At 44.6% G+C, this 72,089-nt stretch overlaps 1 protein-coding gene across 1 annotated transcript; it reads right to left on the reverse strand.

Annotated features, from left to right (window-relative positions):
• Positions 1–2,989: 2,989 nt before the first annotated feature.
• On the reverse strand, positions 2,990–56,398 carry MED9 (mediator complex subunit 9). The gene is made up of 2 exons (XM_086940852.1): positions 56,196–56,398; positions 2,990–5,301 (listed from the first exon to the last, which is right to left on the reverse strand). The coding sequence occupies exons 1-2, from the start codon at positions 56,327–56,329 to the stop codon at positions 5,085–5,087; spliced, it is 351 nt and encodes a 116-aa protein (XP_086796978.1). The 5' UTR covers positions 56,330–56,398; the 3' UTR covers positions 2,990–5,084.
• Positions 56,399–72,089: the final 15,691 nt, after the last annotated feature.

A 72,089-nucleotide genomic window follows, 5' to 3' on the forward strand; every position in this document is an offset into this window, starting at 1 on the left:
CTCTCTCTCCTCACCCACCCCTCTCCTCTCCCCATCTCCCCTCTCACCACTCACCACTACACTCTACCCTCTCACCACTCACCACTACACTCCCTCTCCAATCCCTCTCTCTCTCTCCTTACTCGCCTCTCTCCCCTCTCCTCACTCACCCCTCTCCTCACTCTCTCCAGGCCTGACTCTCTCCTCAACTCTCACCACTCTCCTCTCTCACCACCACTCTCCCCTAGGCCTCACTTCTCCTCCCCCTAATTACACTTCTTTCACGTCTGGATGAAAGGCCGACATGCCGTCCAGAGCTCGGACCCGGGCCTGCAGGTCGCACCAAATGCCCTAATCTATTGCTTAACTCACCGAGCTAACCAGAAGTAAACGAGTTACCACTGGCCTTCAAAAATATTCATTTTATTTCTGGCATTTGAAACAGACGGAGCTACTTCGGCCCTCAAAAAGCAATTTACCTTCCAAACGTAATCAAGCTCTGTCTGGTCTTTACCAGCACTCAAGTTATTTCAGACTTTTATATTTTAGTAACTTATGTCCTCTGGGCGGAAAATGTTTTTGTCTGCCCTTCTTCAAAGTATTTACTTTCCTCGCTGACAGTTTACGTTTAACTATTATTTTTTTAAACTTTACGTTTTGTTTTGTCAAACTAACTATAACGAAGACCCGTTGCCACGCTGGAATTGTGATGTTCTTCTGAGAACTTATGTTTGTGTTACTATATTTTTATTAATCATTTCCACTCGAATGATTAGGGTGTTTTGGCAAATCCGAGACCAGAAGCAATGTTGTGACATCAAGTTCTGATCTCATCCTCTGTGAGGATGAAATTGTGTTCATTGCGTGATCTCTAGCTGGTGAGCCTGTGGCTGTGGTTTCTTCCGCTGTAACAAAGATGTTCCTGCCATTACCCAATTTAACGAGACGTCATTTATCACCCTCGTCTGGATGAAAGGCCGACATGCCGTGCAGAGCTCGGACCAGGGCCTTCGTATTTTTCGCACTTTTCGCATTTTTGTCCTGAATTCCCAATTAAGGAGGTGGCTCTCGGTGTGACCTTCGGCAGATTTTTTCAGCATTATGCCTCGACATATGCATCTCTCTAGTTTCCAGTGCCAGGCGGAACAGCACACTCGGGGTTTGGGTGCTTCTTTAATTGAGCTGAACAGTATGAAGGGCTTCCATTTGCTACCACTGTTGCCACACGCATTGAACTCGCCAGGCAGCCCACCCCCTCCCTCTCCAGCGTGCGCCGCGCTCTCCCTTGGTTGCCACACGCATTGAACTCACCAGGCAGCCCACCCCCCTTCCTCTCCATATGGGTATTAGCGTTTCTTTGATCTCCGCCGCACGTTCACACAGGCTCCTCTCTGCCCACGCATCTCTCCTCTTCAGTAAACAAGCACTGGCGTTGCCAATAGGTCTCGCAGTAGGAAAGTTGGAGCTATTGGTTTTGTAGATGACATTTTAGATTTATATATCGTTATTGGCATTGTCAACAACAATCTATAAATATAAAATGCCATTTACAAAACCAATAGCTCCAACTTTCCAAATGCGAAACCTATTGGCAACGCCAGTGCTTGTTTTCATTTGTTTCACAAATGCTTCCTCGCTTCCTTATTTCTTTAAAGCAGGTCATGTACAGAAGTTACACACTCTACACAGCCAACACGTGTTTCGTAGTTGTGGCACATTCGTCTCTGACTTCCTCAGGGCTTAAGCAGGTCTAGATCAGTCTATGCCTCCTTATACGGATCAATGTAAAAACGTTCTGTAATTTCCGGTCATTTAGGCACAGTGTTTACAATCTTCATTAGAGATAGGAGAGAACTCCTTCCTCGTATGTTCTGGCATAGAACGAGGAATGTGTATTCTCCGACCGCTTATGAAGATTCTAGACACTGTGCCTACACAACCAGAAATTACAGAATGTCTTTTCACGATTAAGCCCTGAGGAAGTATACATTTTATATTCATCTCTTATGAATAAATTACCAACATGTATCTAGATACTTAAAGCACAACTAAAAAAAAACAGATAAACTACATGAAAAAATACATGGGTATAAATATAGTAGCATCAGCATGATGCTACAAATATTGAATGATGATTTGTTTGCTTATATCATGAAGGAGCTAAGCATATGGACTTTACTGTTCTCTGCTGTAGCCATTAACTGCTGCCCGGCAATATGTGCTCAAGCCTAAGGCAAGAGTGTATAAGTAAGGAGAAGGAACAATAATCTTCCCTTAGAGGTCCCAGAACATCACCAAGGTCTTCCCTTGCACACTTCGGACACTCCCACTACTGGCTTTGTGACTTAAGGCCCACCAATGACATCTGCTGCAAAGCGCAGATCACAAGTTTGAATCAAATGAAATTAAGGTTTTGTAGAGCGCTTGTATGCCGTGGTGTCTTAGCGCTAGCCGTCATAAATCTATGCAAGGACCGTAACATCGGCTATGGTTAAGGAACGAATAACCATGTTTTCAAAGCTTTCCTGAACAGCAGCAGATTGGTTTGATTTCTAAGACTGATGGGCAACGTGTTCCATAGTTTCGGGGCCAGGTGGAGAAAGCTTCTGCCACCCCACTTTAACGTCTTTATCCTTGAAACCACAAGTAGGCAGGCCGATGCTGTTCTAAGTTTTCGCTGAGGAGTACGACGCCTGATATGTTGACTGAGGTAAGCTGATCCAGCCCCATTCAGAGTCTTATGCAGAATGCACATAGATTTAAATTTGATCCTTCCCAGCCATGCATATTGTCTTCTATCCTTCGGAGGTCGATAAATGTAATACCTACTGTTAAGTTGGTAACAGTAATAACTCTTATTACAATGCTAAGAAACGAAGCATAAAGCTCGGAGTTAAAAAACCAAAGACACTGTAGTCAATACAAGAGTAAATACTGAATAGTAAAAACAGGCCTCAAAAGGAAACAGATCTGGAGGTCACACCTAGTCACAGAAGAAATATTCCACGTGTCCCAGTTCTCCATTTTATTTGTAAATGAAGGTTTAGCAAACTCAATTACAAAAAAAATATGCCACCTTTTGATACACTGAGAGATTAAAAATTGTTCTTTTAATTGATGTTTCAAAGGATGTTAACAACCTAGACTACGAGCTCCTATAAGTTTTGGTCTTGTTTGCCACGCTTGGCTACCATACGGATTTGGTAAATTTCCCCCTATTCTACAGGCAATTGCCGCCTACTGGAGCCCAACACTTAGCCACTGGTGAAGGCGAAGATGCCTTTCTGATAATTTTTTGATCTACAAGCTCTATTGCTGTTGCCCCCATATGGCTCGGTAACTTAAGAATCGTCCAATCATGGCCTTGGAAATAATTACTGTAACATCCTTTAATTCATCACATCTTTGAGAACATGGAAAGTAGTGTTCCTTGTTATTATGGTAAGCAGACAATCCAATTAACACATTTTTACTAATTGACAGATATTCAGATTTTTCGTTTTACATGGCTGATCAGGTTTCCTCAATTCCACAACTAGAAAAAGTTTTACAATAAAGACTTTAATACATGAACCTAGTTATTTTGATTAAAACGAGAAGATATTTTTGCTTTTTGTACTCCCAGTGTTTAGTATGCCAGGGACCCAGTACAGATTCAGAATAATCATCAGAGTGTAAGACCTGGTTCCTAATCAAAAGAAGATCGTAAAAATGCACTGGTACTGGGGCTTTCATTGGGTACTGGAAGAGTATACATGACTGTGACTGTAGCAGCTATTAAAAGGCGACATTCCAAAATACTCAAGGAGGGGCGTTTAGAATTTCGCACTAGCTGGACCTCAACACCAGATGAGGAAAGGTGGGTCACGGTGAAAAGCCGCCATCTGGTTTTCAATTTTGATTTTCCATATCAGCGGTCACTCGCAGGGTGAACTATGCTGCCAGACACTTGGTCATAATAGCTGCATGCAGAACCCACCAGGTTTTGAAAATTTGCCATCTACTTGCCAGCAAACCCTAACAGACTCTTCGCATGCACAGGCTGCACAACTTTTTAAAGGCGAAAAGAAGCTGCAGAACCAAGAATCTCACAATATAACTGTGGAAGTGTTAAACCTAACTGGAAAAATAAGAACTGACTTCGAATAATTCAACTGGTTTAGGGCATGCGTTTAATCATACACTTTCACAGTCATTCGGGGTCAGTGTCTGGATTGGTAAGATAATTACCTGGTTCTAATGACTCTTGAGAGTTCATGCAACCTTGGGCTGTTTGAGTTCACTGGGATGTCCTGGTTTCAACTCTAATTATTACATCGCCGGCTATCTTGCTCTGCCAACCTTTAGAAATCTCGTGCTCTGTTGACCAAGGCATAACAGCCTTGCGGTCATACAGTTGGGACATAGTCAACATTTCAAAATTGGCTGGACTCTTCTGGGTGCTTCAAAAAACGCCTGTATACAGGTGACCCAGACAGAGCTCTTTATTTTAGGGTGGATCTCCATGAATGGAGGATATGTCAGGCTCCGATCACTTTTTCATACAGAAGGCTGAATAAAAAAAACTACGAGACTCTTGCTGTCACTGAGTGAGCATGGCAAGTTACAACAAATTATAACTGAAGCACAATGATCACCCCAATGGCTAAACAAGACCATCCATGCTAAACAACACCCACCTCAAAATGAACAGTCCTGAGGTTAATGCAGATGATAATTCTCCAACTAATAATCCCACTGTGTCACAGTACATAGAATGACATTTACAAATCACCTTGTATGAAGGGAAACAACAACAAAATAATCAAACGTGTAAAAATGAACTCTGGGTTTTAGGCAGAAGTATCTGCAAAGCGGGACAAGGAAGTACTCATGAAAACTGCACAGCTGCCATTTAAACTACAACTACTCAATATCCTACTTGAGCAGACCTGAAAGTTCATCTGAATCACTAACAGCGGCACACACGAAAGAAAAAAATGCAAACAAAGTTCCCCCGGTTGAATGTCACATGATGTCTGTAGGTTTTTATTCCATTGGGATATAGAAAAGCCGTTGGATCTCCATCCTGGCTTCAGATCTGCAGAGCGGAGTACAGAGGTGGTCTACTCCTTGGGGATCTCAAACATGCAGAGTGTCTTGTACTTCTGCAGGAGCTCATTCTTGGTCCGGACCTGGTCCCTCAGGTTGCGCTGCTCCTGCTGCTGCTGCTCGGGGCTCAAGTCGATCCCCGGCATGGCGCCGATCATCCTGCGCATCTCCTGGAACTTGTTCTTCAACCGGTTCAGCTCCTGGTGCACGTCCTGGCTGTCTTTGTCCATGCTGCAGTGGGAGCAGAAAACAGACGCTGTTGACAATATGGACATGCTTCTGATGAGTAACATAGAACCACCAATTCAAAGAATAAACAGCATCTGATCTCCCATTAAATGTTCGCCAGCTTGTCTGAAATGTGATCGCTAATGAAAATATATCTGCTTAAAGCAGCCAGGGGCCCACAGCATATCACGCTGCAGACAGGATGCCAGCTGGAGAATGAACTGACCCATTTAAATGTGATGCCAACATCTGAAACTAATTTCCTTGCCCAGTTATCTGTGTGTTGGTATGTGGCCAGAGCTTTAGCTGTGGAGGGATTCCTGCAGCACAGCGTTCTGAAAATAAAATCACTATCACTAGATGGAGCACAGGGTAAGTTAGTGTGGAAGTGGAAGCAGTAAATTGCCTGGAATAGAGAGATTAGAAGGGTTTAGATTACTGGAACAGAACCCTGAACGTACCCTTGAAATTCCCAATTAAACCCAAAAGCCACTGTTGGTCTTCAGTGGTACGCAAACCAGATTCTCAAAGGTTTGCTCGAATCTGGAGCCAATTGGTAGACTCGGTTTAAGACATGGGCACTGCAGAGGAGATAAAGTGCCTTGCAATGACTACAATGGGCGTGGCTTATGTTCACTGTAGAACTGTCTTTTCTGAAAAGACTATGCTTTTCTTTCACTTTATCAAAATGGACAATGTATTCTTAGTGTTCCTTGGGTTGTGGTGCTGGAATGACTTAAAGATGGGATAAAAACGAGTAAGTCAATCTTTCATTTAAATTAGTTTTTGCCATCAACAGATGGGACTTAGTGATGTTGCACAAAATAACTTTACACTATTAGTTAAAGTATCCAAATTGCAATGAAAGTACGGAAAAATTGAGAACTACGAAGTAAAAAGTAAACACACCTTCCTGATGACGGAGAACAGGTACTTACCTGTTTTCTGTGCAGTTCTCCGTATAAATGCAAACGGTTACATTCACAAACATATATATACCATAGGCCCGCAGTGCTTAATTTGAGCCGGTGCTTTCCGGTGCTGAGCACCGGCACTTAATTGGTTTACGGTGCTCGGCACCTAATTGTCAACACCAAACTTAGGTCAGTCTGCAACATTGTGGCGCTGCTCATGTAATTTAGAGATGAGCAGTATAAGTTGTTTAGGAAAACAATATACATTAAAAATTGATAATACTGGCCTCCCCAGCCATTCCTTTAGCTTTGGGGACATGAAATAATCTGAACTGACACATTTACATGCGAGAGATGCTTAGTAGTTGTTTTGGCAGCAATGACATGGGCGATGGGTGGTGCAAGCTGCAGTGGCCTCCTGGTTAGAGCCCTGGCACTTAATATTTTACAAATTAAGCACTGCCATAGGGTATGTCAGTACCACTCAAAATTGTAATAGAAAACGTGAATCCACTGTGTGACCAAGCCATTTTAACACCTACCATCCATTTATGCCAAGCTAATTGTAACAAAAGTGAGGTACAACGCGGCAATAGATCTACTATCTCATAACATTGGGACATATAGACTACCAACACAACAAGGTCAACTCAAGACCGCAGTCACCGAGAAATACTTGATTACAAAGAATCTAAAGACTCACTTTCTACAGGCACAAAAAGCATTCCTGCAAAGTGTGGGACGGGCCACTCTTGGGCTGAGGGTGCTGGTAAGTTTGCTGTGGGGTGGAGCCAGAGGTTTGGGGGTTCAAGCTAGAATGAGGCCAGTTCTGCCCCTTCATACATATCTATTAAAACCAGAATCACTGGAATTATGCAGCAGAGGAGTTCCAAACTAAGCAGCAGGGTTGATTGAAATATGCAGCTGGAAAAGGCAAAGAATGCGGCATAATGCATTTTTTTTTTATAGTATTACTTAATTTATTTTGTCATTTTTACACATGGTTATACCGTCTGGCAAAGATTTCACTTCATTAGTGCTGGTTTAATAATCAAATACAGAAATAAGCAACAAATTCATTTTTGCTAAGGGGTCCACTGTAAGCGAAGACGTGACCACATATTTAGTAACTTTTGATTTTGAGCTAGAAACAAATTTGTTTTTGCTAAAATCTGCAGATTATGCGTCAGATGATGGATTGTGTGGCAAACGAAGCAAATCCATACTTATGAGGACAATAAGAAGCAAATGCAGAATCGCATAATTCCGGTGGCCCACATTAAAACCAACACAGTTTTGCCCTGTGCCAAGAAAAATGCGCTTTACAACAGATTCCAAATTAACAGGACTGCGTGATGGAAATGTTAAAGAATGTATATAACAGGCAAGCGTATTCCTCTACAGCTACTTCAAACTTTTAAAACCCACAATATTGTCAATCAGCACAGCTTACACTCCGTTGAGTCGCTCATAAGAAGAGTTAATTTGCATTTTTTCTATTCTTAAAAATAAATACACAAGTTTATTTCCCGTCTCCTATTATTACAAAAAAAGACAGTAAAAAAACACGTCAGCCTTAACCACAAATAACCATAATAAAAATACCTGCTGCTGAATTCGGACGAAAGGCACACACTCAACTAACAACCTGAACGTGAATTTCATTCGAAAACGAGTTTATTGTCCTGTCTGCACAAACAACAGTGTCATATGCAAGCTTGTTCAAACTTGACTGTGACACAAAAACAACCGTTACTTTGGGAATCTATGCTGCCGAGGAAATATGGGCTTCAGGTGAACGAGCTCAGCCTCGTGCATTTTTGTCGACTAGATGCACTCATTAGGTCCCTGGAGATCGCATCGTTGCAGCGCGCGCCCCCTCAGTGACTGACTGGTAAATACCCGCGCGCGCCTCCAGCGCGAGCTCAGTTCGCTTCTCAGAACCTAGGGTGATTCACACCAGAATCGTGTCCTTCACGAGTGAATACAGGTCGTGCGTGGCGTGCCACCGAGAAGGATGCTTCAGAGGAAAACACACAGGTGCTCGGACTTCAGACGGTTGGAGCAGCAGACAACACAACAACAAGCCGCTGCTAGAGAGAATATCCTATACTTTGACAATGGAAGCCATAGCGTCCCCTACTCGGTTTTAATTAACCGGCTCTAGATCCCTGGTTACTATTAATTAAGGGCCCTCGGTCCTCAGGAGGGAGAGGTTGACAGGGCTACAGATGGCTCAAGAGACTTTTGAGGCTGGGCCCTCAAAAAGTTGTCTGGCAGAGATGTAACACAATAATGATCCCCCACCAAGCAGTTTGTGTCATGGGGCCCTCGAGATTTTCTGCACAAATAATTACGCTTAATGGAACCCTTCATAAGGAGTTAGGATAATATATATATTTTTTAAGTAAGTCAAGTTAGCATGTAATTTTGTTTTGCTCGTCAAAAGACTGGACTAAGTGGTTTTGTATAAAGGTAACTTTACACTATCAGTTAAGGTAGCCATTATAACAATTAAAGTACTGAGATATTGAGAACCACAAAGGAAACAGTAAAACCACTTTTCTGTCTAAATGCAAAATGGTCCATTCACAAACATATAGATACACCATACGTTGTGTTTTGAAGGGGGTAATGAGTGTGTTTAGTATCAAGTCTTAGTGTCTTTAGGCTCAATCCTTATTTGTATAATCAGAAGCAAAAAGTCCTTATTTTGTAGAAAAGTTACTCTTTATTTGTGTAGATAAAAACATGGATGTGTTTCGCCCCTATGGCGATTTGCGCCAGGGCTTTTTCAAGGCTATTTACAATATTTTTTGTTCTGTACAGTTCCTCATCTTTCGCAAAAGAATTTCCAAAATAGAATCCGGTTTTTAAATTTGTGGGGGTAGTATCCCTGGAGTGCTGCGTCGACAGTCTACTCGTTACTTCTTCCGCTATCGCGATCCGGATTCTATTTTGGAAATATGGATTGAGCCTAAGGACACTAATACTTGATACTAAACACACTCATTACCCCCTTCAAAACTTCATAATCTAAAAACTCATGAGGTCCAGAGTTTTTTTGAGTGTGTTACCGCCACCAAAACTATGTGAAAACTGATGTGGACTTGGATTCTCCTGTGGACCACTCCCTCTCTGTAGAAAACACCATACGTTGTGTCATTACCACTCAAAATTGTAATTGAAAACGCGTATCCACTGTGTGACCAAGCCATAATAACACCTACCGAACTCCTTGATAGAGGAGACAGAAAACTCAGTGTTTCTTGGGGTATGACACCATGTTCATGCAGGTGGTGAACATCTTACACATTGCTCACGCATTTGGCTAGCCTTGAAATGCTTACCCTTCGAGAACAACCATCGCAAATCACCATCTGGATTCTCTCCCCTTTCATGCAGCGGGGACAGATTTCCACCATTACCATTAAAAGAGTCATCCACCAAGTGATGTCTCAGTACATTATAGAACACAAGCAGACGTCACCAAAGAAAGCAACATTCTGAAATGGTCATTGTTAGTGATTGTTATCGATGTAGAAAAACAGATCTGTTTTTCCTTTACAGCAGATCCCCCTTTTAAAGAGAAACAAGTGTACTCACCTGGAACTCACTTAAGGCTATTGGCCAGGCTTACTTCAACACACGTAAACTTCAACTATTAAAAAAACTTTAAGCCACTTGCGTTTTTCCTCCAGGTGGTCAATGTTGGAGACCATACACTCACTACCCTGACTGCATATGAAGGTGCATTTACTGAAACATATGTTCCCTGTCTCATTTAAAGGAACAAATCTAAGTTCCAACAAACAGCATACATCTGTATTGTGCGAGGCATGCTCACTAATATTTCATACCTTGAAAAAAGACTTGGTGGTAAATAAGGGAAACAAAAGGACGAGGGATAAACACAAGATACACTAGCTGGGAAAACGGAAAATCATTGAATAACCAGCAAGCAAATGAGGGCCAAAGTAAAGCTAACCAAAGGTAAGTAAAGGACGGGCTCCAACTCCTGATAATTCTTGGTTCGCTCACAACACACAATTGCATTGGTGACGTAAATTTGCTAGGAAGATTGCAAACTAATGCCTAAAACATTTATCCCTCACCCTTTTTCCCCCTTATTTCCCTTCTGGCCTCGCTGCACAGCATCTCCAAAAGGCATTGGAAAAGCCAATAAGGCCCACATGCATCAAAGTCCGATTTAGCGATTCCTAATTTGCGATTTTTACCGAATCGCAAATAAGGAATCGCAAAACGGGATGTATGATTGAAAGTGCATAATATTTGCGATTCGGTAAAAATCGCATTTTTTACCGAATCGCAAATATTATGCGAATTCCAATTTGCGATTTCGCAATTCCCATTGATTCCTATGGGCCAAAAGGCCCATATGGATCAATGGGAATTGCGAATTCGCAAATTGGAATTCGCAAATGTTAATGCATTCCATGGGTGCAGGGGGGGGGTCCAAAGGACCCCCCTTGCACCCCTGAAATGTATTTTTAAATGGATGTTTCACACACACGTCCTAAGGACATGTGTGTATGTAACATGACCGTGTTTAAAATGCTAATTTGAGCATTTTAAAACTTTTTCGCAAATTACCACGAGGTTCACCCTCGTGGTAATTTGCCCCCCCTAAATGCGAATTCGCAATTTTAAAATTAATCATGCATTGCTTTTAAGGAATCGCAAATTTGCGATTCCCTAAGAGCAATCGCATTTTTGGAATTCGCAAAAAATAGCGATTTTTCCAAAAATGCTTGATGCATACTAAAAAGGTATTTAGGAATCGCAAACGGCCGATTTTACCGAATCGCACCGTTTGCGATTCCTAAACAGCTTGATGCATGTGGGCCTAAGTCCCTAAGCCAAGACATTCTGACCATGCCAATACTTGTTTTACTATGAAGTCTGACATTAAGGTTCGAATAATGGACTCCACCAAACACAACTTTTTGAGTCACTGTGTTGTAACAACAAACAGGGCTGGTATACCTCCTCAACTTATCAGATGACGAGTGGATAGATCAATAGAAATACTATAAAAATGATATATCTCGAAAGTATTAAATGCAGTGAAACGTTTCATGCTATTTTCTCACTTTACAGGGGCCATTCAGCCTAGAGAGAAATAAAGTACATTTTACCCAATTCTGGAACCTTAACAATCACCAACAGTAGGCATTCCAGAATGTTTCTTTTTTTGATGAGGTCTCCCTGGGCTTTGCGACATATTATGATATTATTCACTGGATGGCCCCTACAAGAGGAAGCGCTCTGTGTGCGAAGTTGAAACAATCCTGGCACTAATACAGCATTCTCGAAGCGAAGAAGGGAGGACCCGGGCACAACTATCCGCAGCATACTTAAAATGATGAATATCAACCGCTATTCTCGTTTTCCGTGCCCAGTTTCCAAGAAGAAACGGCCCCATGTTACCTCAGACCCATCCACAGCCCACATACATAGAGAACAGCTGGCTAGAGTGAGGACTCTAAATATGACTCAGTTGTAAATATTAACATGAGGCAGCAGATGGTCCTCGCGACTCCTTAATATTCATCTCTTCAAGCCCTACGCAAAGTCAGTATTCAGAGGTCCACCACATACGTATGTCTCTCCAACACATCACTGCGGTCACTCACGGCGGCTCTACGTCACTGCTCCTGCACCTGCCATGGTGAGGGGGTGCAGGTCACATCAGGAAAATATACTGTACTTGTAATGTGCTAACCTTGGGAGCGAGAGGTCTATCACATAGGTAAAAGAACAGATGGTTGCTGATCTGCCTTTGCTGTCATTCATTTTTGCACGTGACAAAGTAGCCTCCTCTCCAAGGCACCCGCCTAAAAGGGCAAAAGTTAGTTAGTGTGCAATTACCATTAGAGACACCTGTACATATACCCTTCCAAATCCTTGGGGTAGATTGGCTAAGCCGTTTGCGCACGCGTGCTTAGTTCACAGGCACAAATAACCTTTTTTTTAACATAAGTTTAAAAACACTTTTTCAAATCACAAACGCTGATTTTATATTTGTGAAAAGAGCCACTTGCACAAATATTGTCATGCGTTTAAATATATTTGGAGGGGGATGGAGTATCCTGACATTTTGTGCATACTTTTGTGGGTATTAACACATTTCCATCTAAGCTCAATGTATTCCTGATAAGGGAAATAATAAATCACTTCCCAGATTGGGAATCGAACACCCCCAACGTTGGTGGCAGTGTATCAGAAGAGGTGTTTTCATAGGGTAAAATATTTTCCAAATACAGGGAAAATGGGAATCGAACACCCCCAACATTGGTGGCAGTGTATTGGAAGAGGTGTTTTCATAGGGTAAAATATTTTCGAAGTACCGGAAAACGGGAATCGAACACCCCCAACATTGGTGGCAGTGTATTGGAAGAGGTGTTTTCATAGGGTAAAATATGTTCGAAGTACAGGGAAAAAGGGAACTGTATTTACATGCATGGCAAGCCATACCCCCCCTTTACAGTTACATATGCTGAAAACACCTCCGCATGTGAGTGGATGGAAATTCACGGGAATTTCACATGCGTATGCCAGGAAACCGGAGACAGTTACAGGAAATTTCCTAGAATCCGAGTAAAACCTTTGTGAAAACGAAAAAGTCAGAAATCTGCACGTATGTGGGGGGGGTCAGATAATATAAGGGTGTAGATTTTTTACATTTTCGGTGCATGAAAGTGTAAAAGGGAAAGCTTAGAACGGTTATATTCCTGTAGCACTTTAAATACATCACTTCCTGATACACTGAGCAAGTTTCTCTTTGTTGGTAAAAAGTTAACAGCAGATTGAATTGTGATGGAAGCCAGATCTAAGTGAGAAACAAAAAAATACAGAACAGAAGTTGTTCAACTCTATGTGGTGCAGGGATGGAGGAAAGACAGGGACGGTATCCAAAGGTGTAGACATATCTAGGGAAAGAATACAGAAATCCATCTTGAGCAAGATTTTGAACATGTTTTTCAGTGAATATTCAACGTAGATATTTATTGTCGTTCTGTAGTGAGAGGGAAAGACCACAGCAAACATCCCTTGATGGAAACACAACTGGCAGAGGCATGATACTGCTCAAACTCACTGGCAAATCATGAAGTCTTTCCACCTCAATATGCAATGGCACTAAACCTCATATTTGTTAAGTTATATGGACAGCTTAACTTGACAGGCAACATGGACTTCCAAGCGCTACAGGTTGTACAGAAGTAGGTGACAGGGGGCCAGAAGTAGGACCCTTCCATTTTGGGATTCACAAATTGTGACGTTTTGCGACTTGCAATATGTGACTCGCAAAATGAAATTTCCAATAGTGTCTCAGGTACTGTTTGTGATTCCTAATGGGGTTGCAAATGATCTCCCGCATCAATTATCACGAGGCAGGTCGCAATTTGCGACCCATAGGGAATGGCCAGCCTTCGCAGGGATGGTGGCCTGCTGGGATCATCAGACCACCATGTCTGTGACTGCTTTTTCAATAACACAGTTTTTTTTAATGCAGTCTGTTTTTCATAAAGGAAAACTGGATACATTTAAAAGAGAACAAGCATTTGCAATTCAATAGGTCTCGCATTCGGAAAGTTTGAGCTATTGGTATTGTAAATGACAAATTTTTTATTTATGTGTTGGTTTTAAAAATGGCGAAATTAATAGCTTTGTCATTTACAATGCCAATAGTTATAACTTTCGCAAATGTGACACCTATAGCATTTATAATGCAATATGTGTTGTATTTACGTGACTTACAAATAACAATGGCTTTTAATTTTTTTAAATAATTAATACTTAAATAAAAGTTATTGTAATTTATAATGGCAATAGCTTAAACTTCTGTAAATAACTTTTGTGAAGATTATGTTCAGTGCATTTTATTGTGACGAAAATCCAAGAACAGAAGTGAAATATTATCATCTTTTTGTGACATTTGTAATAAAGCTTGAAAAATTGATAGAACATACTTGAACCAGTTGTTGTTGAATAGTTGCACAGATTGATGTTGTGGTGGCGCTGAGTGATGTTGTGGTGGCGACGAGTGATGCCGTGGCGTTCAGTGATGCTGTGGTAGCGCATAGTGATGTTGTGGTGCCCTTGAGTGATGCTGTGGTGGTGCTGAGTGATGCTGTGGTGATGTGATAGATAGAGTGAGGGCGATAGATAGATAGATAGACAGAGTGATGGCGATAGATAGAGTGCGATAGATAGGCAGATAGAGCGAGGGCGATAGACAGATAGATTGAGGGCGATAGATAGAGCGAGGGCGATAGATAGATAGATCGACAGATAGGTAGATAGAGGGTGATAGATAGAGTGAGGGCGATAGATAGATAGATCAATAGATAGATAGAGGGCGATAGGTAGATAGATAGAGGGCGATAGATAGATAGAGTGTGGGCGATAGATAGAGTGAGGGCGAAAGATAGATAGAGTGAGGGCGATAGAGTGAGGGCGATAGATAGAGTGAGGCGATAGATAGATAGAGTGAGGCGATAGATAGAGTGAGGGCAATAGATAGATAAATAGATAGTGTGAGGGCAATAGATAGATAAATAGATAGACAGAGTGAGGGCGATAGATAGACAGAGTGAGGGCGATAGAGAGATAGAGTGAGGCCCTTAGATAGATAGAGTGAGGGCGATAGATAGAGTGAGGGCGATAGATAAAGTGAGGCGATAGATAGAGTGAGTGCAATAGATAGATAGAGGGCGATAGATACAGTGAGCGCAATAGATCGATAGAGTGAGTGAGATAGATAGAGTGAGGGCGATAGATTGATAGAGTAAGGGGCGATAGATAGAGTGAAGGCGATAGATAGATAAATTGATAGAGTGAAGGCCATAGATAGATAGATTGATAGAGTGAGGGGTGATAGAGTGAGGGCGATAGATAGATAGAGTGAGGGCAATAGATAGATAAATAGATATATAGATAGATAGAGTGAGGGCGATAGGTAGATAGATTGAGGGCGATAGGTAGATAGAGTGAGGGCGATAGGTAGATAGAGTGAGGGCGATAGATAGAGTGAGGACGATAGATAGATAGAGTGAGGGCGATAGATTGATAGATAGAGTGAGGGCGATAGATTGATAGAGTGAGGGCTATAGTTAGATAGATAGATTTATTTTGCAACTACTTTACAGTTCAGCACGAAACTTGCCAAGAATAACCCAAATTGAGGAACTTAAAAATAGTTTTAAAAAACCGTTTTGGTGGAGTTTTTTTGAATGGCGCCAAACTTATTAAGAAAACTATAAATGACTTTACTATGGGAACTCTGACTTAGCCAGAGGTGAAATGACCCAAGTAAGAGGGTCTGTTGCTATGGGCGTGACAAACACACCCAAAAGAGGGACAGATGGCACCCTTCACCACACCCAAAAAAAGCATTTTGAAAGGCATAGGAAGGAACCAATTAATAGTGGTGGGCATGGCCAAACTTATACTGAATACAGTGTGCCTCGCAGCGCATGTGCGCAGACTGTAGACTCGACCTGAAAATATAAGAGTGAGAAAAGAATTGTGGAAAGAAACCGACAGTGGCATACCACGAGAGTGTGTCGGAAATAAAGATTTTTGAGGAGTGCGCCGGAAAAAGGTCACACTCGATGGAGACTAGAAGGCAATAATTACACAACCCGGAGTGGTAGAAAGCTCTATGAGACTCCATAATTAAATATATGCATAAATAAAAAGGAAAAAGGAAGCGCTGTTTTTGTCAGGGTAGAGAGAATGAAAGCAGAAAGCCACGGAATGGAAAGAATAGGAAACGCTTGGCAGGGCTCGGATCAGTATTCATGCCAGGAACCTCCATGCGCACTTGAATGAAATGCACCCTACGTGAACTCAACTTGGCTCCTGCACACAGCGCTTGCGCTTCCTGCTAGGAACATGCACCACAGAGCGCTCGCGCCGTCCCAGTCATGAAATGCGTTGTACAAAGGTGCATCTACGAGTGCTTACCCCTGTTAAACGCCTCGGAAATGCTTTATGAATCAACACACGAGCCTGCTCGCACCCAGGGGTGGAATGTCATATCTAGAGGGGTTTAAGCTGCACACGGCTTCTCCGAACTTTGCAAAGTGTAAACTATTTTTACGATTTGCAAGAAGGAAATATGCTCCGGAGCATGCCATGTTTTTGGTTATGGACATAAATTAAGATGGAGCCAATGAACACGTCTTTGAAGCACAGTTTAATGTCCGATAACAGGAACAGAGCGAGACGGAAGGAACCCTGGTGCAACAGCCAGCTCAAATCACCAGGCAGACCCGCCCCCATGATTATGCACGGTTTACCAAATGTAAAACACACTGCGACAGCAACCGGGCTGAAATCTCCCACCTGGCTGCGGCCTCGGGTTGCAGGCATGCAGAATGTCACTACGGTGCCCAAAGCTGGCTTGCGGGGATTTCCACATCTGCTTTACAATCAAAACGTCCACCGCACCACACTGCAGAGTCACTTCCTTCAACAGCCAAGCACCGATAGGAAGAATGTGCTCTTTAAGACGTTACTTTTTTAAAAAACTTACATTGTTACATGGATGATGTAACTGCTTTGTCGTAGGCGTGATTGTCTTCCTAAGAGTCATTCATAAAGTACTTAATTGTCACAGGCAGAGGCATTTGCACACCAGGAGTGGTTCTGTTGTACAAGGATTGGCCTACTTCCCACGGAGATCCAGTGTTGTGCTAGTGAGTCAGTCTTTTACCAATAGAAATGTTCATGTTGATTATTAAAGCCGGTCTACAAATACCACGGTCGTAAGAGCAAAACATGCTGGGGGGTGAGGGGGTGTAGAAAAAATATACCAGAGGCGCCCCCGCACGCACCCAATATGATACTATCGGGATTGCCGCTGTATTCACTCTCAGGCCGCTGTGCTATGGCACCTGTATTACGTGAGTCGTGGCGTTTAACCGGATGAATTAGTTCGCAAAGAGAAATTCTCCCTCAGCCACGGTGCGGTGCGTGGGACCGGCACCACATATAACAATGTACTCGATATACGTGTGTATAAAAGGTTTCCTCATGGAGGCAGGGGTGTGTCAGTTGGCACAAGCGCGCTGTGCATTCAGTTTCCGCTCCGTGCCAGGTGGAGCCCCCGGTGTAAACAGCGCCACACGCACCCGGCTCTGCGGCCGCCCCTTGTCGTCGCTGCCTGTGCCGGGGCGCCGGCCGGCGGCAGGCCTTTGAGTGGAGCCGTGGCGAGCTGGGCCGGCTGCCATTGGTCAAGAGCCGAGCTCAACCTCTTCCTTTCCGCGCGGGTGCATGTTATTCATGAGGCCGCCCTCGGTGTGAGGGGCCTGCCGCCTCTCCGGGAAGGAGGCTCCGCAGGGCGAAAGCCATGTCTGTCAGCGCCGATGACGAGGAGTACGATTCGGAGCAAGTGCAGGTGAGAGGCGGCCTCTTTGTCCCCGAGCTGTGCGGGACGGTGTTAGACAGCGCTGCCGGCGGGTGTTACTAGAAAGCTGCCGGGACGTGTGAGCAAAGGGGTCGTAGGGATGCGCGAGGGACCATTGCAGGTCTCCATTACCTGTCCGTTCGGGATACTACCAGAGAACCGGCTGCCTTCAGACCCGAAGCCCCGCATGGGCGAGGCGGCGTTCAACCCGCAGCTCTGGTAACCCTGTGTGCGCCCACGGCGGAGCCTCGCTGCGCTATGAGCACTCGGGTTGTGTATCATGCAGGCTCTTTAGCTGAACGATTTAGCTTCAGTGAGTGCACCGGCCATGTTCCATTGTTTACAAATGAAGCGGTTGAATGGGAAGAAGTGGCGTAGGCTTCAGCGCTGGAAAAGAATGAGAGAACAAGAAACAAAACTGAAAGCACGCTAACACAGCTCAAGAAACCTGCTGGAGGAAACAAAAAAAAAAGCGCATGCACGCAGTCAAATCCAGCACAAGAGAAGCGTGTGGCACCCTCTTGTCCCTAATTCCCCCGAGACGGCGGATTAAAGTTGTCGAGCTGGAGCATCCTTCGGATGCAACTCCAGCTCGACTTAAAAATGAAATGACTCTGTTTCATTGTTTAGGAGTAGACAGTGGTCCGTGGGACCAATGCCTGCTATTAAAAAATATTTTTGCATCCATTCACAAAGGAGAATGGGAGCCCTGGCGACCCCTTCCCGCTTGAGAGTGGCTCACAACCTACTTAAAATAGGGGGTAAACTGCAAGTGTTTTGTGAACGCAACAATGGTACGTACCAGTCTGACTCGCTATTAGGAAGGGAAGACCTTGGCACGCCCCTTCCTAATAGCGACTTGCAAACACTATTTTTCGAGTCACCGACTTGCAAAATAGCTTTTGTACATACCACCACCCTTTTTTGCGGTCGCACACGTCCCATTTGAGACCAAAAAAAAAACTGTTGTACATCTGGCTCAGGATGCCTAGCGGATTCCAGATATTGGGATCACATCTTTCCTACATGGTATGAATGAGATTAGCTGAGAGGTGGTTCCAACAATACAATAAAATCAGCTCTGTGACAGTCCAGCACAGTCACCACCCCTATGGAACCTAGTTTCATTACTACTGAAAGATGCTGAACACTCGTTGAACTTTAAGTAAAGCATCAAAACATACATTTTCATTACATGAAACTGTACTCATGCCAAAAAGTAACACTAATAATGTACACATGACCAATTCTGTGGCCTCAACAGAGCATGGTTATAATGATATGAGACACCATCAAATCCTCCACATACCAACCCTTTAAGTGTACATTAGAATCTGGATGAGGCTGCTACATCCAACCCTTACAGTGTAAATGAAAAGCCAACAGAACTTCCAATGTCAAACCCTTACACTAGACACAAGAAGCCACATAAGCTCCAAAACCCAAACGGTAAGCTTTATAAGAGCCTCCAACTGATCCTCCATCATCTAAATCCGAAAACCTATATGAGATTCAATTTCAGGATACTACACCCCCTTTTATCGGGGACATTAGAATACGCTCAATGTTACATGACCCAAATCTTAAGCTGTATGTTGAGTTTCAACTTGAGTCTACAACAAGCAGCCCTTTATGTGTACATGAGTTCAATCTAAGCCTCCAACATCCAAACCCTGAGGTGTACATTAGACCAACTCTATCTAACAAGTACAAGAGACTAAACACCAAGCCCTGATGATGTCAGCAACATGTGTGTGCGACAACAAGACACAGGCTACAAAGAAGGGCTCCCTCTGAAACCAGCCCAGGATGACGAGCCATGTTGGCCAAACAAAGGCAGGCAGGCTCAATTTAATGATAAAGCGGACTTCAAATTGGAGGATGAAGACCAAGGTAAAAATGCGCGGTTTTGTGACAAGCATATTGCACCACGGAGGGTGCCAGCACACGTGGCCTCACGTGATCAACAAAAGTGATACTGCACAATTCATTATAGTGTTGATAGTGAGCAGCTCTTGTGTAGATGTATAAAATCATGTGAAGGGGGTGGTAAATGCTACAGCGCGAGTGTAGACTGAGTGGATCTACAGAAAGCTGGAATGCTGTCATAGTACCAAAACTGAACAGCGGGTGCCTATCTTGCTGTCAGTGATGATTAAACGTTACACCAATTTTTAACGCAGAAACCATCTAAAAAGATAACTTTCTTTTCTCTTCGTTTTACTGCTACCAATTTAGCAGTGGTGTCACGCTCAGTCTACACTTGACATTCCTACCCAACATCTTTTCGTTTGGTGAGGTGTCATGGTTTCATGATGGATTCATCTTCTAGACTGAAAAAATGAAGGAATTAATATATCCTTGGGGCATTCAAGAAAGGAACAGGGGGAGCCTCATGTGACTGAGAGTCACACAATACCACCCAACCTCTTATGGAACACTGCCAGGATGTTCAGGATCTAAGAGACATTCCAGACAAGCTAAGGGCTACCAGTAGTGCAAATATTACTACACCTGGGATCGGAAAGTCTGCAGTGTGGACCACGTCAGGAAGGACATTAACACAAACAATATTAAAACAGTGGCTTGGGGAGAAATGAAAGCCTTGGCACCAGATGACACTGCCAGACAAAGCACAGCCCACAGAGCACACCCACAAAGGACTGGTAAACGAGTTAAAAGATCAGATTCCATGACGGGACTTAGCATACTAGTCAACCGGCAGGAAATCCAATGCAGACTGTGGACAAGAAGGCATGGGACTCTAGATGGGTCACATAGTCAGCACAATCAGGAACAGGCTGCCTCACAAAGGACAGTCGTGAAGAGGCAGAAACAGAATGATGTAATGGGGAACGAAGTAGTCACATAAGTGAGTGAAAAGCCACAGGACTCGACCCCTCTGCACTCTGGAGACGGTCCTTTGTGATAACCTTCAACCATCAGAACAGAGTACTCGCCCAAATCACCGAACAGCGCCAAGAGACTGCAGAAATAGCAAACACTGTGTTATAATCTAATAAGTGACTGATGCATCCTCTCTGGTCATGCTCTTGCCTTGCTGCTCAGTCTATGTGATGTCATTCTACCTTTCGAGTAGTTTCTCAGATTTGCCTCTTTGGTTTTACCCTTTTTTATTTATTTATTTTTTTATTGCAAAGTCATATAGATATTTTCAATCACAGTACATAATTGCGCCTACAACCCTGAGGCCGGCATGCATTATGTTGTGCGGATGATCCAGGTACAGATATTCTAGCCGTCCCCAACCGTTGATGCATTATTGGTCATTCAGGATACCTATTCATAAGGAACGGATACAATATATACCGAAATACAATTTGCATTTTGTGTTTTATGAATAACTAATAAACTCCACACATAAGTCAGTATGTCAACAATTTATAGATGGTGAGCTATCTGGTATCAACGCTGCCCAGCGAGAGATCAGTTCTGCAAATCTCACTAAGTTACTTCCTGCCTGCGCACCCCCCAGTCACTAAACCTCGTTGCATTGAAACCAATCCCGTACCCCTCACGTGTGCTGCCCTCCGTTGTCCTTGACCCCTACTCAGCGTCCTCTTCATCCCCAGAGCTATCAAGATCCTCCTCCGGCAATGGCTCACAAATATCCCCTCTGTACGTGTTCCATGATCGCCAAACCCCATTCCATTTACGCAGATTATCTCTTAGTTTGTATACAGCCCTCTCCGTCAACATGAGCATATCCATGTTTCTGTTCCATTGTGCCAAGGTGCGAAGTTCCGCTGCCCCCCATTTTTGTGCAATGTCCCGTTTGGCCGTCATGAGGCCTATCGTGGTCCATATCCTCTCATAAAATGTGAGATCTGTAGGTCCCCATACATTCAATAGGCATACACGTGGGTCCAGTGGTAGTGAGGTGTTAAGTGTTTGAGCGATAGTGCGGAGTACCCGCTGCCAGTAGCCTACAATACGTGTGCAGCTCCAGAGTGTGTGTATGAATGTGCCCTCTTCCCCGCAGCCCCTGAGACAATATGGATGGTCTGCCCTCTGCAAATTGTGTAATGTAGTTCTCGTGTAGTATACCCTATGTAGGATTTTTAGTTGTACCAGGCGGAACTTCGACGATATGCCAGCCTCACGCGGGGATGCAATGGCAGCGTTCCAGTCGGAGTCATCGAAGTCTCCGACTTCGTCCGCCCATTTGTCCTTCAACTTCTCCAGTGGGTCAGGTAAGTTATTAATCAATTTACGATATGTTAAGGAGGTTGCGCCTTCCTGCATGAAGTCCGTGAGCAAACGGTCTTCCAGCGGGGAGGACGCTGGTGGTGTCACATTCGGTGGGATCGCCGCCTGAAGGGCATGTCTAATTTGTATATATCTATGCAGCTCATTATCTCCCAGTTCGTACTGGTCCTGAAGGGAAGCAAACGAGATCACGCCCTCTCTAGTCCACATGTCCCCCACCGTCGATATCCCAATGTTATCCCACTGGGTGAAGCCCTTAGTGCGCCGTAGGTGTCCCAATGGCCTTGGTGTCCCACAGTGGTGTGAGTTTCGTGATGGTCCCTTCCCAGCGTAGCTTCGCTTGCGCCTTGTACCATAGCTGTACTGTATGTTTGGTGGGTCCTATGAGTTTCGCCGCTGTGCCCCGGTGATACAGAGGTGCTAGTAAACTGTTGGTACCCAGTAGTGCCCTGTCTGACTTGAACGCTGGGTCATCCTGTGGGGCGTGCACCCACTGGTTGAGGATCTTGAGTTGGGCTGCCCAGTAATACAACTGCATGTTAGGCAGTGCGATTCCGCCATCGTACCAGCTTCTGTTAAGTTTCGTGTGAGATATTCGGGCTGGTCGGTTTCCCCAGAGCAAACTCGATATCAGAGCAGTTACTTTCTGGAGGAAGCTGGCAGCTACTAATGTTGGGGCGTTTTCGAGTACGTATAGAAAGCGCGGTAGCGCCATCATTTTAAATAATGCTGCTCTGCCCAGCAATGTTAATGGAAGTTCCTTCCAGTGTTGCACATCATTACGTAGTCGAATTAGAGGGGGTTGCAGATTGAGTGCGGAGAACTCAGTGGCGTCTCGAGTGACATGTATTCCTAGGTATTTAAAGGAAGAATGAGCCACCTCCAGCGGGCAGGATTCCGGCAGGGGCGGGAGCGGCCCTCTGAGCTCAAAGAGTATCGATTTAGACCAGTTGATAGTGTAGCCGGACACTCGCCCGTGTGAGTTGCATATTGCTAGGAGGTTCGGAAGGCTATTCTCTAAGTCTGTGAGGTATATCAACATATCGTCTGCATAGAAGGACACTCTGTCTTCCCATTGTTGATCCCATCTAATCCCCCTCAGAAGCTGTGTACTCCGAATAGTGACTGCCAGCGGTTCTAGGACCAGTGCGAAGAGGAGGGGCGAGAGTGGGCATCCCTGTCGAGTTCCTCGCCCCAGACGTATGTCACGTGACGTGTGTCCATTCGCCACTACCCTGGCCACTGGGTCTTTGTATAGTAACCTGATCCATGAGATAAAGATGGGCCCGAACCCCATGCGAGTGAGCACCGCGAAGAGATAGCTCCATTCTACCATGTCAAACGCCATTTTGGCGTCCAATGACAGTATCGCCGCTGGTTCCTTCAAAAGTGGGATTCTCGCCAAAACTCTGTGCAACCTACGAAGATTCAAAGCCGTGCTTCGATGTGGCATAAAGCCGGACTGGTCCGGGTGAATCAGCTGACCTTAGCACGGCATAAGCCTGTTCGCCAACACTTTCGCTATTATTTTGGCCTCCGGGTTCAGGGGCGAGATAGGTCTATAGGACTTACAGTCGCTAGGCGGTTTACCCGGTTTGGGGATGGCGACTATGGTTGCCATCCGCTGGTCTGGGGGCAGCGTACCCTTTTCTCTACTCTCCTCATACATCTGAAGTAGGGGTTCACTCAGGGATTCCGACATGGTTTTAAACCATTCAATGGGCACCCCGTTTGGGCCCAGAGCCTTACCCGAGTGGAGGGAGTTAATTGCCAACTGAATTTCATCAGTTGTTAAGGGGGCGTTGAGGTCCTTCGCCGCCTCCTCTGTCAGCGCCGGCAAAGGCACACAGTCGAGGGCGGTTCGGGCTTCATCCTCCGTCACAACCACTGACGGGGTGTATACTTCACTAAAATGGTCGGCCAATGCATCTACAATTTCCTCCGGCTGGGTGTGTGTTATGCCATAGGCGTCAGTGATTTGCAGTATGTTCCTGCCTCCCCCCTGTTTCCTGTCCAGCCACGCTAGGAGTTTACCGGCTTTATCCCCAATATCGTAGACTCTGTGTTTAGTCGCGGCGATGTCCGCCATGGTCACACGCCTCATATGGTCGTTGAGGCGGCGTTGGTGTATCTGCAAGGCGTGTAGTGTGTCCTCTGATGGGTCAGCCATATGGGCGGTGTTGGCCCTCTCGAGGCCCAACTCCAGCTCCAAAGCTTCCCTCCTTTGTACTCTCTTGTGGTTTGTGATCGCCGCAATAGCCTGTCCCCTGAACACTGTTTTGTATGCTTCCCATAGTATTGAGGGGGGGGCTACCGAGGACTGATTCTCTACAAAATATAGTCGGGTTGCTTTCTTCAGGTCTTTACTAATTTTAGGGATTTTAAGATACCCTGGAAAAATCAGATAGACCCTCTTACGTTTGGTGCCTGTACTAGACATGGTCAGAGTAATCGGCGAATGATCCGAAATACCCCTCGGCTGTATCTTTGCTTCGTCAATGTTAAGGAGGCCGTTCCCTAATGTGAGAAAGTAGTCTATCCTTGAGAGGCTATTGTGTGTCGCCGAGTAGTAAGTGTATTGCTGCTGTTCCGGGTGTAGCAGACGCCACACATCCACCAGTCCCTGCGCTTCTAGAAAATTCTGGAGTTTGCTAGGGCCATCTGTGTGTGTTCGTGCGGGGAACCGATCAAGGGTATTTGTGAGCGTTGTGTTAAAGTCTCCGCCAATGAGTAGTTCTCCTTCAGGGAGTTCTAATAGGAACTTGCCGAGGTCTGGCAGCGCCACGGCTTGCAGTCCCAGCGGAATGTAAACGGAGACCACGTTTAGTAGCCTACCCTCCCACTGGCCATGTACCTCTGCGAAGCGGCCCTGGTCGTCCATCTTCGTGGATTTCACTATGTATTGGGAGGATTTTCGCAGCAATATGCCTGTGCCACGTGACCCTGAGGTGAATTCTGCGTACACTATCATGCAGTATCCTCGCCTATCCAGAGCCTGTGTGGCCGCCCCCACCAAGTGTGTTTCTTGCAAAAGAACCAGGGCGGGTCCCTGTCTCTTAATTCCTTGTAGCACCAGGCCCCTTTTGATCCGGTCACCCAGGCCCCTAACGCTCCAGGACGTAATTTGCAGTGGGGTGTGGCTATTTACCCTGTCCATAGGAATCGCTGGTGGTGGGGCCCGAAATAGACCATAGGATGCAATCTTCCCCTTGTTCCGCGGAGGGATCTCGAAAAGCAGCGAGGCCTTCTCGCCATGAGTGACGTGTCGTGTGTGGGCATGCACAAAGCAGGTGCGATGCTATCGTACCCATTGCCATTTGGCCTCCCCAGTGACATGTGGTGCTGTCCATAGGCAGTGTCATACCAATCAGCATGTGCATGTGTCAAAACCATAACTTGTAGGACCAAGTGGTCCCGAACTTTAACCATCCCCTTACCCCTACTCACCCCCCACCCTGCCCCCCTGCTATACGGACTCAAAACTGCCCGCCCCCCCAACTGAGCAGAGTTCATGCCCCAACCCCAAAACATTGTACTTGCGCGTCGGGGTGAGGGACTCTCCGCAGTCAGCGGTCTCTCAGTCTCACCCCCGGAGGTCCATCACCCAGTGTCCAATGGCGGGTGGCATGTGAGCAGCACAATAAGTCTAGTAAAGTGCGAAAACCTGGAGATCATTGATCTTCGTTGTCCTCTTGGCCACCTTCGTCTCTTAGGGGCGAGCTGCTCTCCGGGCCCCCTCCCGATGCCTGGGATTCCGGATGTCGCCCTACATTACGGCCCTTTGGATGTCCGTTGGTTCGCCGAGGGTGAGGGCCCGGCCTCCATCCCTCCAGCCAGTCTTGCACGGAATCAGGGGTGTCAAAGAACCATGTTTTATTTTCTGCTACCACCCTGAGCCTAGCCGGGAAGAGCATGGAATATGGGATCTCTCGTGTCCTGAGTTCTTTCTTTACCTCGAAGAAGGTTCTTCGCCTGCGTGCGACATCCGCTGTATAATCGGGGAAGAAAGCCACAGTGGAGTTCTGAAGTCTGATGGGGGGGGACGTCCTGGCTGCCTGCAAGATGGCATCCCGGTCTCGGAAACTGAATAGTCGAGCAACTATAGGCCGCTGGGACGCCCCTGGTTTCGGTTGACCACCTGGTACACGGTGCGCCCTCTCCACGGAGAAGAAAGTGGACAGTCCTTTTGGCTCAAGTTCATTCGTAATCAGGCTCTCCACATACAAGTCCATGGCTCTCGTGCCTTCCGACTCCGGCACCCCAAAAATGCGGATGTTGTTCCGCCTAGAGCACCCTTCTTGCTCATCGAGCTTCTCACGCAGTACCTTGTTGTCCGTTGCCAGCTTCTCCATTGCCTGCTGGAGTTCCGAGACATCCTCTACGAGGGATTTTGTGACCACTTCCATGGCGTTGACTTTCTCCGACATTTTGTGGAGGTCAGCTCTGAGCAACGTTACTGGTTTTACCCTTTTTTAATAGGTTTTTACCTAGTATTAGGTGTTGGACTGTGCGTGAAGGGTACGCACATGAGAAGTCTACCTTTCGAGTAGCTTCTCTGATTTGCCTCTTTGGTTTTACCCTTTTTGAATTGGTTTTTACCTTGTATGAGGTGTTGGACTGTGCGTGATGGGTACGCACATCAGAGGTCTACCTTTCTAGTAGCTTCTCTGACTTGCCTCTTTGGTTTTACCCTTTGAATTGGTTTTTACCTCGTATGAGGTGTTGGACCGTGTTTCTCTGGATTTATCCTGGTTTTGGAATGTTGAGAATGCTCTTTAGCTTCTCTGGATTTACCCCTTGTTTGGGTAGAAGAGAATTTTTTTTACTTTCTCTGGATTTACTCTTGTTTTTGGTTGAAGTATTATATCATCTGTGGTTAGGGGTTGCAACATTACCCTTTAGTGTTGCGTCCTTAAGCTTTGTGTTATTCTTGAAGCTTGTTGACTTTTTGTATGTGTGTATGTTCATCACCACACATTATATTCCATCCTCGTCGCCAGTGTTACAAAGATGAAAGATGCGTAGACCAGGTGATGTAGAACAGGATCACTGCTTTATTAGATGTTAGTCAGATCCTTTAAAGTGCCCCACCAGGAGCAGGCTCCTCACTGCTCAGCCCATCCACACCAACTGTTTAACTCTTCCAATCCAAAAACCATCAACATTCTATCTGATCTCATCATAGGCTAAGCAGCAAGGGAGAGAACTTCAGTAGGGAGAGTGCATTGAGTAAAAGATACATTACAACACACTGCAATATACCAAAACCATGTAATGAAAAATAACATAACTTCTATGATGTACAGACTGGTATGTAACTGTTACCACGCATCTTTTAGCACGAAATACTGTTACAACGAAACTATTACAACGCAGGACCCTTTACAACGAATACCTTTACAACGCATTACACTACAACGCAGATACTATTACAACGCATACCATTACAACGTAAGTATAGGTAAGTTTATCTTTTTTTAAAAACATTTATTAGGGGTATTGGGTTTGGGTTTTGGGGTACAGGGGTATTTTTAGGTTTCAGGGTTGGGTTTGGGTTTTGGGGTACAGGGGTATTTTTAGGTTTCAGGGTTGGGTTTGGGTTTTGGGGTACAGGGGTATTTTTAGGTTTCAGGGGTGGGTTTGGGTTTTGGAGTACAGGGGTATTTTTAGGTCTCAGGGCTGGGTTTGGGTTTTGGGGTACAGGGGTATTTTTAGGTTTCAGGGCTGGGTTTGGGTTTTGGGGTACAGGGTTTTTTTTAGGTTTCAGGGTTGGGTTTGGGGGTACAGGGGTATTTTTAGGTTTCAGGGTACAGGGGTATTTTTAGGTTTCATGGTTGGGTTTGGGTTTTGGGGTACAGGGGTATTTTTAGGTTTCAGGGTTGGGTTTGAGTTTTGGGGTACATGGGTATTTTTAGGTTTCAGGGCTGGGTTTGGGTTTTGGGGTACAGGGGTATTTTTAGGTTTCAGGGTTGGGTTTGGGTTTTGGGGTACAGGGGTATTTTTAGGGTTCCGGGCTGGGTTTGGGTTTTGGGGTATTTTTAGGTTTTAAGGTTGGGTTTGGGTTTTTGGGGTACGGGGGTATTTTTAGGTTTCAGGGCTGGGTTTGGGTTTGGGGTACAGGGGTATTTTTAGGTTTCAGGGCTGGGTCTGGGTTTTGGGTTACAGGGGTATTTTTAGATTTCAGGGTTGGGTTTGGGTTTTGGGGTACAGGTGTATTTTTAGGGTTCAGGGCTGGGTTTGGGTTTTGGGGTACAGGGGTATTTTTAGGGTTCAGGGTTGGGTTTGGGTTTTGGGGTACAGGGGTATTTTTAGGTTTCAGGGCTGGGATTGGGTTTTGGGGTATAGGTGTATTTTTAACATATTTTTACAAATTCTTAAATAAAAATTAATAATTAATTAAAATATTTAAATAATTTTTAGTTACATTATTTTAAAATATTATATACTTACCTATACTTACGTTGTAATGGTATGCGTTGTAATAGTATCTGCGTTGTAGTGTAATGCGTTGTAAAGGCATTCGTTGTAAAGGGTCCTGTGTTGTAAAAATTGCGTGGTAATGGTATGCGTGGTAAAAGTATGCGTGCTAACGTCATACATCCGTACAGACTCCACTGAATGACACAATGCCCAGCCATGGTGATGTGCAGACTATTTGAGGCTAAAACTACAACCTCATGACGTACTTTCAAGGTCAAATGTTCTGGGGCGCCCCATCACTTTCCTCACTCCCAGGCTCTCTAAAAAATGCTGCAACCTCGGTGTACTGTTCGACAGTCAACTATCTTTCAAAACCCGAATAAATGCGGTCTCAATCTGCTTTCCACTGTCTACGTCTGCTCATAGGGGTCTTAAACTACCTTTGCCTCTCTTAGAAGATTGCTTGTTCCTTGCTGTGGTTATCTCTTACCTTGATTAATGCAACAGCCTCCCTAGTGAGATTAGAACCATGCCGCTAATCTCCTGTTTGGCTTTAAAAAAGATAAACACATCACACCTGCACCGACATCTCTCAGTGGCTAGAGTGCAATTCTAATCCATCTATCTTATGTATAAAGCCTTTACATTAGTGATCACTTAACTGCCAGCCTGAGTTGTATGTCCCATATCTCCCTACCAAAGGCCAGCCAACTTTAACTTCCTGACAAATTGGCCAACTCACTACAAGACATTAATAGGAAGGATCCTCCATATGCAAGGTTCATCTCTGGGGAACTCTTTACCAATGCCCTCAAGACTAGCACTTGACTTTCTCAACATCAGGAGGTCAATAAAACCCCATCTCAAAAGTCATATATAGGATGAGGCCACCAATGACTGGACTAATCCTGCTTAGAGCTTGAGCCTTCGGGTAGGCACCTAAAATTTACTTTTGGCCACGTGGTTTTTTGTTCATTTCAAACACTCTTTTCCAATACTTTGCATTTTAAACAGTATACATGGTGGATGGACTCCATTAGTTCAGAACATATCACTGGCAACTAATCATTTCTCAGACCATGACAAACTCCTCCCTCTTGCGTGTATTTAGCCTGAAATGATCGGAGTCGACCACAAATGGTTTATAGCACTTTACAAAAATCAGAAATAAATAAAACAAATACATTAATCAAAAAGCTGAACTTTGTAGTTGTCCCGGTGACATCTGCTAAGTATACACTGTGTATGTCCACTCTAATATTGGACAACATGATCACACCACTCGTTTGCGGTAGTGAGAATTAATAAAATAAATAATTTGATCTGGTTCAACATGCAATATCCGACCCTAGTGCTTCACTCATGTATATCCATAAAAACAAACAAACACACAGTCTTGAAGCCTGCTTACATTTTAGAGGTACAGTAACTGAAAAGAAAGGTGAAAGTGCAAGCTGGCAATCTAAAAATGTTGCCACCTTCCGTATAGTTCCTGGAAAGTGATAGCGGTAACAACGTATTCCCATAATTAAATTAAATTCCATTTCAACTGTAAATATGTAGCTGGTAGTTATTCTCTACATGCTGAAAAAATAGCAATGCCTTTCTAGAATTATGAAAAGAAAGCACTGTGTACATTAATTATATTATATAGTTTGATTCAGAAACGGTTCTCTCATTAGCTTGAGTTTTCTTCATGTACACAGCACATACCAACCACTTATATTAAGAGAAAAAATTGTTGTGTTAGGATTCACTTTATTCTTGGGAGCAAAATGATATAAGGGAAGTTGTTAGGTTTAAAAAGGGATAATGTAAGAGGAGATGGTTTGTTTATCATCAGACATGAGTGTTACATTTGTCCTGCCTGTCTAGCTCACATCACTTTGAGTACTAGCACTCCCAACCCTACATTTCACATCCTGATTTGCCTTGATAGTTCAATTATTTGCTATCTGTGAATAGATTGTAGCTTTAAGTATATGTTCAAGTAAAGCATTATTGGGTTTGGTTGGCTTTTTGTAAATTTCCACTACAAATGAAGCTCTCCTGCTCTAATCTCAACCTGGCTACCCAGCGTGTGCTAGACCTGGTGCTGCAGGTAACCAGCCCTGTGCACCCCTAGGACACAGGGCATGATCCAAGGCAAATCTCTGTGCCCATAGCATAATGGTATGACCAAAGGCTGTACACAGCCAGTTCTGAAGGAACTGATGGCCAGCACAGAGCATTGACAAGAGCAGGCCCGTTGCTCACAGTCAGTCGGTTGTACTCAGCACGACCTGAATGTAGGTGTCCAGAGCACAGGTCATGCCCAGATCTCACTGGACACTGCCGAAGGCTGTTTACTGTATGCACACATACATTTGTGGGGAGACCGTGCCTCCTTGAAGACGAGCCAATATTCCCAGAGTTCATTGGGGAAAGCCAAAGGCTGTATTTGGTAAGCTTTGAGGCCAGGGTCACTGGAGTAGGGTATGATTGAAGTCCACGCCCTGTTCTTAGAGAGTACTTCAGGCAGAAATCAAAGATCATCATATCAATCAATGTACTAAAGATAAATCTCCTTAAAACCATCAATTGAAGGGACTTCGTAATGATTTACAACATAGAAACCTCTGGCTAGCAACAGTCATATCCTCCCAAAGCACTGATCAGGATTCCACACGTCGTCACAATTTATATAATCGATGACATCACTTGTGATAATCAGCAGACCAGATCTTTTCACAGTATATTTGCAGGCAGTGGAAATGTAGTCTTCTTTCTACATCAATCAATTTCCAAGAACAGAGTATATGGGCATGGTAAAACATAGATCATGCAGTCTTCCAAGTACACTGACTGCGTATTGGACTGTGTGTTGCTGGCGAGTAAATTAATAGCTATGTTTATTCTGAATTCAGAATGAAAACGTTAGACATGACATCAGCAGTGGCAACCCTGCAGCCATGACACTGCACGACGACACCACTGAAGCCTCCCCGCCCCCACATGTTTGCTGACAGAGTACACCCTTATTTCTACATGCACCCATTTCGAGGAAGCATGTCAGCATCCCATGTAAAATTACATATATTAAATAATGAGAAACTAATGAATTAAAAAAGTGGAATCATTTGTTCACTGGCATTCATAATATTTTAAGCATTTATCAGGCCTCAAAGTTCTAAAACTTTTTTCAAATTATTAGTAAAATCTGCCTATTTTTAACATAATTGATAACTGGCGTGGTACTTCAAAATAAGATCAGCTGCATAGATATCTAATGCGTCGAAGGAAGCAGACAGTGTTATCCTGACTTTTATTTAGAACAGGGTGTAATCACGGGGAGTGATTTCCAAAGTCATCTGTGGAGTACAGTGAGACTTGTGAATTATGCTGCATTTACCATTTTCAAATACATTTTAAGTCTGGCTACAGACAGCTTCGACTGGCTGTTGGCAAGACATATATATATTTGATACATTTAAGAGGGGGGTTTGGGTCAGCCCATTGCTCGTGGTTGGATAGATTTGTTATTTATTCCACTTCTAAGCTCCTGATGTAATAGCTTTACTCTCTATGCTCTATTCTGTTCTCTTAGTGTTCTGATTGGATGAGTTTTATTCTTTTAGTGCACGTCTCCTTGCCGTCTCCCACTTTTTCTGCAAGCCAAAACCCACATTATTTTTTCACTCCCTGTATCCAGCTCTGTGTTATATATTTCTTAATATTTTTAATTTTTATGTCGATAATTATTTATTTATTTTAAACCAGGACCCCACAGATGCTAAGTGCTGCTGCGCCACCACTCTTTTTTAATGATTTGTGTGCTCTTCTTTTAACTTTTTTTTTACGTTTTAAACTACCGTTCTGACATGGCTGTCTGCAATCTTAAAATGGGAAAATAATACAGTCGCTCTGTGTTACAATGCATTTGCGCACAGCCCTGCTATCTTGGAATGCGGTTTCTGTAATAGAAACCTCATGCCAACATTAAGAACCACGCATACTCATGGATTTTGATACAGGAGTTTGCATGCTAATGACAAAAATAATTAGCAAATCCAGTAGCTCAAAAGTATTTTAGGCTCACCACCTTTATTTATTTATTGGTTATGTTGCAGTATCCTTCTGCTTCAGTGGAATACGTGAGGTACTATTTACATCTGAGAAATACACTTGGTTATCACAGAATTAAATCTTTAGCTCATCCATTTATGTATTCACAAATTAATACTTTTTTATGTTTAGCACTGCAGCAGACATTTTTAAATGTTTTTTTCAGTACTCGAATGTCAAACCTAACAGCTTTTGCCAGTGCTTGTTTTAAATACACCACTTATAGGTCTGTGTACTTTGTCTTCCAAGAAAAGCTTTTCATATGAACTGTTTACCCGATGGACTATATTTCACTGCTCGCTAAAGCATACACTGTTCGTGTCAAAGATGCAGAAAACATCATTTTATGCACAGTTGACTGCCCTTTTTTTGAACACATTTTATAAGACATCAAGGTTTGCAAGCAAGTATTACATTTGCAATGCAATCTTTTGGCATAAAACATATATTCGACAATTGTTTTTGCATGGTGGCATAAGCATCTGAAAACCTTTTGTCAAGTTATACATATTCCAGTATTAAATGGCCTCAACGCATTTTTAAAGAATCGTTTGATCCCTCCCACTAAACTCCCCCTCACTGTAGTCCCCTCCCACAAACTTCCCCATAACTTTTGCTGCTGTGAACTGACCTGCCCTATCCTACAGTATTACAAGCCAGGGCAATAGTCCCGGCAGGGGGGAGGGAGGAGGGGAGTGGGGGGGGGGGGGGGGGGGGGGGGTAGAGACATGGGCGGGGAAGAAGGGAGGAGGGGAGAGGAACGCTGAAACAAAGGAAAGGGGAAGGGGTGGGAGGGGAACAGGCACTTATTTGCATTCCGAGGGATAGTTATGAATCAAGCATGTCAGGCAGGTAGGGTTGCATGGTGTGTCCTGACTATGTTCAGCCTCTTCACCAACCTCTGATCTAAACTGTTCTATCAGTGGGGCCAGTCCAAGGAGATCGGCTTCTTCCTCAGTTCTCTGTATTCCTCACGCTGTAGCACCTCCCTTTCAGCTGTGGCCCATTTAAGTACTTCCTCCCTCCAACTACCCCCGCACGGGGCTGTGCAGGATTTCCAACGTTGCGTGGCTAGTCTTTTAGCGAGCATCAAGGCCAGTCCCGCACATCGGCACAGCAGGGCTGCCTTCTTCGGAAGAGGAAAGAGGCCCAAAAGACAGGCTTCCATGGTGGTCCAAGGGGAGCATTTGGTAGGCGGTGAGACCCCAGGTGACCGTAGACCAAAACACTTTCAGGGAGGGAAAAGCCCATATCATATGAATAAAGTCAGCATCTGAACGAGAACATCTCGGACAATCCACGGATGCCGTGGGGTAAATTTTGTGTATTGCCAACGGCTGAGGTAGGCCCTATGTAATATCATCAGCTGTATTGTTTTTAGTCGGAAATTACGGGAAACCCGATTAGGATGCTCTAGCGCCAAAGCCTATTTATTCTCCGTTGTTCAATTCCCTAGCTAACGCTGCTTCCCACTTGTGACAAAGGGCCTGTAGAGGGTGCACAGATGCTCTCTCAAACCGCGGTATAGCTACTTGACCAGATGGCTCCCGTGACCCATGAGGTGTATAGCCTGCAATAATTGAAAGGTAGGGGGTTCTTTCTGGTCCACCAACCAATACCTTCGAATTAAGTGTATGACAGCTGCATGTGTTAGGAAGAAGGTGTCCAGGACTGAGTTATTGCGTACAAACTCGGCGTGGGGCATCAGATTGCCATCCAAGAGAAGTCCCAAACCGTCTCCGTAACGGCCTGTGTCCAGCTCCGTATTCTAGCATTTGACAACACTCTACGCTGGATAGGCAGGCCACAGAGTAGATATTTTGACATATTTTAGCGCCAGCTTCCAGAAATGTAGAGCAATATGTAGGAAAAAAGGAGGATCCCTCACCCTGGCAGCTACAGGCAATAACAATGCCTGTAGTGTCCTTAGCTGCAGACGCTCTGGGGAGTAACCTATTTCGAATAGGATGAAGCCGGCCAACCAGTACACAAGCCATTGCAGCTGCCCCACAGTCTGCACTACTTGAAGTCTCTGAGTCAATTAGAGAATGCACGGACAGGGGAGAGGAGGCCATGTTGGTCCTCCTCGACCTGTCCGCCGCATTTGATACCATCTCGCACGACATACTAATGACTCGCTTACAAGAGACAGGGATTGGCGGCCCTCCCTCCTGTGGGTAAAATCATTTTTAAAAAACAGAACCCAACAAGAGATGCTGGGATCGTTTCTCTCTGCCAAAAAACCACTGACTTGGGGAGTCCCACAGGGATCCGCCCTAAGCCCTCTCGTCTTCAATGTGTACCTTAAACCATTAGCAGAGATTGTCGAATCGTGTGGAGTCAAGGTGACTTTCTACGCCGACGACACCCAACTGGTGTTCTCCTTCAAAGACCACGTTGAAAAATCATTTGACAACTTCCGCCACTGCATGTTAAAAATCGCCTCATGGATGTCTGAGAACAACTTAACCCCTTCCACACTCATGACGAGCTGGGCTCGTCATGGTGTAGCCTCCTCATACACTGATGACGAGCCCAGCTCGTCATAAAACAATGTAAAATAGCAATTCCCAGCACAGGAGGGGAATTGCCTTAGCAGCCATGGAGTTAAAACTCAACACTGATAAGACTGAAGTCTTATTTTTTAATCAAAAATCTCCTTTACCCCCTAATATCTGGTGGCCGTCCGAACTAAACCCTCCCCCAGTGCCGGTCCCAGCGGCCCGAAACCTAGGATTTCAATTCGACACTTCTCTCTCTTGTAAAACCCAAATCAGCAAAGTAACCTCTGCTTGCTTTGGGAAGCTACGTATGTTAAAAAAAATCATTCCCTACCTACCACTTGACTCCCGAAAAACAGTAGTCCATGCCTTGATAACCTCCCATCTAGACTATGCGAATAGCCTGTACGTAGGGGCCCCATCCTATCTTATCAACCAGCTACAGAGAGTCCAGAATGCAGCGGCCAGGTTAATCAACAATATCCCTTTTCGTCACTCCATCTCACCCCACCTTATCAAACTCCACTGGCTCCCAATAAAAATGCGGATCCAATTCAAAGCCCTGACCCTGGCTTTCAGAGCCCTTAATGACCGTGGCCCTGCATACCTCCGGCGCAGACTGACGTTCTCTCAGTCACAGCGTAACCTCAGATCCAATCATCTACGCTTAATCATAATCCCCCTGTTTCGTCTTACACGTACGGGTGGAAGGGCTTTTGCCGTTGTCACCTCTAAACTCTGGAACCAGCTACCTACAGAGTTAAGATTCACCACCTCAGAACCCCTTTTCCGAAAAAATTTAAGACCTGGTTCTTCTCCCAGATCTAAACTCCCCCCTTTCCTCCTTTCCCCCTCTTCCCTTCTGAGATAAGGTCTTCAGCGCCGGGACACCTCCGTCGGAGGTAGCTGCGCGCTCTACAAAATACTAAATAAATAAATAAATAAATACGCCTTAAAATCAGGGGCCCCCATATCTCCTACAGAACTCGGCAACTGCAATTAGGCCAGAGCAAGTCTATGGCAGCCTTTTCCCCAAAGCAAAGATGCCAATAATGTGTCTAGTGTTTTAAAGATCCATGCCGGGAGGGCAACAGGAAGATTTACAAAGTGATATAGGAGTCTGGGCAGCATGACAATTTTAGACACTTCCAGCTGGCCTGCTGCCTTCAACAGCAAGGTAGTCCAGAACGCTACCTGAGAGCGGAGAGAGTTAATAGTCCTAGTCACATTTCCATCTATAGTGTCACGCTGGTCCTGTAAATGTGTATTCCAAGGTACTTGAAAGTAGTGGGCTTTGATCTGAAATATAATTGGCCAAATTGCAGACTGGGCCTGTTAAAGGTGTCATAAAAGGAGTAAGCGACGGACTGAGGCATTAAGATATAAACCAGATATTTCACCGAACTGTCCAAATAAGGTGGCCATGGGTTGCATGTCCACTTTTAGATCTTTAAAATATAATAGCATGTCATCGGCATAAAGTGATACAGGGTGGATTGTCACGCCTATCGGGATGCCATATAAGGCCATAGTGCGACGTAAATGTTGTGCTAGGGGTTCCAATGCTAGTGCAAACAAGAGGCGTGACAGGCGACAGCCCCGACGTGTCCCACAAAATATTTGGTATGCTGGAGAGATGGTGACACCTGTTTTAGCACTAGCTGTGGGATTTGTATAAAGCAATTTCATCCGTTGGCAGTACTCTGGGGGTAATCCAAACTTGGCCAATACAGCCAATATATATGGCCAACTCGGGCCAGGGTATCAAACGCTTGGCGTATGTCTACAGATAAACAACCCGCTTGTGGAGCTAGTGTTGAGGCTGCATGCATCAGGGCGTGCAGAAGGCGTATATTTAGGGAGGTACTGCATTTGGGTATGAACCCACATTGATCTGGATGTATCAGTTTGGGGAGCAGGGGAAGCAGTCTAGACACTAAGAGTTTGCCGAGTATTTTATATTCAGTATTAAGAATTGACTGGGGTCTAATGGATGTAAGGTCAGTCGGGACCTTGTCGGGTTTCAGTAAAGAGGTCACTATTGCCTCCCTGGTCGTGGGTGGTGGTGTGCCCTCTTTAAGTGAAGAGGTATAAAGTTGCAATAATTTCGGGACTAATGCTGACGCGTACGTGGAATAGAATTCAACGGGGAGCCCATCTGAGCCCGGGGTCTTATTACAGGCCAATGTGTTTATAGCATTGCATATCTCTGCCAAAGTGAGTGGGGCTGCCAATTCCTCAGCATTTGATTCTGAAGTGGTAGGGAGGTCTATAGCTCCAAGAAAGAGTGCTGTTGCACTTGTGGTGTCAAGGGGAGGAGCCATGTAAAGACCTGTGTAAAAGTTCTGATATGTCCTATTTATATCAACCTGGTAAGTGACCAAAGTGAGGTGGGTATCGTGGACCGCCAGGATTGGCATGGGAGACATTTGTGGTTTAATCAGTCGTGCCAATAATGTGCTGGCCCTATCGGATTCCGCATGTGTGCGTAGTGTATAAGCGTTCGAGTCAATTGTTCTGAATCACTCTAAGAGTTCGGCATATTTTATCCTAGGCTCCTGTAGGTCGCCTGCTCCCTGTGTGTCTGTACGAGCAGCTAGTTCCAAAGTCTGCAAATTATCTTCCAATTCTGTAATGTCTCTGGCCACCTCCCGTCTGACACCCACCAAAGACCCCATGGAGCCTCCCCGCATCGTCACTTAAAAAGCCTTCCACTCCAGCGATCAGGTCATGGCAGTGCCCTCATTCTCGTCAAATTGTATGGCAATGGTCGTTCATAATTTATTATGAAACACCCGATCCTCCAAGTACAAGGGCTGCAATTGCCACATTGGGATAGGCGTAGGAAGACGGCCCGAGCTTAATGTCAATTATATGGAACTGTGGTCAGATATAGTTTTACTCAGATAAGTACTCTGCTTGATCGCTGGGAATAAGTCTGGTGTACAACGGAAGTGATCGAAGCAGGTGTGCAAATTGTGCGGGTGGGAATAAAAGGAGTATTCCTGCATATTAACGGGTTGTGATCTCCCGACATTTAGGAGTCCCCACCTCTGTGCCCATCGAGTTAGAGTGGCGGCTTGAGTGACATTTTCGGCAGTGGAGGGTGGGACCGATCCAGAAGTACCTCAAATACTGCATTATAATCTTCGTCCAATACCCAAGGGTATGACGTCTTGTCCGAGAGAGCCTGCGAAACTCTGGATAAGAAAGCCTCTTGGTCTACATTTGGAGAATAGATGGATCCCAATACAACGTGTGTGCCATCCAAGGCCCCATACAGAAGCACGTATCTATCTTGCTCGTCAATTCTACTCTTGGTGAGGGAAAAGGGAACCCCAGCCCGCAACCAGATCGAGGCCCCCCTTAAGAAAGGCGGAATACACCGTTGCATAAAGCTGACCTCTCCAACGTCTCTGTAATTTACAAGTTTCAGATGGTATTAAATGTGTCTCTTGGAGGTAGACTATTCGGGCTTTACGGCGATGTAACTGTGCAACTATTCTATGACGTTTGTGAGATGCCCCCGTCCCCCGAACGTTCCAGGAGATAACAGTGTAAGTTTTGACAACTGACATCATTAAAAACAAATTATATATTAGCAAGTGTACCACCACCTCCAAGACTGCAATCAGACAGTGCGGCAACAATCTAATCGATACAACCTTAAACCAATACTGGGTCCAACGATTCAACTTCGCTCGACCAAACTTTACAATAAAACTTAACATAGTATGCTGTGAACAACTGCTTTCCCTTGTGGGGTATGCTGCGTACTTAGTTGACATACAGAACATTGTGATAAGTAGATCTGCCCAGAGCTACCCGGGCCACACGACTATTAACAATGATTTACGTACCTCTCTAATGCTATATTGTATATTCCTACCATAGTAGAACATGTACTTGCTAGAGACCAATTAACATAATTTGTGGACTGATTGTAGAGCATACATACAACATCTAAATTAAACGGGGGTACCCCTTCCTTCATGTACAAAATAGAGTCAACCAAGTGGATCATTATTTAGTTGTGTGGTTTCTGATGGGAACAGTGCCACACTCCCTCATGAGTCCAATTCAGAGTTCACCTCCTCGGATGGACTGGTGCTGATAGGTGGACGGAAAGCACGAAAGGTCATGGCGGTCCGAAGGGCCTCTTGCCTACCCTCCATAATCAGCTGGCGAGGTGGGGGACTGGACCCCGTGCTCTGTGTCATAAAACCCTTTGTCTCCTCTGAGGGCCTCGTTGAGATTTCGGCTGTGAGGTCTCTGGGCATTTGGCATGCATTGTATCCAGGAAGTTCATGTCCAGCCAGTCCCATGCATTATCTGGCGTGTCGAAGAATAAAGAACGCTGGTTATGAATGACCTTCAGTTTCGCTGGGACAAGCAGTGCAAACATGAGGCCTGCCGCACTGACCCACGCCTTGACCTCCATAAACGAGAAGAGTTAAGGTTGGACCACCCGCGTATAGTCTGGGATAATGGAAATTCTGGCATTATCAACCTGTAGTGGACCATTCTCCCTATAATTCAAGATCTTGGCCAATATCGGACGGGGATTTGCTCCAGGAATAGGATGACGTGTGGGGACTCTATGGACACGTTCAACAGTAAAGAGCGCAGACAGGCCTGTAAGAGCTACACTGGATTTCAGCCACTCTTCCACGTAAAGCGTTGAGTTAGGTCCCTTTGTGCCCTCCGGGAGACCCACAATTCGGAGGTTGTTACGCCGAGCCCGGCCTTCTGCATCATCCACTCAGGCCTGTAAGGGTTCGACTTGATGGCGCAGGTGTCTCAACTGCTCCTCATGGTCTTTCAACTGGGGCACTACTGTGTCAAGTGATTGCTCAGTGGTCTTGACTTTGTCAGCCAATTACCTGTGGTCGTCTTTGAGTAGATAGAGTTAAACGGAGATCGTGACCAATTGGTTTTCGATCGCAGATCTAGAATCACGAATTTCTTTCAGGATCATGTCCAGTTTATCAACTGGGGGGAGCAGATGTGGGTCAGTCTTCCGTCTGCCGAGAGCGCTCAAATGAGGCCTCCGATGGTGGGGAGCGGGACCCGGACAGATTTCGATATTGTTCTGGTCTACCCTCTGCCCATAGCTACTGGTGTCTGGACCAGGTATTTGATTCTTCAAGCAGGGGTGCAACAGGTTTCTTCCCGGCCTCTAGGACAATCAGATTCTTAGCAGCTATCTCAGTGCGACACAGGCGTCCCCAAACACCATCCCCGTTCAATCGTGCCAGAATCCAGGATCACACTAGAGGTTGCACACCGTGCCAGCATTCACACAATGCACATCCACCTCAGGAAAGGTCAGTGTCCCAGCTTCTGACTCCCCGGCGCAGGTTCGTCTCGCAATCAACCCCCCGCAGGCCAGAGCCCGGTCAACGACACACTGCAGCTTCCCTCCAGGCCAGTTTTGCAAGCACACTGTCGGAGGCCACTCACAGTTTCTCGGATGGCGCCCAGTCAGGTTACTGTGGGTTTACAGGTGAGCAGGCTGGATCCGTGCCCAACGATAAATCCAGCTCTGTAGGGCAAAGCAAGGTAATCAGGGCACACACCCAGCATAGCAGCCTGGGACCTCAGTAACATTATGGCCAAAGCACAGGGTCCAAGGAGGTCACATCCAGCATGGAACAATAAGCTGGTGGAGGGCTATGGGCAGTGGAAGCCCCCGGGAGGCTGGCTGCCTCTTAGGCATCCTGGGCCCAGTCGGGGGGAGGGGAGTAGAGCAAGAGACGATCCAGCGCTCACCCAAGAAATCCTCCACCACCGCAGAAATAGGGTCGCTGTATTCGCGCCAGCGCCGCTGGGGTAATCACGTACCCAGTAGGTGCCACGGACCCAGGCAGGCCGATGCGTAGCACTCCCAGGCCCAGATCCGGTGTCTTGCGTGCAGCCGCACGCCGTCTACGAGCGCTGCCGTCTTAGACAGATCACAGGAGAGCTCACAGCATCTGAGGCCACACCCACCTCACAGGTCTGTCACGCCGTCAGGATCTTCCGCAGGCCAGAACAAGGGCCGCAGCTCACCACAGCCCCCTGCAGATCCTCTCCACAGTCCCCCAACTTCTGTGAAGCCACGACGCCGCAGCCAGCCGGTGACGAAGGGCGAGTGACAGATAATTTGGCAGATTAGGTGCCCCAGGCCCGGAACTCGTGGCTTATGCGACTACCATCTTGGGCTGCAAGCCACACCCCCAAGCTTATTGTTTCAAAAACAGAAATACTCACATGAAGAAACTATAATCCTTTATCTTGAGACCTCTACAAAAAAAATAGCCAAAGAGGTACAAAAGCTTAGAATTGTCAATGACTTTCTTTTTTTCTGAGTGCCCAAGTGAACACACTGTCCAAATCCACCTACTATATCATGAAAACACTTTTATCTGCCCATCTTAAATTCCATCAACAACAAAAAAGAAAGAAAAAAAAATCACTCATACTTTTCAAATGGGATTACAGTAACAGTGTGCACCACAACACCCCACTCTCAACTATGAAAAGGCTGTAGAGAATTCAGAACTCACCACCATCATTATTACTACATGAAAAGATACAAACCCATCTATCTCGTATCTAAGAGGCTCTGAGAACCATCTTGAATTGAGAAGAATGGTTAAGAGTTTGTTATTCCCGAACGGATTACTGGGGAACACCAGTTCATTTGTCCACAAAGACTAGAGTCAATACACATACTGCTGCGTCTACCAACAGAGGGCAACACACACTACTTGTCTAAAACCAAGAACACTCTGATAACAGTAGTATTTTGAGATAAACAGATATTAACCATTGAGACAAGGTTTAATAAAAAATGTAAACATATATATCATCAGCGGGAGTTGAGTATTTATTTTCTGTCATTTTTCTAGTTGGTCTGGAAGATTGGTAGCAGGTGTAGTGGAAGTCAGTGTCCTTAGTAGGTTTTATCTGTATTTATACGTGTTCTATTTTCGTTAAAACTTTGGTTAATATGAGTCATTTGTTTATCTCACAATACTACTGTCATCATAGGGAACACTGTGCTTTGAAATATTACTGATACTCCAGGTACCTATTAATACCTTGGACTGCCCTTGTACTATAACAGATAAGAGCAATTATATGCCAACACTACCACCAATTAAATGTATAGCCATACGTCTTGTTTCAACAAAACTTAAATAAATGGTTTACAAAACCTGCTACAAGCGTCCACTCCTTTAAATCTCAATCCATAAATCCCAAGACAAATCAACTGAACAAAATATCTAACACAGCCTTCAATGTTATGAAGACGCCGAGTTTGAAACCCAGAAGTATGGACACAACCTTATTATAGTCTATATTAGAGAACTTGTTTCAACAATACTGGAGGTCAAACCCATTGCTCAAGATGACAAAAAATACAACTCCTCATGCATGCAATACCCCCTGATCCTTTTACGACCATGAATGAAAAAGAGCATGGCTTCCTTCTTCGACGTTCCACCTCACCCTATCAACCTCCTCTATACCTCCTAATTATCTTTAGCTATGGCTTCCCAAGGCTTCTGCCTTTAGGCCTATATGCACCTTCCTAATCCATCTGCGCACCTCATAAATAATCTGCATGGATACACAAATCACCAGCAACAGTTTTCCAGCTTCCACAATATATTGAAGACAATTAATCACTTATTTATAAATCTAACTACTCTATAATTATCCTAACTGAACAAAAAAGAAGTAACTTAAAATCACAAGAATCTTAGACGGAATACACAACATGGTCATCTTGAGAGCAGAAGACTAAAACCCATTAATTTCACACTGAAATGTTCTAGAAAAAGTAATTAAAACAATTGATCCTCACTAATCCATAGTTTCCTGAAGTTGTGTGCTACAGGTCCAAAAACTTCTTTTACTCCTTGTTAGGGGGTGGTAAGTGCCATATGAATTAAATTACAGTACAATATCGTGCCAACCTTCAGTCCTGTACCCCTGTCAATGATTGAAAGTCCTCATTCACCATACCCTCTCCAGTGGTCTTCATCTCCCCCACAACCTTTCTGCTGTGAATGTTTTCATCATTGCCTTCTGCAGTCTGGACTCCTGTTACATTCTTATGTGGTCCAATATCACTTATCTACATGTCCTTTCCTCTTAGTCTGGCCTGTCTCACAAGTATGTTTCTGCTGAATATATTTAACACACAACTCCACTTACAGTCTTTGATCCCTCAATCTCATAGGGCTCACATCTCATCTTGACATTCTGCAGTCAAGGATCCTGTACTGTGCCCCAGAATCCCCTCCATCCTGGTGTGGCACCCGCGACAGCAGATAGTCTAAATGCAACTCGCATGCCTCATTCAAATGACTGAGATGTTTTTGACTAATGTAGCATACAGATTCTAAAAGAGAACAGCTGTGAGGAAACGAGAACGATGTACTACTCTGTTGTTGATATTCACTGGTAGGACACAATGGAAAAACCATGCAACATTTAGCTAAAAAAAAATTAAATAATAAAAGTGAGTCTCTCTAAAAACTTTCAGAATTGGGCAATTACTGTAAACCATCACTGTAGCCTTCAGTTTTTAAGTTCCATTTGAGAAGAATAGAATGACCTACAAGTGCCTGTGTTTGAGGAGAATATGTGGTTGATGGCTGAAGCAAATTGTGTAAGCCTGTGAACAATTCAGTAATCTCTGTTCCTCAGTGCTTAATTGGAGCAGGTGCTTTCAGGTGCTCAGCACCTGCACTTCTTTCACAGGGCCGGGGCTACAATTTCTGAACCTGCAGGTGGTGGTCTCAATATTAAATGTTCAGCTAAACGCTTGCAGACTATCAAAGAATTAAAAGCAAATGCAAAGATGACGGGAGAACCAACTGCATTGCAGCCTAGTATATTAAATATCTTCAGTCCAGTGCCCAAAATTGGGGCAAATAAGGGGTTGAGTCATGCGGTAATAACCCAGGCGTCAGCAAAACCGGACAGGGAAAGCGAAAGACTCAATTTAGCGACCAATGGACAAGTAAATCTAAATCCCCTACCTGATAAGCTACTTTTGCTAGGAAATGATACAAACTCTGAGGAGTCTGATGTAGACATGTATGAGACTGGGATTTCGACTGCTAGCGAGACGAGTGGTGTCAAAAAAAGTCGAGACCAAGAAACATCGTCCCAGGAAAATCCAGGTCACTCTGGAACAAGGAAAGAGAGTGATCCTGGACAAGGAAGCACACCCAGGAAAAAACTGGAGAAAAGAAGAATAAGGAATAAAAGACTAAATAGATCTACCTACGATGAAACCACCGATCAAGGAAGTAATACAGAATTGACTAATCCTCGGAAAAACTTAAAACCTGAAAAACCAAGAAAAGCAACGGTGAATCAGGAAAGTGGGGAGGAATCTATTGTGGACATCTCTGAATACGATGAGGCAGAAGAAGCAAAGGATCCATCTCTGAAAGATATATTGACTTCAATAAAGAAACTCCACAAAGATGTTAAAACAGACACACAAAAGAACCACCTCGCTATTCAAAAGCTCCAAGGGGCAGTGAATAAAGTGGGCAGCACCTGTCTGGCGATTTCTGAAAGGATGATATCAGTAGAGACACGAACTGACCATCTGGAAAAAGATGTCACGTATCTGCAAAAGCAAGAAAAAAGACAAGAAGGCATTATACAGGACCTGATGATAAAGGCGGAGGAACAGGAAAATAGAGCCAGGCGGAATAATCTGCGATTCCTGGGGCTCCCAGAAGGTGTTGAAGACAACGACCCAAGAGGGTACATTATTAAACTTCTTAAATCATCTATGCCCGAATTGCAAACCTGGGAACTAGAGAGAGAAGTTCAAAGAGCCCATCGTTTTCCTCTTACTCAGTCTAAAAAAACAGAGAATCAATCTAAATTTCCAAGGGCAATGCTGGTGTTTTTTGGAAATTTTTTACTTCGGGACTCCATATATGATTTAGCTCGCCCCACAAGTAAGAAAGAGTACAATGGTAGTACATATTTTGTTAGACCAGATTTTGCCCACGCGACCGTGGAAAGGAGATGGAGGCTGAGACAGCTATTTAACCCTTTTGAACAGATTGGTGCTAAAGTGTATTTACAAAACCCGGCAAGACTGAAAATAATATTCAGAGGCTCAACTCGGGTCTTCACTAGTGAAATACAGGCTGAAAACTATCTTAAAGAAATTTCTGAGACTGTGAAAAAATAGACCGAAGATACGAGCAAGAACTCATTTCTTTCCTATGTGAAACAAAAAATAAGTGTCATATTAAGAATCTCTCGCTGGTGAAAAAATAACGGGAGAACAATAATAAGTGCTATTCACATATGAAATAATATACAAAAAACTTTACTAGAGGAGCAAAAGAAAAGAACCCTTGATTGTAAAAACCTTTTTTGTATGGAAATGATACAGTCACGCAAGGTTGGGGGGGAGGGCACTGAGGTGCACTGACCAACGAGCGCCCACACCTGGTTCCGGCTGGACCCAGGATGCCTCAAGGGGAGGAAAGGGGAGGGGGGGTTGGGTTGGGCCTTTGGGGGAGTAAAGGGGGGGAAAAATCATCATCAGATAAGGAAAGGTGTCATAATAAAGGGGGAGAAAGGAAGGGGGGAAAGGAAAAAAAGAAAAAAGAAAAATGATACGCATAGTCACAATTAATGTATGTGGATTAAACGATGCAAGAAAAAGAAGGGAATTGAAAGAATATTTTAAAACACTGCAAGCTGATTTAATTTGTGTTCAGGAGACACATATAGAGATTTCTCAGAAAACTTTACTGGAACAATTGGGGTATAAAGTACTGACATGTACGACTCAGGGTACGAGAACACGGGGGGTTGCAATATTAGCTCGGGGAAATGGAACTGCAGTAAAAAAACAACAGGTAGATAGACACGGGCGGTGGGTCTTAACGGAGTGCCAAATTCAAAGTTTTAATTTTACTTTATGTTCTATTTATGCACCAACAGAGGACGACCCAGAAACTCTAATCCATATAAATTCTCAACTATCCAACTGGCCTCTCCCCATTATACTATGTGGCGATTTAAATATAAATGGCCTTAATGGGTTGTGGAAAGATGATCCTGCAAGGTTTACTGGTAAAAAGAAAAAAACTCATAGAGCTCTGATTCAACTCATGCAGGACAATGGGTTGATCGATATTTGGGAACATACAAATGGAGGGGGAGGCAGCACATACTATTCTGCCCCCCATAAAACTTTAGCTCGGTTAGATTACTTCATGATCTCCCCCTCGTTGATACCGATGGTGAAAGTTAAAAAAATGCCCAGATTGATGTCGGATCATAATCCGCTCTCTTTAGAGATCTCTATACCAAATTTTCAGAAAAATATAACTAGCTGGACTTTTGAGAGAGAATTGTTACAGGATACAAATTATATTACCTACATGGAAACTTGGTTAAAAGAATTCCTGGAAAACAATAGAGGTACAGCGTCACCCCAAATAGTATGGGATGCTATGAAGGCAGGTATTAGGGGAGAAACGCTAAGCTACTCTCTTAGACGGAATAAGCAGGAAAAAGAAGATCTTGAGAAGAAGATAAGCTTAGTAGCAAAGTTAGAGGAAGAATTGATAAGAAATATAAGAGAGAAAGAGGAGGTGACAAAAGTAATGCAAAAATTAGCAATGGCTAAAGCTAGAGTGGGGGAAGCATATGCCGCAAAATCAGCTGGTAAATATCTAGCAAGGAGGGAAGAGCAACATGAATACAGCGAACAGGTAGGACGAATCCTAGCGATCAGAACTCGGCAGGCGGCTACTCAGGGGCAGATAACAGAAATGACTACGGAGGCAGGGGTGATAGTGAAAACACCAAAAGAAATCTGCTCTGTATTCCAGAAGTTTTATAAAAAATTATATAGTCAGGATAATGGGGAAGCAGATACAGCAGAAATTGAGCAATATTTAGAGTCTGCCTCACTAGATAAGCTAACAAAAGAGGACAACGAATCCCTTGAGAATAACTTTACCTCAGAAGAAGTACAAAGGGCCTTTAAAGATCTTCCGTCAGGGAAAGCAGTTGGACCTGATTTAATACCCCTAGAGTTTTACAAGAAGTTCTTTCTGATCTTAGAAGCAGACATTAATAGACTTATGGTTCTTATACAAAACGGTGCTGCCCCTCCGGGGTCTTGGGGAGAAGCTTCAATGGTGGTGTTTCTGAAAAAGAATAAAAGCTCTACGGATCCTGGGTCATACAGACCAATCAGCTTAATGAATAGTGATTGTAAAGCCTATTCTAAAATTTTGTCAAATAGGCTGAGCTTGATAATTGGGAAGATAGTTTCACCATGGCAGCATGGGTTTATACCGGGGAGGAGTACCGCCGATCATATTAGAAGGGTGTTTGCGCTGCTGGATGGTACAACTGCCTCACGAGACCCTATGTCTTTAATATTGCTGGACGCCGAAAAGGCTTTTGATAGGGTCTCGTGGGGTTTCCTGTGGGCAACAATGATTAAGTGCAATTTCGGGAAAAAATGCATAGGAGCATTAAAAGCCCTTTATAAAAATCCGAGTATCAGACTGAGAGTAGGGGGAGAACTGAGCGAGGTAATAAAAATCGAACGTGGGACCAGGCAAGGATGCCCATGTTCCCCTCTACTCTTCGCCTGTTATATTGATTCATTTATTAGATATATAGAAAAAAATAAAAATATCAGCCCAATTATGCTGAATGGATACGAGACCAAAATATTGGGATACGCGGACGATTTAGCAATCACATCATCAACACCAGTAATAGCAATTAGAGAGATCGAGGATGAAGCTAAAAAATATGGTCTTCTATCAGGGTATAAATTGAACCAAGGGAAAACGCAAATAGTTGTTAATCAATTTGTTAATATTCAGGAAGAAAGAGTTATAGAGTCTGCGGTTTATTTGGGCGTTAATATAACATCCGACTTATCGAAGGTTGTGGAGAAAAATCTGACCCCTGTAATTAAAAAGGCAAAATTAGACCTAGACAGGATGGACAATTTACATTTAACGATTATAGGTCGCTGTAATGTTATAAAAATGCTGTTCCTGCCCAAAATTTTATATTTATTCCGCACGATTCCTTTATTGTTTACTAATAAGTGGTTTAAAGAAATAGAGGGGATTTGTAATCGCTTTATATGGGCAAAGGGCAGAACCCGAAGATCCATTAAGATGTTGGCACTATCTAAAGAACGGGGGGGCCTTGCAGCACCGGACTTTAAGACATATTATTTTGCTTCAGTCCTTCAGTATTGTAAAGGACTTCTCGGAGGAAATACGAAAGATATCTGGAGGGGTAATGCTGGCATTCCGGATATATATGAACTGCTGGTTTTGGATTCTAATAAGGGACTCCTTACTTTTAGGGAGTTAAACTATTATAAAAGAACGAAGTTCAAGGTGTTGGGTGCGGCTATCTCAGCTTGGTCAATTATCCGGAAGAAAATTAAATTAGGGCGAATGAATTTTTATACTCCTTTATATATGAATGAACTTCTCCCAGATGTATTCCATGATCAAGTGATGAGGCGGTGGGATAATCTTGGGGTCAGCATAATTGGAGACATCACAGATCAATCAGGGTTAATAACATTTGAAAGGGCGCAACAGCTATACAATTTGGATCAGAGAGACTTTTTCAAATACTTACAGATAAGGTCAGTCCTGCAGAGAAAACAAGCAGGCAATTGTAAATTTATTAGGGTAGACCTGATGGAATTTGTTCGAGATGAGGATGGATGCACAATCTCTCAACTATATGGTGCATTATGCCAGTATAATGAGGATGACAGAGGAAAGGTATTTGATAAATGGAGAAATAAATTAAATCTATCAGGAAATGAGGCTGAAAAATCGCTCAGGTTAGGAAACACTACTTTAAAGGTTGCAAATCTGCAGGCACAATATTTTAAGACTCTATATGAATTATATTATACACCGCATAGAATAGCCAGTTGGGGGGGCACGAGTGGGATCTTCTGCCCAAGATGTCAGAGTATGGAGGCTGACACAATACATATGTTTGCAGCTTGTCCTAAACTAGATCCCCTTAAAGAAGCTATGGAGGAATTCTTTAAAGAGGAATTGAAAATCTCGATTAAATTAACTAATGAGATTATGGTTCTTGGGGTGGCAAAGGAGGGGCAGGAGGTACCCCATCAAGAATTTTTATTTATTGCAATGACGCTGATCCGGCTTTGTATTGCAACGGTATGGAAAGACTCTAATCCTCCTTCGTTTCAACAATGGCTTTCAAAATTATTAGCTATCTATACTCTAGAGAAAGCTTTATATGAAAAAAAAGGCGCGAAGGCAAAGCAGCTTGGGAAGCGGATATGGGCCCCAGTTGAAAAATGGAAAATTAAATTAGACGGTTAACTAAAAAGAGGGATAGACTCATGTTTATTCTTACAAGATTATAGTCGGTGGGGTCAAAAACTGCTTAGCACTCTTTGTAATTTTTCATTTTTTTTCTCTTTTTTTTGTTGTTTTTTTGTTTTTGCTTTCGTTTAAACTTTGCCTTTTAAGAATATGTTGTACAATTCGTTTGATTCTTTAAGTGACAAAGCACTAATTGAATGACTTCTGTTATAACTGATATATATGTTAAAATAATCAATTGTTTACACTTTGTTTTTCTGATGATGAAATAAAAAAAAAAAAAAAAAAAAAAATGTTCAATTCAAAATAAAAATAATAACATACATTCCATGACGACTGGCTGGTAAATGTTCATAGGCAGGCCGGCATACGCCTGTCCAGGCAGGCATGATTGTGTATCACCCCATTTGTGATTATGTCATCACGCTGATCACAAATCCAAGAAGTAATCAAAAACTATGGCTTGCATTCTATTCCCCTAGCCTGCTGCACCCTGCCGCTGCCTGAGCCTAACCCTAACCCTTCCATTGAATAATTGTAGCTGGGGGCTGGCTCATGACAGAATTGAGGCAAGGAAGCTGCAAGAGCGCATTTGGAACTTGGGAGTGAGGGCTCTTGAGGAAGAATAAATGAAAGTAAGTGTGGACTTTCCACTTGTTGCGCAGCCAGAGCAGCATATCCGGCAGCACTGCATTGCTGCTATCCTCAATGTGCTCAATGAGGCTCTGGCTCAACACAACTTTTGTGCGCCATCGCATCACCAGTAGAATCTGTGCGCTGCACCCCAGCATGGTAATTGCTGAGTGTGAGTGAGTCCAGTAGGCACCACAGCCATACATACAGGCATTGGCAGCATTACTGCTGGGCACAAGGCCTGTGCTGTAGCAGGCAGGATCACAGCATGCTGAGCAGTGGATGCCGATGCCGTCTCCATCCCTGGACCTACTAATTGCAGGCAGCACTAGCAGAGACATGACCTGTTGCGCTCAAGCAGCCGCCTGTTCCGCAATAAACACAGTCATACCAAACTGATTATTATATGAAAAAAAGCATTTTCATTTGGTGTACATTTTCTTTTTGCACTCAGTGTAGGTAAGAAAGTAAAACATCTTCCGCTTCTTTAAGAATGACAACAGGAAAACGCAGAGTTCAAAATAGCAGGGACATGTACAGGCTGACGACAGGGATCATAGGAGGCAGCAGTGTTAGAGATGAGAGACAGCGAGAGTAAAGAGGAGAAGAAACAACAAGAGAGGAGAGAGATAAAACGGAGCAAAGTAGAAGAAAAGGAGGAGAGCAAATCAGATACAAAGAGAAAGAAACCATGATGTGAAGAAGAGAGCATTAAGAAGAGAGAAGATGGAATGAAAGGATCTGGAGAATAGGACAGAGGGAAAAAAGCAGACAAATGATAAAATGGAGACACAGCTAATCACTGCTAGAGAGTGATAGTAAAGAGCCAAGATCGAGGGGAGAGAGAGCAGAGCATGGATAAAAGTGAAGAGAAAAAAGAGCAGGGCTAAAATAAATAGAGGGCAAATCAGAAATACAGGGTGTGACAAAGGTGATAGAAAACAATTAGAAAGGTGAGAGGATAGACTCTTAGAGCAAAGACTTAGGGGACAGACAACAGATCAATGGAAAGAAGATAGAGACTGAGGCAGTGAGAGTGTTGAAAGTGGGGCTCACGGGAGGAAGACGTGTGCGGTGGCCTCCGTGGCAAATTTTTCAGCACCCTCTACTTTTTTTTTTTTACAAATTAAGCACTGCTGTTTCTCAATTCCCTTATAGGACAACCAAATGACAGCACTGTTAAGAGGAAGCCCTTAACACAACCAAGATACTGGTTCCCCTGTCAGGGCTGTGAGATGGGTTACGATTAGAGATTTAAGGTGAAGAAAGCAGTTCTACCTCCTTGCCGGACTCAAGTCGTTAGCCATTGTGATGGCGTGTGAAATATTACAAAGCAATCCACAGTGGCCAATGCAGCAGAAAGTGGGGGAGGGTAAACACATGAATGACAAGGCAAGGTTTTGTTGGCAGGTATTTTTATCAACGAGAAAGGTGAATAAGGTCTGTATAATAGGAGAAAAGTTTAACATGGCCGAGCAAATAATAAATATACATCCTTCCTGCTGTAGGTTCGGTCGAAGAAAGAAACTTTATAGAAGAGTGACCATTTAAGAAACGAGTCCACAACAGGGAAGCTGGCATGGCAGCGCTATACCAAATGCACCAAAATAATGCTCTAGAACTAAGCTGTGTATGTAAACTGATGTGTGAAGTAGTGTAATTTGACTTGTATAGGTTTTTGAGTATTTTGCCATTTCTAAATATCAGACTTGTCAAGTCTCTGCTTGAGAGGCATGAGTGTGAGGGAGTGATAAAGGGAGAAGAAGCAGAGAAAGAAATAGAGGGAAAGAAGCAAAGAGAAAAATCAGAGATGCATTACAGATGTTCAACATTGTGATTTTAAGATATTGCCAAAAAAGATGTGCTGGCAAGTGAACCGAGAGAGATAAATGATGCAAGTTAGTTGAGCAGGGTATGCATTTCTGTGGATGACCTACAATGCAGGTTTGAGGACGCTCCGGATCACAAATGCATTCACAGAGGGCAAAGTCATTGTCCATGGTCGTACTGTTGAGGCGTTTTCCAAACAATGGTATGGGATACCACAGGAAACCCCTATGCACGAGCTCATGCAAGAGTTGTGCACTATGGAAGATGGTTGTCACTTGGTTCAGTGGCTCTACCAGGCCCAGTTGCAGCCTACAACTACGGAGCTCTTGTTACTCAAGGACAAGTGAAAACTGGACATAGACAGAATGTTCAACAACAAGGAAGGGGGGAAGAGAACACATTAAAAGTCTCACTTAACACTAAATTCAAGCTGATCTAATTGTGCGTCTTGCACAGTGCCTACATTACACCATGCAGAATAAGGAAGATTTTTCCTGGTGCCTCCTAGTCCTGCTCAAGATGCCGCTACCCTGAGGCTAGCTTTCTACAAATGCTCTGGTTCTGCCAACCCTGATGTAATACTGGAGCAATGCCACGGCTGTCATTTCTGGATGCATGGGTGACCCCAACTTAGAAGCTCCAGAGATCTGCTTGCTGGGGAATTTTGTAAGATCCAAGACTGACAAGTCTTTTTCCCACTAGACGTAACATTACCATGGCAAGGAAGAGCACAGTGCCCCTTACTCGTGGTACATGGCTACGCTCACTACACGTTGGGGGTCACTTACTAAGAAGAGAGAAGCTGAGGGATTTACGTAAACACCCCGAAACACAGCGCTGGAAGGAGCTGACGGAGCAGCTACTGGCATGCACCAAGGATGATGAGAGACCTCCTTGTGGTCCCGCACCTACAGTTGTTTGTCTTGCCTTGATACTCCTCCACCACATCTGTTCAGGATGAGGGCTCGATATATGCTCACACAGCAACTCGCAGACCCTGATCTAGCATACAAAGCCTAAACCCTGGGTGGTTGCACTGTGGCTCTCCTGCTCACCAACACACCGATATAGAGCATGGCCAACTGGGATACTATAGCTGAACACTGACCATGCAACGGCCGGAGCTACTTACCCCTCTACACAATATGGACTCTTAATTAGACTTGACGAGATTACTGATTGACCTCTCAGTGCATTAGGTAGTTTGTTGCTTGTTCCTTCATTTTGGGTTTTTTAGCAGAGGGAGGGTATGGATGAGTGGCTCCCCAATCTATTTGTATGAAAGGCTATGTACAGTATTTTTTTACTATGATACTGCATGTTTTACCCACTGTACTGACTGCTTCTGTACTTGTCAAGGCTCTTATATTAACTTCTACATCAAAGTTGTCAATGTTGCAATACCCATCTCTTAAAGGGTTTTAAACTGCAATAAGGGTGAGCCTGAGGTATTATTTTTCAAGTTATACTCGTTTTTCAGTTTCACGTCCTGGGGCAAATCCCTTGTATCCATGTACGCTCACCTTTATTGCTGTTTAACACCCTCAAAGAGATATGTATCGCAACAGTGACAACTTTGATGTATAAGAGCCTTGAGAAAGCCCCAGGCCAATGGGCCGCCAGGGGCGAAACACGTGTCCGATGTTCCTACAACTATCAATATGTGAAACTGAGATGAATATGATGGGAACATCTGATGTTAAATAAAACTACAAAATAAGAGGTATTTGGACTCATTCGACTGTATTACACTCGATCATTGGAATGAGAAATTACTTCAAACTAACAGGAAGATGCACTCAATCTCTTTACATTTGTTCATAATAGAGGCATGAAAGGTCCAAACCTCGAGTTAGCGTCCTACTGCTAAAAAGAAGAGGCATTATTTTCAAGGGAGAGAGACCTTGGACCTTACAACTGTAACATTGTAGGCTTTCTTTGATCAGCTTTCTTGAGAACCATGCTGTGTGCCTTTTAAAGACACTAAGCTCTCTCTCTCACTGTGACCAGACCCAAAATTATGAATATAGGCTCCTTGACAAGGAAAATTAAGTAGCAGCACAAATTAATATTTATGAATCGTATGGTAGAAAAGGGGTGAGATGTTCTTGTGGACACTTCAACATACATAATGTGCATGCTGATGCCACAAATGCTGTGATGTGTGCCTGCTCCTGTGAAGGTACCTTGCTGGTAGGTAGTGAGGGAAAACAGAGTGACAGGCAAAAGAGCAGGGGGGAGAGTTCTGACACACATCATTAAAATAGACTAACTTAAGCACAGTTTGAACCATGGTAGGTTACAAGAGATGTTCTGCATGGGTGTTCGTTTCTGTCTGAAACAACAATAATGGTTAAGCTGAGCCCGAAGGCTTTTTACCCACACCGTGGTCATGTAGGAGAGTAGGGGGCTGGCAGAGAAATGTATATGAAGAGGTTTTACTGAAATACATAAAATAACTAAAAGAAAATACATTCAACAGCTTAGACTAAAATAAACACTTGAGGAACTAAATGCGGGCTTTTCATCACTTTGTAAAAGGTACATCACTCAAATAGAATAGTAAAGGGTACGGAGCATCTTAGAGAAGGGGACGAGTCAGACGCAACAAAAGGTGCAGGGTACTATACAGTGAAGAACATTTTAACAATGTACATATATTAGACAGGGAGGTGATTTAGAAGCGGTCGCAAAATGCAATGCTATTCCAGTAGGTGCAGAAAAATAATGTAAGAATAAGGTGCCACCCCGATAATTCTAGCAATGCACAGACGTACTGTAGGCAATTGTCTACGTCAGGCAGCCAATGTGGCGTTGTCTTAGCTGCTAATGCAGTCAGCTGTGCCCAGCCTGCCACAGCACAAGCCCAAGAACGACTCAGCAGAGTACTTTAACAAAAACCACCAGAGCACATCTTGTTTGAGTTACTCTTATCATCCGTGCAATCTGCACTCTTCTTCAATCAATGTTCTTGTTATTGATTTTGGACATGCATGGATGCTGAATACAAGTTCACCGCACGATGGAACTTATTATGGCTCCACAACAAGGGTGACGACAGAGGACTAGAAATGGTTACAACACGTGCACGATCTGGTGTGGAGGTGTTAATGTGAATCTTATACTATGTTTTTGGGATATTGGACAATTTATTTTTTGAAACTCATATCTTCAGAGACAATGTGTGCAATATATAGCCAGTGAGCCTTGAGGAAGCACTGATAGGCCGAAACGCGCATCAGCTGTGGAACACTGTGCTATATAAAGGAATAAAATCTGATTGATCTACACTACGTGATTCTTATTGATTGGAAATTCTTTAATACAAGAACATTGATTGAAGAAGAGTGCAGATTGCACGGAGGATGAGAGTAACTCAAACACGATGTGCTCTGGTGTTTTTTGTTAAAGTGACATCTGTTTCACTTATTGTGGATGCAGAGCTTGACGCTGTAGGTGCATAAGCGTTGGACACCAACGTTGCTCTCAATACTTGATTTATGTCTATTGTTGCTGAACCAATATATTAAGGAGACACTTTGATGTGCAGGTCGTTAATAGCAAATCCACCTTGTTTTATATGTCAGCAGTGTACTTGCAGGCAGCCGCACCGGCTACTAAAAAAAAATTATATTGTGTTGTCATCTCAAAAATGATCACGAAACATGTATCTGATATTTCAATTATTAATTAAACTTACTGTTCAGACACACATTGCCAGCGAACAATACCGGTAGTACTTACCAGGAGTGAGCTACTTTTTCCGCATGCATTAATGCATTTTAATGCAGTATTGCAGACCCCCACATTAAAATGCGTTAGTCTAACGCCTGATGCACAATACTTGGCAAAGATGATTTATTTATGCAATTTTATATACCCCGTACATTACCAGAGGTGTCAAGGTGCTTTACATTAGAGCGAGGAGTGTTACATGAGAAGGTTTAAAGTAATAAGGTAGTAGGAAGCCAAACTTATGACAACTACGGTTACTCAGGGTTAGAGTTACATATTTACAAATTACAGGTAACATGTTTAGCAGGTTACATAGAGAAATTATACATATATACAGAGATAAATACAAGTGGTTATACGGCACAGTTTACAAATCTCAACTTCTTTGGGGGACAGTTTATAAAAATAATTTTACTGGCAGACCATCAGCAGACTTTCATGAACTCTTTTACTCATGCCTTCATTGTGCATCTGTACCACCCTCCTTCACTATTTTTCTCCCGTCAGCCGAATTTGTAAGTACAAGATTTTCCCATGCTCAGCACTACTTATCGCGTATTTATGTCATATGTATGCTTAAGATTTAGCAGTAGTGGTCTTTCCTTTTCTGCGATGCAATCCCCTAGCTATCAAGACCTGGGCTACATGGTGATCGCTTTGTGTACTTCACTAATGGGAAACTCATTACCATTTGATAATCTCATGCACCAGCGGCAAGAAGGAATACTCTTCTTCCTCCTCCTCATCCTCTTCTTCCTCCTCTTCCCCTGGTCCTTCAGAAGGCCTCGCGGCTTGAGCCGGAACCCCCGGTGGCGTCGCCATAGTCCCGTTCGATATCGGTAGTTTCGGTTTCTGTATGTAATGTAAACCACAAGTAAATCACTACGTTGCGTGACGTATCGTGGACGCTAATCCAATGACTAGAGGTCACGTGATAAGGACAGGCACGTGATGCGCATGCGCAGTTGCCATACTCTCCTGCGCTGCGATCTTCTCTTATTAGTTGGAAGGAAATAATAATAATGAAGTGCTTGAATAGGGGAGTATATGGGTTAAGTTACTGCTGGCTGAGTTTGGGTTATAGAAAAGCCTTTAAACGCAACATAGAGCCACTCCAGGGAAAATAGTAAGGGCAGGACGGCGAAAATGATGTTCGAGCACACTAGGGATGTTCGGCTCCAAAGAGCTCCACCGCCCCCTTTGCTTTTTTTGCTGGTTTACGTAGGCGAATTTGACCCGAAAGGTATTGGAGCACTTTACATGAGCACCAGTTACATTACAGAATGACGCATTCCTTTTTGGTGGGCATGGGGAGATAAAGTGATTTGCTCAGAAACACAGGATGCTGAGCCCACAAGGCTCCGAAATGGGTCAGCTAGTCTAGTTGTAAGGTTACATCCACCCCTTTTCTGCATTGTTCGTGCAGCTGCTTTTCACAAAGAATAACAAAATGAGGCCCTAGTTGCTTGGGTATGGTGACGCTTGCTCCTAGAAGAGGTCTAGCGGCTGTAAAGAGATGGGGTTGCGGAGAGGCAGTTGAGCCAAGGAGAGGGAGTGACACTCAAGGAAAGGCATGGATGTCTAGAATGGAGGGAAACTAACAGAGCTGAGGCGTAAATTGAATCAGGACATTTTGGAGGTGGGCGAATCGCAGAGCTTTAAGTGGGATGAAAAAGTATGGGGGGGAGGAGTCCCTAAAAGGGGTCAGAGCTTATATTATTACATAAACAAAAATTCCCATGGATTTCCATCCTACCCACATATTTTCAGAGAGTAGCAAGTGACACAGGCATACGCAATAATTGCTTTGTGCGCTATCAGAGAGGCCAAGGATTGAATGTGTTCTGAATATCTTTTTGACCCACAGACAGAGACAGGAATTGAGAGAAACTGACACTTCCTTCAGTATCAACTCAGTCGTGGCGCCTATAACTGCCGGGATGCGACTCAATTTTAAGTATGCACAATACATGAGTAATATGCTACCTGAACAAAATACTGTAACACACATTCTGGAAATAGCTAACACTCTTAGGGAATGCAAGATTAAGGAAAGTTTGTTAAATATAAACAGAAACGGCATGGATAATATATTTTTTTTTTACAGCTACTTTTCAACAAAAATCGATCCATGTTTTTGCCTGTAAAGTTAAGGACATGAATTCAGGGCCAGAAAAGGACCAGTTTAAATGTTCATTTTTACGTTTTTAAATACTATTGTGTCTGAGGCCCAGAAGGAACCAGCCTCCTTACACCTTGCCGAGCCAACAAATTTACATGGCAAGCCGAGCCAAGGGTTTTGGTTTTCTCTTAGAGCCCATGCATGAGCCCTGAAAATGTTTGCCATGTAGATCACACAACAAAATAAATCACTTAACATATCATAAAATCTCGTCAAAATGTAAAAGTGTATTTCTTGAATACATAGCAGCTTTGTTACTATTACGTCACATTAAAGAACTGAAGTGATACGTTTTTATACATGAATTTAGAACCATTCATGCCCCGCCCCTAGTCTTAGTGAACTTAGAAGCAAGACAGTAAAACATTTTCTAGCATTTACAACAAGAATGTTAGATTCTATAAGGACACAGAGGTGAGGATCATGCTTTCTCTATCCTTACTACTCAGAACATAGCAGCCAATGAAGAAACAGTAAAAACACAACCACATATCCCATGAGGCTTTAAAACATGCCTCATCAAAATCATCAATAGTGTACAGGCATATTTTACAATATAGAGAGGCACCATCTTTCCTGCTTCTTTCTTTGTGAAAAATGCAGTCCAACAAATAAGTGAACAATATTCATAATAAGAACAAAAGAACAGTCCAAGACGACACTCACCAGATAGTCACCAAAGTCCAGATTACATCGACACCCAAAGGGGAGAGAAGCTCCACAGCACTTCAACCAGATCCTTGAACGTAGTTCACAAGAAACAGAAACTCAGATACTGCAGCCCTGTTTAGTTTCGGAGCCTGATAAACCTAAGAAATGAACCCAATCCCACAACCCTTACTGAATCATAAGGGCAGGAAAACATTAACAGTCTGTACATAACTGGCTCATTAAAGCAGTGGTACCATACAGTTTACCTGTCCCAAAGGGTGGGATAATCCTCGCCTCTGTGTCCTTAATAGAATATAACATTTTTATTTCAAATGCTAGAACATTTTCTAATCCATAGCAGGACCAGAGGCTCCAATTATGTTGGTTCAAAGCTGACAAACCTCAACAGAAGAAGCATGCACAATAGGTTTATAATAAACAATCTTAAACATAGATTTAGATGACCAATCAGTGGTACAAAGAATATCCTCTAACCCAGATCCCAGTGCAAATGCCTTGGACGCCATGGCGCCCTTAGCTGAATTAGCATAATAAATGGAGACATCAATGTCAGCTTCCGACATAAACCAGCGAACCCAGCAGGCCAAGGTCGCTGCAGAAACCAGTCGGAGGGGTTTCTGTATCGCCAATAAAAGAGGGCCAAGGGGATCAGCCCTATGTGACAAAGTGCATTCTTTATAAACCTTTAAATATTTTACCACAGATAACTTTGCATTGTGTTGGAAAATCTCGGTAGTCAATGAACTTGAATATAGTCTTCATTGTTTTTTAAATAAAAAACATAACACCTTCGGTTAAAACAACCTACCTGCAAGGTCAAGAGCTCATACATCCGACACCCTTCAACACAAAATCAAACATAAAATCAGTGTCAATTTTGCAGAAAGTTATTTCCAAGATAAGTCGATTTGTCAGTTCATGGCTCTAGTAAGGACAGAACATTATTCACACCCCATAACTGGGAATATCGAGGCCTCGCAGGGTTTGCTACCCAAATACCTTTTAACAACTTTCACACCTTGGGATGTATGACTACCGGTTTGCCATCAATGAGGTTGTGACCAGCAGACAAGGGGGACCTGAACTTATTTACTGGCCTTTAACATAATCCAGAATCAGCACATTCAAAAAGAAAATGTAAAATATCTTTCAATTCAAATCCCACAGGATCCACCTCCTGTTGAAGGCACCAATCCACCCATCTCTTCCGTGCAGAAGAATATAGTTTGCGAGTAGAAGGAGCCCAAGCCTGGTGTACAAAATCGACAGCAACTGATAAAGTGCCCGCAACTGGACTATGTTTCTGCATATCTTCCAAGCCATAAGGGTTATTTGGCCTTGGAGGAGAAGAGGATGAGGGGAGCCCACTGGATGCAAGAGAAGGTGTGGGAATACAGAAGGAAGAATGGGAAGGGCTATCAACATTTCCAGAAAGGTCGTAAACCATGGTTGTGTCTTCCACACTGGAGTAATCAGAACTAGCGATGCCAACTCTTGCCTGAGCCGCACCCCTGGGAAGCATGGCAAAGGGCCCTAAACGCATAGTTCACCTGTCCTGCCCAATTCTGCAGAAATGCATCTATCGCCAGCGCCATCGGATTCAGTCTCCAACTGTAAAAATCCTTCAGTTGATAACTCAAGTAGGAAGCAAAAAGGTCCACCTGACACGGTCCCAGGGAACCGAGAATCTTCTGGAAGAAACATGGATGGAGTTTCCTATCGCTGTAATCCACCAGGACACTGGAATTCCAATCTGCCACCAGATTGTCCTTGCCCGGAAGGAATTCTGCCAGAACTATTATCTTCTGGGAAAGGCAAAAGTGCCAAAACTCTCTGGCTATGTCCGTGAGAAGGCAAGATCTGGTTCTCCCCATTTGATTAATATATTGAATGGCGGATCCACTTTCTATCCGTAGTAGGATGCAGAAATTGCTCCTTAAAGGAGAAAGGGACCTTATGACAAAGGAGCCTGCTAGAAGCTCTAAACAGTTTATGTGATGTCGTAGTTCTTCGGATGACCATTGACTGCTAGTAGAAAAATCTCAGCTTCTCGCTCCCCAGCGTCTGGGGTCGGATTCGATGACTAAGCCGGGAATCATTCCAAAAATGGCCATGCCATTCCCTGCGTCCATATGTAGGAGCCACCAATGAAGTGCCTCTTTGGCTTTGGGACATAAAGGAACCAGATGGTAGTAACTGAAACCCTATTGTAATTAATGAATTTTTTTAAAGATTTTTTTTGTTAGATATCTTTATTTACCATTTTGTCAAGTTTTTTCAACAAGCATCAGGTACATGTCCATAATACAATGTTTCTAATATATACTGTATAATACACATTACGGCAGGTTCTTTACCCTTCTCGATAGTGCCCCAATACCTCCGTATACCTCCATGCAACCACCCCTTCGGTTTGTGTGTTAAGGAGTGGAGAAGCCTCTGGTTAGTGAGGTGGGGAGGGGGTCTCATCCCATTCCTGTAGGCACTATGCCCAGCGTCAGCTGTGGTTAGGTGGGGTTCTCAATCTCTAGTAGATAGGATTTCAAAGGGTCCCAAATATCTTTAGGTCTGAATGTTCTGGGTAGTGTGGTTGCGTATAAGTCACTATTTGCGTTGCAGTAGATGAGGCTAGTTAACCAGGCCTTAGAGGTAGGGATGATCTTACTTCCCCAGTGTAGGGTGATTTCTCGGTTTGCTAGTAGTAGCGCAATGGATGTGTACCTGCGTAACTGCTTGGGAATGTTACAGACATATCCCAATAAGGCCACCTCTGGGGTGGGACGGAAGGTTAAGCCAGTCATGAGAGTAAGGATAGCATATGCTGCAGTGCAGTCCAATAGGACCCTATTTTAACACAAGTCCACATCATGTGGGCAAAGTCTGCATAAGGCGCTCCCCATTTGGGATATATATGGTCTCGTGAGGGATCAATAGAATTCAGTTTGGCAGGTGTCAAATATGCTCTCCACAAAAACTTAAAGTGGAACAACGTATGTCTGCTATTTAGAGACACTTCTTTGATCTGTGTGCGGTAAAAGGACCATTGTGAATCATCATTTGGGTGCCCTAAGTCTCGTTCCCATATGGACCGTATTTTAGTATCTCTGACGGGGACAAGAGACATAGATGCTTTATATAGTTTCAAAAATAGATGATCTCCCTCCGTACTGGTAATCAGAATCGTCAGTGGTAAATAGGAGTCTGTTTCTAGGGGGAATTCTGCAACCTGCGCTCTCAATGCAAATTGGATCCTGTTAAGGACAAACTTGTACATGAAGGATGCTTCGTGGAACCTTGCGTCCTCTGCACAGTGAGACATGTCCTCCTGGGAAGAGGTCTCCACAAGTGCCTAAGGAATAAGTGGTGAGCGTGCGCTGTACAAGCTTTTCATCAGTGAGGGAAAGCCAAGGATTATTGACAAGGGGTATTGCTGAGGAATAAAGGGGGCGTCCCCCTGTTAGTCACACCAACTTGTTCCAAGCCCAACAGGTCGCAGATACAGTCTGAATATCTCACGGGTCTCTGCGGAAGCCTTTAGGCAGAATAACATTTAACGATGTGGGGTACACTAGGTCTGCTTCCAACCTGGAGTAGGGCAGCCGTGCATCTGGATTCTACCATGACAGCAAAAAGCTACATTGTGCCACCAAAAAATAAATATATAGATTCAGAACTCCCAAACCACCCCCCTCTCGTAGGGTAATGTCAAGGTATCCCAACTGACCCGCGCTTTCTTACTACCCCTGTACAAGTCTGGCAAGATGAGACCTAAGTGTTTGAAAAAAACAGTTGGGGAGAGGGATTTTATGTTGTGGAATAGATATCAAAATCTGGGGAGTACCACCATCGTAATAAATACCAGCCAGCGAGATAGGTAGTTTAATCCAGCGCTCCACCTGCTGTTCAAGCATATGTATCGCTGGACCGTAGTTTAAGCGGATTACTTGTTCTGTTTCTAGATGTATGTTACTCCCCAAATATCTGGTGGTATCGCTGCACCAAGTCAGTGGATACTCACAAGCCCATCTGACCGTGCAGGGTGTCAACGGGAAGATCACTGACTAGCTCCAATTAATACCTAGTCCGGAATGTCCACCAAATTGTATGATTTCCCTGATAAGGGGAACTAAATTGTCCTGTGGCCTGCGGACGTACAGCACTATGTCATCCTTGTATAATGATATGAGTAGCAGACCAGTTTTAAATTGTAGACCTCTATGCAAATGTTTTTCTTGTAGTTGCCGAACGAGGGGGTCAAGGGCTAAAATAAATAATATTGCTGAAAGCGGACATCCCAACCGGGTGCCACGCATCAATGTGAATAGGGAGGAGAGTGTGCCATTCAGCCGGAGTCTAGCAGTTGGCGATACATAGAGTAGGAACGTAGGTTCCACAAACCCCTTCGGCATGCCCATCTTCTTCATGACCGCTAGAAAAAAGGGCCATTGGAGAGAATCAAAGGCATATTTCTCAGTGTCCAAAAGAACAGGCCCAGCTTGTACCTCGGGGTTTATCCTGTTGATAGTGGCAAACAATATACGGCGGTTCAGAGCGGTGGACCTGTGTGGCACAAAACCCGATTGCACCAGCAAGATTATCCTGTCGAGCAGTAGTGCTAGACGTAGTGCAATCATTTTGGCCAGTATCTTATAATCTAGATTTAATAATGATAGCTTCCTATAGGAGCCGCAGCTAAGCGGGCCTTTGCCGGGCTTTAGGAGCAAAATGTTCACGGCTTCGCGCAGGGTTGGAGGTAATACCTGTCGCTCTAGGGGCTCATTATAAACTTCCAGGAGATATGGAGCGAGTATAGCCTTGTAAGCTTCATAGAAGTTTCCTGTGTATCCATCTAAACCCGAAGCAGTTGTGCCATTCATGGGGTCAATGGTGCTTATAATTTCCTCACTCGAGAAGGGTTCCGCCAGAAACTGCAGCATGACCATATCTAGCCACACTAAAGCCACTTCAGATAAATATGACTTCTGTTCCTCATACCCTGGCGGTAAACGTGATGTGTATAGCTGGGAATAATACCTCAGGAATTCATCACAAATATTCAGGGTGCCAGTGAATAGCCTCCCTTGACGTTATGAAGCGCTGCAATACATGCCTGCCCTGTCGCAGGTCTCAGTAATCTCGCCAGAGTACGGCCAGGTCGTTCTCCCTCACCATATCAGCTTGCTATAGCGTATTTACTTAAAAAATGTACCTCACGTTAAGCACTCTCTTTGAATTCAGTCAGTAGCCACAATCTATGGTCTTGCTGTGTCTGATCAGGTCTCTCCAATATCTCTCTATCTAGTAAGCCAAGTTGCTGCTCTATTTTTTTAAGCATGGATCTCAGGTCACGCAGTACACCTGCAAGTTTAGAAATGCACACTCCCCTTGTGTACGCCTTAAAGGCCTCCCAGAGCGTGGACCAAGATTCAACCGAGCCAGAGTTAATGTCAAAGTATTCTTTAATAGCTTCACGCAGTTCAGCATGAAAGACATCATCTAATAGCGCCTGATTAGGTAACCACCACTGCCTCTCGCAGCTCTCTGGATGTGGGATTGTGGGTGTCAATACTACTAAGGAGTGATCTGAAAGGGTTGTAGGCAAACATTGAATTGCCTCGTACCAAGTGGCTATCAGTTGGATGCAAGCCAATAGTCTAGTCTTGTCCAAGTGCGATGGGGGGCGGAGTAATGTGTATACGCAACTTCCCCTGGGCAGCAATGTCGCAGAACATCTAGTAAGCCAAAAGCGTCGCAAATCTCCACCAGTGCACTACATGCACGGGGCTTAGTGTCTGCAGCGGCAGATGTACTATCCTTAGAGGGGTCTAACAGCAGACTGTAATCACCTTCCATACAAATATAGTCTACATCTAACTACAGAATCTGTGCGTGTATAGTGTGAAAAAATTCTGGATTGTCCACGTTAGGTGCATAGATAGTAATGAGAGCTATTTTGTAACCGAACAAGTGTCCTGCTACCATCACATAGCGGCCTTCCCCATCTATGCGAGTTTTAGACAGCTGAAAAGGTAATAGTTTATGTAGGAGCACGGCTGCGCCCCTAGCATATGTACTGTAATTTGCAAAGTATCTATGCGGACCCCACGAAGTGGCGTATTGTGTAGATGTAGATTTTGGTAGATGCGTTTCTTGAAGTAACGCAATATCAACTCGGTGTCTCTGCATAAAGGAGATCACCTGTTTCCCCTTCCTAATATTGTTTAATCCTCGAACGTTCCAAGTGAGGAGTGTTAACTCAGAGAAGGGTGTCAAATTATCACGAATCATAGTGTGTAGTGTTTACCAATATGTCTGTGCATATAATTTGTAGAACAATGTACCAGCAATGTAAAGCAAATAAAGACAGTGGTGAGCTTCCAAAACAACATTTAACGTAACCCCCCTCCATCCACCTCCCATCTGTGCACACCCACTCACAGGGACCTGTCCCATTGCCTAGTAGGAAAAAAAACAACAGTAACAGCCCATAGTAATGAGAATAGTAAATAACATACTGCATTCCGTGTGTAGGAAGGTGGCTACCTGACTATGGTTACCCCAGATTTTTTGCCTTGTGTTTAGCTGGTTTTCGACTTAGTTGGCCTGGTTCCCTGCTAATCAGGGCCCCAGGCTATCTGCTCTCTCTGTAAAATGGATTCCATGTACCCTAGGTGCATAACTAGATTGGCTTGGGTCACCTTATCAGCCCCTGTACAGAGCACTATAGGTGCCCAGGGCATAGGTGCATCCAAGGCCTACCAGGGGCTGCAGCATATCTTTTGCCACCCCTGGCTGGCTATCTAAAATTGACACAACTGGCTGATCACTCAGCTGGGGCAAGGTGGTGTAATCACCCCTTGCTTAGATATAGTATGCCTATATCTAAACCTATCTGGACACATATAAACCTGTGAGCCACTCCTATGGCAGGCCTTAACAATCCTGAAGGCAGAGTGCGTGGTTTAATGTGAGATGGTGCTCTAGCATGAGCTGAGCCTGTCTGCAGCTGTCGGGACCAATTCCCTTAGCTGTTCCGGGATAATGCCAAACCATATACTATTAAGTGCATTATAATCCTCGCGGTTATATGTCAACTTTGGTTTGGCCTTATCAAAACATGTCGTGTAAGGTGTCATACGATTTGGAATACTACCCCCTCGCCAGTCCTGGCGACGGGGGTAGCATTCCACCCCTCTAGAGGGGACGACATGTTACTTTTGCTAAAACGCGGTTGATTTTTAAAAGAGCCTCAGATCCACAAAATGGATGCTTCTGCCACAGACACATGTCTGACCTCCTGCTGCTGACCGAAACTCAGCAGAGGAGGCCTGGACAAAGGATTTCCTGTCACAGGGAGGTGTGACACCACCCCAGACAGGAGATAGTGGATTGTAGCAGGGAGGTTTGAATGAAACCAGACAGTGCCTGGGGAGCACAAGGCTTCCCCTTGCATAATCCGGTCAAACCGGTTCTGGGGCAGCCCAGCCCCAGCTCCAGTGAGACCTGGACAAAGGAAAGGGGGTGTAACCACCCCCCTTCCTGGTCCCACCCATAGGGGAGGGACCTAGCAGGAGATCCACCCCTCAGATTGGAATAAGAGGGGGAGCAGTGCCAATGCAACTCAGATCATCCTGAAATCAACTTTAAACTAAGAAGACGACTGGACTTCGACATTCTGATGATAGAAGACTGAAGAGCATCTCCCTTGTGGCCTAGGAGGGGCCACCCTGTGAACACAGGCATCACCCAGCACCTCGACGTCTGCTTTGCCGCCGCCTCCCGCCGGAGTCCGAGTGCAGAGCCTGACAAGACCCAGCTTTCCAGACTTCTCCTAGCCCGATCCACAGTCCCTGCAAAGAAGGGACCCGTGGAGGCACCGAGAGACGTGGGAGCGGCCATCTTGAAAGACCCCCGAGACGCTGACTGCGCAGCACCCGAGGCACCCTCGACTCTGTGCTTTGGGGTTTGAGAAGCCCCACAACCGAGCAGCATTTGCACCAAAGACCAGCCCTCCAGCATCTCCACGATCTGCGTGGGGCCCTTTTGCTTTTTGCCACTCGACTCGCCATCCCGGCTGCTTGTCACGTGGTCAGCGGCCATCTTGGTGACGAAACCTACGATTTACACTGTGGGTCTGGTTGCTCCAGACCTGCCCTCGATCCTGTAGAAAGGAGTAGCCACTCTGACCTTGCTGGTCCGAGTAATAAGTCTTTTTCACTTTCCCCGTGGCTTGCATTAGCCAAGGCTTGTTTGCTTCAATCGAGTTGCCGACACCGCCATCAGCTAGAGCCTTCGAGGGACAGCTCGTGATCGACTCCTGGACGTCCTTGACCTCTTCGTGTCCACGTGGCTGCAGAGAGAAGCAACCCCTGATCACCTGTTTGCACCCGACTTTGCCTGGTTCCAATCTGGTTCCACGGTGGTCACTGGTCAGTGACTTTGAACATTGTCCCCTCTGCTTTCAGGTCTTCACCACTTCAGATCCACCCTTGGATCCACCGGACACTTCTCCTTCACATCGCCTGCAGCATCTTCAGCTTCAAGCACCAAGAACCTGCGTGACAGAACCCGACGCCACTTCGACCCTGTGCACCCACGGCCTGTGGGTGAGGTAACTTTGCAACGCCGGTGTTCTTACACTGGTACACACCTCTAGGGTCTGTGTCTAAAGTTTTGTTCCTCTAGGTTCAGCGGAAGTATCTTTTAATTCACTTTATCTAACTTTTACGCACCATTGACATTGCATTGGTGCGCGCCGCACTTTCCGTGCTGCACCCGTCTCCTGTGGGCTACTCCCGACTTCAGCATTGCTAGTCCTGACTGCTCCCAGCGAATCTCTAGGCCCTAGGCCTAACCACTGTTCGATAAGTGTTCCTTATACCACTTTTTTAGTATATGGTCTGAGTGGCCACCCGCCCTCATCCATAATTGTGCAACTTTATATGTTTTACTGTGCTTTTGATTTAACGCTTGTGCCCCTTTCCTCATAAAGAGTACTGGGGAGTAATTTAGAAATAAATACATATATTTTTATAACATATACTTGTGTGGTGTCCTTTCATTTGATTACAGGATTGTATGTGGTAAAACAGCTCGCTTAACACGACCTCTTAAGTTAAGCCTTTAAGGCTGCTTAGTCCATGCTACCACTAGGATAGCTTGTCTAACAAGGTTGACTTACAACCTGACATCTTTGGGGTTTGTTTGGACTGATACCAAGTGGTTCCAGAATTGGAAACACTACATATCAGGCCAACTTCTCACATTGGTGTGCAGCGGTGCGGATTTGAGCTTGCTGTTTGTTTTACCATTGCAATCTTTATCAAATTGAAAGATCACATCAAGTACCTCTAGGTACATATAAATCAAAAGCTTAGCATATTAAGTTCTACTGAACTTAGTAGTTGTAGATTAAAGGGATTAGCACACCCTGACTACAACTCACTAGCAAGGTACAGTAGGAAAACACTTAGTGTAGGTAAGTGCATCACTTACACCTCACTAGCAGTCATGTCTGATACAGATAGAGCCTCAGGCTCTGCTCCTGTAGTAGTTGATCCTATAGGGACAACATCCAGATATGACAACCTTAGCCACAAAGACCTGAGTGCCTTGTGCACAGCCAGGGGGCTAAAAAAGGGCAGAGGCCCTACCATTCCTTCCCTAATAGCTCTCCTAGAAAAGGATGACTTAGATAAGGTGAGTCAGGCTCCCTTAGAATCAGGTGAAGGGATAAACTCCCCTGAGAATGAGGATCTTCCAGATGAAGAAGAGGAGGAGGAAGAGGAAGAGGATGGCTCAGTAATAGAGGAGCATGAAGATCAGGATCAGAGGGTGACCCAGGTACAGGTTGGCAGGCTTAACCAGGCCAACCTAGACCTACATGGGAATGGAGAGGGCCAGCACCTCCCTAGATCTCATAACTTAATTCTCCCAGGCAACAGGAGGGTGAGATCTCCATCAGGGGACTCTCATGTTTCTAGTGTCTCAAGAGAATCTCAAAGAGGAATGACTTCCTCCCAGAGAAAAGAGCATAGGGCCAGAATGAGGGCTGTCCAACTCCAGATAGAGAGGGAAGAGGTAGCCTTGGCTCAAGCTAAACTTGCTTTAGCAAGAGAAAGAAAAATGTGTGGATTAGATTCCACTGGTGGCAGCAATATTCCTAAAGAGAAACCCAGGTCCTATGATAGTAGAAACCTGACAAAGATTGTGCCCCCCTACCAGGAAGGGGATGACATCCACAAATGGATGACTGCTCTGGAGAGAGCCTGCATGGTACAGCAGGTTCCTGAGGAACAGTGGGCAGCAATCTTATGGTACTCCTTTTCAGAGAAAGGGAGAGATAGGCTCCTCACTGTCAGACATGAGGATGCCAGCAATTACAAAGTCCTGAAGAGTGTTCTAATAGATGGGTTTGGCTTAACCACTGAACAGTACAGGTTAAAGTTCAGAGATACCCAGAAGACACAGACTCAGGACTGGACTGATTTTGTTGATTGTGCAACTAAGGCTCTGGAGGGTTGGCTAAATGGCAGCAAAGTACATGACTTCACAGGATTGTATAATTTGATTATGAGGGAGCAGATCCTAAGTAATTGTCAGAACCAGCTCTTACACCAGCACCTGGTGGACTCAGATTTGACCTCTCCCCAAGAATTGGGAAAGAGGGCAGATAAATGGGTCAGAACCAGGATTAGGCCTAAGAATCAGGACAATAACCAGAAGAAGGAGTCCACCAAGCCTCAAGATAAGGGTGGGGATAAAAGTAAAGAAAAGACTTCCCCAGGGCCCCAAAATTCCAAGGAAATGGGTGGGCCCCGCGACACTTCTTCAACAGAGAAAAAGCCTTATTGTCATGCCTGTAAACAGGTTGGGCATTACAAAACAGACAGCTGTTGTCCCAAGAATGGCAATAAAGAAAACATACCTCCAAAGCCAGCTCCAACACCTCCTGTTACTGTCAGCAGTAATCCCCCAGGAAGTGGGAGCACACCCAGGAATCTGGGTGGGTTTACTTTTGGAGCCCAGGGGGACCCTGGCCTATCCAGGTCCCCATCCCCAAATGATCTTGTTTATGAGACTGGCATGGGGTTTGCCAACTTCTCTGTTTGCCCAAATACCTTGAGCAAATATAGACAAGAACCCATCATCAATGGTTTGAAAGTGGAAGCCTTTAGAGACACAGGGGCTAGCATCACCATGGTGGCTGACTGTATAGTCCCCTCTAAGCAACTTTTACCAGGTGCCACATACCAGGTAACAAACATTGATGGTATCCAAACAAATCATCCCATGGCAGTAGTAAGTCTCAGCTGGGGAGGTGTCACTGGCCCAAAGAGAGTGGCAGTGTCACCAAACTTGCCTGTAGACTGCCTACTGGGTAATGATTTAGAAATCTCAGCCTGGGCTGAGGTTGAACAAGAAATCCATTCCAGAATGGTAAACTCCAATGGAAAGGTTAGTGGGGCTGCATTAGCTACAGCCCCAATCCAAGATGTCCTCCCTGAAAAGGTTGGTAGGGCTGAGCAACCCTCTGCCCCATCTTTAACAGAAGCTCTTCCAAAACAGAATAGCAAAGCTGTTATGATAACAGCAGAAACCCAAACTGAGTCTCCTCCTGAAAAGGTTGGTGGGGCTGTGATGGCCACAGCCCAAACTCAAACAGATATGTGTGTTGTGAAGCCTGAAATGATGGATCACTCCACCCAAACTGAGAGCATGGAGGAGGAAGAGAAATCTCCCACTCACCAGACAGGAGGACAGGATCAGCCTCCTCAGGGAACTGATCTTACCCCTGATGAAGGAACTGCCCCAGAGGTTGTTAGGCCTGGCCTGACAGAGCCTCTGATGGCAGTGGACCCTTCTCAGGTGGGATCCAGTCTGGAGCAGGTAACCTGCCCCTCTCTACCTTGCCTCAGTCAGCCCAGGGCTGCAGAGGACAAGAAGGACAGTGAGACCCAGAGGGCCCCCTGTCAAATAAAGCACCCCCATCAACAGATTAGGGGCACCAAAACTAGTAGGCCTAGTAAGGTGAAAACTTTCAAAACTCCTGAGGGAGCCCCCTTAAAAACAGTTAGGGACCTCCCACAGATGGATTCTGTTGGGCACAGCCAAACCTGGGACCCAAAGGGCCCAAACCTGAACTGTCCCTCCAGCAAGCCAAACAGAGGGACCCAGCCTCCAGCTTTAGGTAGCCAGAGGTTGACCCTGAGAGCTCAGTGCAACTCAGTTGAAGAAAGAAAGGCACACATGGTGGAAGATAATTGGAGGAAGTTGAGCCCAAAAATAGTGGAGCCTCACTTCAATACTCCATATCCAAACCAGCCTTTAACTTTGCATAAACACACCCATGGTAGTGATTCCCTATGGTGGAGACCCTCTAATACCCCTAGGGCGAGGGACTGCTTAGTGGACCATGAGACAGGGGGTACCCATGCTAGTGCAGGTATTTCCTTATATGGCCACTCAGGCAATAAAGGCTTACCTGGCCAAGGATAGCCTTATCTCCTTTCGTTTGGGGGGGGGGTTATGTAGGAAGGTGGCTACCTGACTATGGTTACCCCAGATTTCTTGCCTTGTGTTTAGCTGGTTTTCGACTTAGTTGGCCTGGTTCCCTGCTAATCAGGGCCCCAGGCTATCTGCTCTCTCTGTAAAATGGATTCCATGTACCCTAGGTGCATAACTAGATTGGCTTGGGTCACCTTATCAGCCCCTGTACAGAGCACTATAGGTGCCCAGGGCATAGGTGCATCCAAGGCCTACCAGGGGCTGCAGCATATCTTTTGCCACCCCTGGCTGGCTATCTAAAATTGACACAACTGGCTGATCACTCAGCTGGGGCAAGGTGGTGTAATCACCCCTTGCTTAGATATAGTATGCCTATATCTAAACCTATCTGGACACATATAAACCTGTGAGCCACTCCTATGGCAGGCCTTAACAATCCTGAAGGCAGAGTGCGTGGTTTAATGTGAGATGGTGCTCTAGCATGAGCTGAGCCTGTCTGCAGCTGTCGGGACCAATTCCCTTAGCTGTTCCGGGATAATGCCAAACCATATACTATTAAGTGCATTATAATCCTCGCGGTTATATGTCAACTTTGGTTTGGCCTTATCAAAACATGTCGTGTAAGGTGTCATACGATTTGGAATACTACCCCCTCGCCAGTCCTGGCGACGGGGGTAGCATTCCACCCCTCTAGAGGGGACGACATGTTACTTTTGCTAAAACGCGGTTGATTTTTAAAAGAGCCTCAGATCCACAAAATGGATGCTTCTGCCACAGACACATGTCTGACCTCCTGCTGCTGACCGAAACTCAGCAGAGGAGGCCTGGACAAAGGATTTCCTGTCACAGGGAGGTGTGACACCACCCCAGACAGGAGATAGTGGATTGTAGCAGGGAGGTTTGAATGAAACCAGACAGTGCCTGGGGAGCACAAGGCTTCCCCTTGCATAATCCGGTCAAACCGGTTCTGGGGCAGCCCAGCCCCAGCTCCAGTGAGACCTGGACAAAGGAAAGGGGGTGTAACCACCCCCCTTCCTGGTCCCACCCATAGGGGAGGGACCTAGCAGGAGATCCACCCCTCAGATTGGAATAAGAGGGGGAGCAGTGCCAATGCAACTCAGATCATCCTGAAATCAACTTTAAACTAAGAAGACGACTGGACTTCGACATTCTGATGATAGAAGACTGAAGAGCATCTCCCTTGTGGCCTAGGAGGGGCCA

Source organism: Lissotriton vulgaris, chromosome 10, assembly GCF_964263255.1.
Source record: "Lissotriton vulgaris chromosome 10, aLisVul1.2, whole genome shotgun sequence".
In the NCBI taxonomy this organism is placed as follows: Eukaryota; Metazoa; Chordata; class Amphibia; order Caudata; family Salamandridae; genus Lissotriton; species Lissotriton vulgaris.

Coding starts and splice junctions, on each gene's coding strand:
- MED9 (XM_086940852.1), bottom strand. CDS start 56,329: ATGGCGACGCCACCGGGGGTTCCGGCTCAAGCCGCGAGGCCTTCTGAA. Junction 5,302..56,195: donor GTGCATGAGATTATCAAATG/GTAATGAGTTTC, acceptor CTCCCACTGCAG/CATGGACAAAGACAGCCAGG.